At 40.7% G+C, this 72089-nt stretch overlaps 3 protein-coding genes across 6 annotated transcripts in view; all 3 read right to left on the minus strand.

Moving 5' to 3' along the window:
* IL26 (interleukin 26) overlaps window positions 1-1499 on the minus strand; it is a 6599-nt gene extending 5100 nt beyond the window's left edge. Inside the window, exons 1-2 of the mRNA XM_072877957.1 lie at window positions 1329-1499; window positions 887-943 (exon numbers count right to left, since the gene is read on the minus strand). Coding sequence (XP_072734058.1) covers window positions 887-943; window positions 1329-1499 — 228 coding nt within the window. The remainder of the gene's footprint in view (window positions 1-886; window positions 944-1328) is intronic.
* A 14985-nt stretch (window positions 1500-16484) lies between these two features.
* On the minus strand, window positions 16485-19032 carry IL22 (interleukin 22). Its single transcript, XM_072877829.1, has 5 exons — window positions 18804-19032; window positions 17950-18015; window positions 17710-17853; window positions 17430-17495; window positions 16485-17012 (listed from the first exon to the last, which is right to left on the minus strand). The coding sequence occupies exons 1-5, from the start codon at window positions 19005-19007 to the stop codon at window positions 16899-16901; spliced, it is 594 nt and encodes a 197-aa protein (XP_072733930.1). The 5' UTR covers window positions 19008-19032; the 3' UTR covers window positions 16485-16898.
* A 9124-nt stretch (window positions 19033-28156) lies between these two features.
* Window positions 28157-54840, minus strand: MDM1 (Mdm1 nuclear protein). Of its 4 annotated transcripts, none has more exons than XM_072863227.1 (15): window positions 54377-54493; window positions 53717-53822; window positions 50986-51347; window positions 50411-50545; window positions 48130-48285; window positions 45919-46052; window positions 43661-43760; window positions 38711-38749; window positions 38169-38344; window positions 36458-36736; window positions 34588-34673; window positions 34334-34464; window positions 33142-33400; window positions 31960-32028; window positions 28157-29690 (listed from the first exon to the last, which is right to left on the minus strand). In XM_072863227.1, the coding sequence occupies exons 1-15, from the start codon at window positions 54392-54394 to the stop codon at window positions 29584-29586; spliced, it is 2157 nt and encodes a 718-aa protein (XP_072719328.1). In that variant the 5' UTR covers window positions 54395-54493; the 3' UTR covers window positions 28157-29583. The 4 variants fall into 4 exon arrangements, with proteins under 4 accessions (XP_072719328.1, XP_072719338.1, XP_072719312.1 ...); XM_072863237.1 differs by lacking the exon at window positions 54377-54493 and adding an exon at window positions 54697-54840 and having other exon boundaries at window positions 28159-29690; window positions 34588-34736; XM_072863211.1 differs by having other exon boundaries at window positions 28159-29690; window positions 34588-34736.
* Between the last annotated feature and the right edge of the window lie 17249 nt (window positions 54841-72089).

Raw genomic sequence — 72089 nt, forward strand, 5'->3', positions numbered from 1 at the left:
GGTGTGAAATTCCCACCAGGAGGGTAATGCAGCTGCAGATTAAGCCACCCAAATGCAGGTGTCCATGTGTAGGTCCCACAGGCAAGCGAGGAGCCTTCACTCCCAAGGTAATCAATGAGATCCAGGGGAGTTCAAAGGCCAGTAGGTCTCTACTTAAGGATAAACTGACTCAGTTAGCCCTGCTGACTACATCTCTGCGTTAAGGAAGCTAAAATATCTCACACACTTGTAGTCACTTACAAATAGACACCCCAAGTTTAGTGTCTCACTCCCATGCTGAATCGCACTGGGGAACTCTGATCTCCCTCTTCCAGTGCCCCTGCATACATCAAAGCCCAGAGCAGCTCCTTGGGTGTCCTGGCTTCTCTGCAGCATCCCTGGGCTATCCGTGGTACCACACACCCTCAGCAGAAGGTGTCTCAGCTGCTGGGACAGTGGCTGTGGCCCTGGCCCTCACGTGAATGGGCTGGTGCCTGGAAAGCATTGCTGGGGAGGATCGCACTCAGCCAAGTGCTCACAGGAGGAGCAAGTGCTACCACGAGCACGCTCCTCCCCGACACGGCAAACACCCTTACCCCAAGTTTCCTGGCAGAGCACCACTGCAACCACCTAGAGAGAAGTGCCTCCAGCCAGGCTTTCCAAATCCATGCTCAACTCTCTCCTCGTGTCCCAGAGGAAAATCCCTTTCTGTGGGGCAGAGATAACACTCTTCCTCTAAGCAGAGGACTTCATTCAATGTATGGCTTTCATAAATATAATGTCCTTCCCAATTAAACACACGTGATTTTTGTGTTGGCTGTCATTCCTTTCGATCACACGTTCCTACCTCTACTGACCAAAGGAAAATCAAAGTAAGAAAATGGAAAACCAATAGTATAAATCTTACCATAAACAGCATTTTTGTTGTCTTTTTAAGCAGTCTTGTGTTCTTGATGAGATCCTTCTGTAAAATATAATGTGGTAGTATTAATTAACCTAAGCAGAGGAAGGGAGACAGAGTTTTAAGTCTGGTTTGTATAAAAATTAGTAGTAATAATAATCATCATCATCTTCTTATTCAGATGTAGAATGAGGACTCAGCAAATCTGTGTTCCAATCCCAGCCTAGCTACAAACTTCTTCCATGGCAACTCCTTGGCAAACTCATCCCACCTCTCTGTGCATCTTCTTTTTTCCCATCTTTACAAAAGGAGTAGTAGCAGCATTACCATGTCTCTCAGGACTGTAGAGATCATTCGGCTTATTAAAGTTTCCAGGTGCTCAGTAATGAAGCTGGTAAAGAAGCATCTATAAAAAAAATAAACTTTTCAACTAGTGGGATCAACTTACAGGAACAGATGATTTTAAACTAGTTGCCTTGATATACAGGTTCTCTGTCACTTGGGAGAGGAGTCCTTTTCGGCAGGTATGCTTTCCTGTAGGTGACTTTTTGCCTTCCACAGTGAACAGACAAAGCAGAACTAAAAAAAGCCCAGATGTGAAAATAGAATATACTTTCATCTTCGCTCCCAAATCTTCGTGCCTCTACAGTCACAACAGCATATGTGATACAGCAAGACTGGTTAGATGACAGAGGTTAACCTAATTTTGTTAACCCTCAAAGCAGCTTCTGCACTGAGATGCTCACGTAGATAACCTATTGCTTGTGTGCTGGCTGATCAGTATTGTTGCTGTGCTTTTTTATACATCTTGCTCCACTTTCAACAAATTTGACCACAATCATCTGTGACGTTTTTCTAAACGATATCTCCATATTTACTGGCAGCAGGGTCAAGGTTTCCAAGAAAGAAGAACTTCCCTCTCATGTGAGAAGTCTTCTTTCATTTAAGTGGTGGTCAAGTGAGAAAAAAGTAGTTGAGCTGGTTAGTTTGGTTTCCTAACAAAATATACCAAATGTGTGAAATTTTTTTTTATTTTTCCACGGAACCTTATGGCAGCACTTTTCTGAAAGGTAATGGCCTGGAGATAAAAAAATATTTGCTAATTTACCCTAAGAAGTATTAGAAAATCAGTTATCTATAAGGAAGTTAGACTGCACTGCCTTTAAAGCTTCACTGTCCAGTCTTTGAGAAGTGTTTTGTTTCAGGGGTACAGCAGCTAGTAGCAAAGGAGTTTGCTGCCTATTTTAATCTCTGTAATTAGTCTTTTGTCAGGGCAGGATTTGCCCCAGTAGAAGCAGCAGGCTGTTTAGTGTGAAAGGGAGGGCTCTAGGGAGGGCTCTGTTCAAGGACCGGGGCATGCCTGGCTATAAAGTTGCCTCATGAGCCCACTAAGAGCCATGGGCACTGGGAATTAATGTGCAAGGTCCCAGCATACCCACCATGGATGTGGTGAAAGTAAAACCATAGATTCAGATCGTCACTCTTCTACTGAGTTGCTCAAAAAGAGATTGGGCCTGTTTCTGAGACAGCCAAATGCTGAGGGTTTCTCAGGTACCACTCCAGACACGCAAGGAACATCACACCAAGGATAGACTTGGAAATGTTGAAGTGACACCAGCAATGTGAGGCTGTTAAGCCAAGGAATGATGTAAGTCAAATGTCAAGACCCCTGGGACTGGCTGAGGTGTATGCAAGAAGAGGGAAAAAGCAGGTTTTGGTCCAGCATAGCAATACTTCAGCCTACAGTGATACCTTCTTTGTTGGAAGTAAAAGCAAGCTCTTGAAATGTTCACACAGGACAGAGTTTTTTACTCCTTTAATGTTTCAAGAGCAACACAGAAGGGCTGAAACAGATCAGAGAAAATTATTTAAACTACAACTGATACCAGTCAAAGGGACCTTGAGTTGCCAGAGCCAGCGGCAGAGCTGTATGCCCCTCTATGGCACCACCAGCGCACCCATGCCAGGGGCACGAGCTGGCTTTGGGATGGGAAGAAGAAGGGTGAGATGAGCTGGATAATAAACTCACCTAGCCTTGATCCCGCTGGCCATTTAAACAAACATGCATGCAGCCTCCAGGCCAAGCTGGCCTGGCATCCAGCTTCAAGGATCCCACCTAAAACAGCTCTGGGAAATGCATTTTACCACAGAACCATCCACACATCCCAGTAGCTTCACCAGCACTGAAGTGCTGATGGGGTCCAGGGACAAAGAGGACCAACAAGGGAAGGAGAGCTTAGACTTTTTGAAAGGGGAGTTGATGGAGACCTGAGGCACTGTGTGCATTTTAGTGCTCATTTGAACTGTGGTCTGTACTTAAACTCTCTAAATGCTGTCAGGCTTGACAGATGAGGTGCACCAATCATCAGCAAAGAAGGTATGTGGACAGCAGATTAGCCGCTTACACCTAGTTTGTTCCTAGAAGAGGATCTTGGGCAATAGCAGGAGTAGAGTCAAAATGCAAAACTGCCTTGGGTTCCCCAAGGTGTGGTACTCCCTGGTCAACAGTCTTCCTCTAAATGGAATAAATGGGTCATGTAGCCAGTCTGTAATAGCTTTTCACAAGAAAAATCAATAATTGTCAACATCTCTGAAACTTCTGATGTTGCTGGAAAACCCTTGAGCCCACAAGTTTCATTTTGTCTGTTCTGTGAGCTCCTATCACTGTGCTTAGAGGGCTGTAGCAGTGACACAGTTGCATTGGGCTCTAGAGACCTCCGCACATCAATCAGCAAACATCTTACTGAATTGGCTAACTTTTCAACTGAGTGGTGTAAAAGGATGCAGATGGATGCAGATGCATGGTGGCCATATTTAAAAAAAGAAATAAATAAAAAGGAAATAGGACTTTCCTATCTTTCCTTTCCTGTCATAGAAGGATGGTGGGTACAATTTAATATCCGATCCTGTAAAATCGGTTACACTTCCACCTTTTTTGATATGCTGACTTAATTACTAGTCAGAGAATAGACAATATTCTTTAACTTTCTCATCTGTTACTTGTTCAGAACAAAGATGGTCTTTTCTTTTGGGGTCTCGTGTAGCGCTTTGTACACTAGATTTTAGTGCCACTTTTGCACTCAGACATAATTATGGTATAAATAATATAGAATACCAAAGAACCGGTATTATTCAGTATTTTAAAGTTATATGAAGCAGAGGAAGAAATGAATTCAGGGACTCCAGCCCTTTTAGCAATGAAGACAGAGAAGATCTGCAAAGCTTTGTATGGGCAGTGGAACTGATATATCCAAAGCCAGTCTGAGGACAACGACAAAATACACCGCCAAGACCTAGGCTGGGAACCACAGGAGTTCAAGGAGCCTGCCCCAAAGCAAATGGGCTCTCTCCATATGGAAAATTTCAGATGTACAGTATCAATTAATACTTAAGGAACAATACAATACTGATAACACATGTGAAGTTCATGTGTTACATTAATAAAAAATGTGTAAAGTTTATGATCATGAGAATGAAAGAGAAAGAAAATAACTGAGAAAAAAAGAATAAGAAAAATTAACAGAGTAGCCAACTTATTAGAGTAGAAAATCTTGCCTGATTTACCTTAGGGACTAAGTTTCAAAGAAGGCTCTGTGTGACCTATGCTCCACAGGAGTGCATGAGACCAGCAGCCTGGAGAAGATCCTTTCTTGACCGTCTTACTGTGAACCATGGAATTGTCTTGATCTGTATGAGTTCAGTAGATATTATTAATATTAAATTCTCTTGATCTGTGTAGAACGAACAGATACATCTACCACTGCTGCAAAGTTCCATTAGTCTATTTAAGGTAACAATCATGTCTACTGGTTGTTTTGCAGCTTAATTGGCCTTCTGATCTCCATCCATAAAAAGCTTTGTCTAGTTTCTTACTTCTGAATCTTCTCACCTTTCACATTTTCTGTTTATTTTATTTCCTGTTAGTATAACTAGAACTAAATTAGTCGTGTATTTCCTATAAACGTTACTCATATTTGCTTAGCTGCTGCTAATGTTATGCTGTCTCTTAAGACTATTCTCTACTATTTCTTTTGTTTCCTTATCCTCTTTAATTCACTTTGGTCTTCTGAAAAATAATAGGTCTACATGAAGAGCTGCAGTATTTGTGCTCAGAAATGTGATTTGATGAGTAACAAGTCTACTGAGATTTTCCAAAAACTGAGGGTGGCAATACTACTGTAGGACATAAAAAATTGAGATACCCGAGTGCCTCCATTGGAGAGAGAAGTTTGGAGCGGAGCAGCTCCTAGCATCCAAAACTGATTCTGCAATTTTCTGAACGTGGTTGTAATGAACATAGGGACATAGGTAAGCACAAAATACCCACCAGTGTTTAAACACTGTTTCTTGTAACCTTCTATTATTATAATAGGAACCTTTGGAGCTGCTATAGATTTTGTACAATTACTGAACAATTATGAGCCAAGTTTTCAGACAGAGGTACCTAAATTACCCATGCAAACTCAGCACACAGGCACCCAACTATTCACTGCCATCAGCTTCAATAGTTATAAAAGGCAGGGGAACAACAGAGTAGCATGAACAGATGGTACTAGCAGCTCCTTTTAAATATTGTACATACACTGCTCTGGTTAGGAAAAAACCCTGAAATTGGGACAGTGTAAAGAAAGCTAAAAACATTGAATGTGTAGGATTGGATGTCAGTCTGGTGCCTTTCTCATCCCTAACTACGAAATCACTACACTTGTTCCCATGACACACCCACACTACATGGTGCCTCTCCGGGTGCTCCTCAACTGCCTTTGTTGAGGAGCAACAAAGGTTGAGGTTGGAAGGGACCTCTGGAGGTCACCTTGTCCAACCCTCCTGCTCAAGCAGGGCCACCTAGAGCCAGTTGCCCAGGGTTGTGTCCAGTCAGGTTTTGAATATCCCCAAAGATGGAACTCCACAACCTCTCTGGACAACCTGTGCCAAAGTTTGGTCACCCTCACAGTAAAAAAGTGTCTTATTGTGTTCAGATGGAATTTCATGCATTTTAATTTGTGCCTATTGCCTCTTGTCCTGTCACTGAGCACCACTGAGAGGAGTCTGGCTCTCTTCTTTACTCCCCCCCTCAGGTATTTATACACATTGATAAGATCTCCCTGACCCTTCTCTTCTCCAGGCTGAACAGTCCCAACTCTTGCTGCCTCTCCTCAGATGAAAGATGCTCAGGATCCTTAATTATCCCTGCGGCCCTCCACCACCAGGGCCACATATCCACCACACTCAGAATTTTTTCACTCTATGCCTTAGACAAACTTCATTAAAATGTTACGGTATTAAGTAAAGCAGAAATCAGACTCAAACCTAGATGAAGAAGACAAACCAAACCAAAAAAAACCCCAAAACCCGAAACCCAATTACATTTCCTCTGGGCATTTGCATCTCTGCACTTTATGAGTAACATCTTTTGAGTAAGCCTCAAATGTGAATTGCTATAAAACATACTGTTAATCTCCTCTCATCTTCAAGAAATGGCACAGACTGGTTCAAGTGGTGGATCTCCCTGTGCTGCTGGCCTTGTTCTGTGTTTTGGCTTGGTGGCAGATGGCCGACAATTGTCTGTCAAGCTAGTTTTACTTCAGCCATCTGATAGGAAGGTCTCAGCACATTCAGTTTTTTCAGAGACAGATTACAGAGTATATTCAGGGTCCAGTTTGAAATTACCTATGCTAAAATTAGAATTTTCCCTCTGTGCTCAGAAAATAGACAAGAGTTTAAGTTTTCAAAGCAGTAGTAATTTTTATGGCCAACAATTAGTTACTTTGAAAGAATGCTCAGCACTCTCTGAATATCTTCAAATGTCGCCAGCTGTGTAATTAAAATCAGTAATCACTTCATGGCTAGACAAGGAGCTGAATTTGACATAAAACTTTTATGTATATAGCCTTTACTAGTCACATTCTTGTAGTCTGATGGGTAGACCACCATTTGAGAAGAGAGATTATGAAAGAAAGAGATATGAAAAAGTGTTTGAGTATATTCACATTGTTCCCATCAACTAGTCAAGTGATCTCACTTAATGGCAGTGATTCAGTCCCCAAACTCTTTAGAAAACGTTCGTCTGCTACCACCAAACTCACACTAGGAAATCCCTGTACCGCGGTATTACTGCAGAGTGTACAGATGTGCTCGGCAATAACAGACAGCTCAGCTTGCCCATGTAGGCAGGCAGCTATTCCAAACTCTTCGTTTTCTCTTGTGACATAGAGGAGTGTTCAAGAGTCTGTGACCTGCTTTCTCCTGTAATTTCATCATGGGTTTATAAAAAGGTTGTACTAAAATTATGAAAGGAAAAAGCAAACCGGATGGAAACCTGAGCCCGGTTCTAGGGGAGGAGGTTCTGGTAGAAGTGGGTCAGTTTGCATGGCACCACTCTTATACTGAAAAGCTTCTCTCTCCTTCTATCTTTGTGCACCATTTTTCAGTTTTCTCTCTCCCCCTGATTTTTTTACCCTTCTTGCTTGCTTCTCTTTTCAAATTTAATTTTTAAAGATTTTTCCCCTCTGTTCTCTCAACCCAGGACATCCCTGAGCATCTTGGCAATGCCAGCACAGGGTGCCTGTACAGCTCTCCGAGTAATAACTAGGAGCTGAGCTAAAAGATTGAGAAGCTGCAGAAACTACAGCCTCCATCCCGGAAAGATTTCTTGGTGTTGGAAAAGGACATTATTTAAGACACGAATTGAGCAGACTGCTCAGAGGTGGCTGTGTCACTAATGTAAAGTCCTGTGAGAAACAAATTCTGAAATCTAATTTAAAATAGTAATGAAATAGAATTTCTGGGCAATATTCAGAAACTACAGTGGTAAGTTAGGACATACAGAGGTATAAGTAACCTAACCAGATGCTGGTGAACAATACTGGCATTGAATCTTTCAGCTGGCATGGCCATGTCAACGGCAGGCAGCAGAACAAACTACATTAAGAAAAATCATTATAGTTGACCTTTATTGGCAAGAATAGTCTTTCATTTAAAAAAGAAAAAAACTATCTAGGAAATGTTTGCTTGCAGTGTATTTCCATAGTTGGACTAACTGCCGCAGAATGGCTGCGACCTTGATTCTCCAACAGTAGAATCGGAGAACAAAAGCGAGGGAAACAACAGTGCAGTAGGCAACAAGAGGATGTTCCAGAGCATTTTTCCATTGAAGATGCCATTCTCCCTCCGGTGAACTTAAACCTATTGGTAATCAAGGTGCTTCCCTCAGTTACATTTCCCTTGGAAGTAGTCCTCAAGCCCTGAGAAGTCTATGACCTTCAGTCAGAGGTTGCTGCCATGGTGCCATCTCCCCAGCTTTTGTTCAATAACCCCTTCATGTCTCCGGACTTCTCTGCTTCCCACTGTGTATCTGCCTTCTTTGTGAAGTGGTGCTTTCAATGAATCTAATCAAGTAGGGGCATTTTTCATGGAAAATTTACTTATTTAACTATCAGATATGATCCTGTCTGGCACTTTTTTGCTGGAGAAGATATAGGAGCCGAATAATACATTTGTCATGAGAGGTTCATTTTCCAAAGCATGTGAAATCCTGTGGCACAGGCCACATACATGAGCACTAGAGAAGTACCTGAGGGTGGAGTAAAATCTGGCTTTCTTGTTGGCAGTATTTAAAAAAAAGATTGTATCGTAAAGATTCCTATAACTTATAGAAAAATAAAATGTCACGAAACATAAGTAGCACTTAGAGAGAAAGAACAGATACCACATGTCAAAATATGCATTCAGATTTTAACTTCAGATCAGAGAAATTTTGAGGGTTTTTTCCAATTAAAACAATGGGGAAACTTTGTGTTACCATCTAAAAGATAGCATTGCTTATTGCAATTATAATAATTATTATATAATTAAATCTAATTCAGCAGATATTAATCATGATAGTGGTTATATCTAGAAACCAAGGAGATAATAATGAAGTTCACATTTCCTACATTATTTGTAATTTATTTTAGAAAAAGGAAAAAGTAAAATACTGGTTATATCTAACTTTGGATAGCTTGCTTGTCTGAAGTTTCACTCTTTAGCCTATTTTTAGGCTTTACTTTTTACTTAGTGTGTAGCACAATACATAAAAACATGCACAAAGTTTTAAATTATGGAAGAGATGTTTTAACAAACATCTTCTTTAAGAGCTTCTTAAACAAATCAGAAATATTCCATCCCTTAATATTTGTAGATTTAGTAAAGTTTTTAGGGAATCCTTATGTGCAAAATTACAATTAGAGACCTGAGCATTGACTTTACAAACTCCCATACATCCGATTAATTTTGTAACTGTGACAGAAGTTTAAATCACTGGATATGCTTGTAGGAGTGAAGTGAAGCTAATTAGAAAGTTGTTGATGTTCTCCATACGAAAACAGCTACATTTCATTTTTTAAAACATAGATCCATAGTTTCCAGTGAACAACCAATGAAAACTTTTTCTTTTACAATTTAATATCAGTACTGGGCTTTCCAATTTTTGAGTTTTCAGGAGAAAATCAACAAAAACATGAATTTCTTCACAAAACCCATTTCCTACCAGCACACACAAAAAAATTCCAATGGAAAAAGGCTTCCAGTCTCAGTGGTAGCTTCAGAGCTACCATTTGCTACAAAAAAGGAAAAAAAATTCCTTTGCCATCATTCTTCTGATTATTTGTATTTGTTACACCAGCAGAAAGAGGTTAAATCTATATCCCTCTGTATGGGCTGGGAAAATCACATGGCAGCCTTGATTTTAATGACTTTTTCCCATCGCTAATAAAAACTTTCAGTACTTGTACCCATTTGGGAAGAAGGTTTTATCAGTCTCACTGCAAACTTTTGTGAATTTTGATCCAATACCAGACACCAAATAAGCTCTTCAGAAACATTGTAAAATGTTTCTTCATATCTCCACATTTAGATTAGATTATTTGAAAGCAAATTTTTCCACAGGAGAATTCCTTTCCACAGGAAGGAGCATTTTTCTAGCAGATTTCCCTTCATTCAGCTTAGCAATTCCATAAAATCAGAAGATTTGTTGCCTTGATATTCAGCCAACCTGTTTCAAAACTTGCAGGCAAGCCCTGAAAAGTATCCCAGGTCTGAAATGTTTGCCCAAACCTCTGAACATACTGAGGTTTATTTTTACTAATCTGTCACTTCTGAAAAACAAATATTTTATTTATCATATACTCCTGTAACCACACAGCAAAGAACAGGAGACGATTTATCAATCTGCAACCTCTCTCTTATCTCGGTTCTGATAATGAGGTTACGGCATAAACCTAACCCTCCCAGCCAAAACTTCATACTGCAGCTCTAAGACATTCTCTGTTTTACTTTTCAGAAGCGTAGAAAATATGAGTTGCTCCCTTCTTCCTATTTTCAAAGAAACCTCACATGTTTGTCTCACCTAAAACACATTCTTTATTATTTATTCATTTCCAATGTCACTGGGTTACCAACATAAACTGAAGTTCATAACTGCAAGTAGTGTAAAAAGTACCAATGGAAAACAGTTAAATGAAAAATGAAATCTAAATTTACATTCTTACTGCCAAAAGGTTTCCAAAGTAAAATGGCATAAATGAAGCTGCTTGTTTCTAGTTCTTTGTCTTGCCAGTAGCTCGACCCATGAGCAACATAACATCCCCAAGTCCACGCCTGGGATTTGTCATGCCCAACCATAGACCACTGGAGGTTGGATGTCTGAGTCTGTGCTCATCACCTGGGGCTGATGGAGGGGACCAGGCCCTCAGAGGATACCTCCCCTCATCTGCCTGACATCCTTGCTGCTGACGGACCTAGAGTCAGGCTCTGCAGGGACCTGTGGGCAGCACCTCAGAATTTGCTCGCTAGTTTTCTGGCATCAAAGCTAGGGCAGATGGCTCATACAAGGCTATTATCAAAATCAGGAAAATTTGCGGTGTTTTACCAATTTGCAGGATCAGAGTCTTGGTCGCTGATTTGTTTTGTGTTCCCGGTCACTGCCTAGAAGTCCTTGTCATGTAACAGCTGAATCAGTGATAGGTTAAAAATGAGAGCACAGTGCCAAGGTTGAGCAGCTCCCTGTTTTGGAGGTTTCAACCTCACATGTCGAGTTAAACCAGACATTTCATGTGCAAGTAACTGTCTTGCATTTTCTGAGACACACATGGGTCCTGTCAAACCACGATGCTTTTCTAAACTTAATGAAACCTCTGTTACATGCAGGAGCAATGATCACTGTGTTGAAGTTGACAAGTTAATGCCTACAAAATAATCATATTGTTTGCTAAATGCTTTGCTTGACAAACAAGTATTCTCAATTTTTCAGTTACCAGAGTAAAAATGAGCATCAGAGTTGATAATCCCTAAATCTGGGATTATCTACCTAAAATCTCAGTTATCCTTTTTTTTTTGTAATAAAATATGAAAAAAAAAGAGAGACAATCTGAATTTTCTTCTGCTATTCAAGACTGGCAGGAGTCACATTATAAAGGATAACTACTAAACAAGAAAGGTTGGTCAAACCAGAAATTTTAGAGACGTATTTGATAAGAAGTATTAACCTAAGACAAAGGCTGGACAGTTTTAAACCAACAACAACAAAAAAAGGTCACTGCAATGACAAGCAGTGTCTAATCTTTATTTTGGAACCTCTGCTTCCCAAATAAGTGTCAATACATTGGACTTTCTGGAACAAGCCTTTCATCGGAGCAGTCCAATTTATCACTTCCATCCTAACACCTGTGTTGAAATCGTTCAACTTTTCTTTATAATATAATTAACTTGATATATGCACAAACTACAAGCCTGATCTTATACACTTTGAAGTCAATAGGAGTTTTCTTTCTACCTTCTGTGGAGCAGGACTAGATACATGATGAGCTAATCCATTGGGGAGCCCTTACACGTCAAGGCCTAATGCAGAAGACAAAGCAGAAAGTCAGTCTTCATGACTGCATAGCTTTTAGACTTTACCACAGGTACATGATTGCCCCATTCCCTTCACAGTTTAATGAACATCATCACCACTCCTTAAATGTGCTGTAGGAGTCAGAAGCGACCCTCTTTTTGAAAACTATAGGGCAAAATAAACTTTAATTCAGTGCAATTTTGCAGTTTTTGGAAAACAATATCATTTTGCATTCAGTCATTTGAAACTAGGGCTATAATTTCCATTGAAGAGCCTTACTGATTCCATACCACAGTTTCAAGTCAGCTAGTCAAAGACACATTTTTCAGTATGTTTTTTCAAAATATTTCAATTCATGTTGCTCTGAGCAAAACAGAAAATGTTTTTCGTTTAGAAGATTTGCCCTTTCTCTTTATTCAATCCTAGAGAAGAAAAATGCCCTGATCTTGGAAATATTTAATGCTGTGCCTTAATCCTTCATACTCAAAAAATGTTTACATTTGGGTCTCATGAGTTAATTTGCTGAAAATAAGTGGACAGTTCTTCTCAAAATAATTTTTTTAATTTCTCCTTAGAGGAGGAAAGATGTAGGAATTTCTTCTTTTCTAAACCATTCATTAGTGAATTCCAGATTAAATTACAGCAATTGATATCTGTGAATTTGGCCAGGGATTTGGAATTTAAAGGTTAAACAGAGCAAGTGATTTCCTAGACTTCAGAAGAAATCTTTTCACTTACATAGTTGTTTAACACTTTTGCTAGTGGTGAAATTCATTCAGTTCATCTGATAAGGTCTGCAGCTACGTGTTAACCAAGAAGAAGGTGTTACAAATTGATAAGTGTTAAGAAGCGTGTGTAGCCCCAGAAATGCCGTGAGCCTTAACATAGTTTGTATTTTGTAATTTACCTGACCCAAATAAGAATTCCTAACAAATTATTGAATGGCATAGAATCCTGGTCTGGATCCCCTGAGAGGCTGCATTACGTTCCATCCTAAATATGTTATTTTATGTAACATCATTGGGTAGTGGACTGCCAAAAATACTCTGAGTCCCACAGAACTGCATTGTAGGTTTTCCTTCTTTCCATGGTCATTACCTTCTTCCTGGCAGCATCATTCATAGGCGTGAGATTGACTGTAATGTCCCTGCCAATCCTGCTTCACATTAGCAGGCCAGTTTTGCTCCAGATTACACCAATTTTACAAACATGCATTGGGTACTGATGATGGCTGCGACTGAAAAGGTTATCAGGCATTTACTGTTGTTCAATGCAGTCCATACCTTCTTCAAAGCAGCTAATTGTTTAGTTAATTGTGCTTTAAAGCACAGGCCGACATAATCACATGCTGCTGGTTTACCATCAAGATAGCTTCAGCTCTTTGCATTGTCTAGACCATACTTCCAGCAGCAAATTGGAAATGTCAACCTTCTGTTATTCTAGGTCACTTAAGGAGTATATATTCAGACATTGACTATGTAAATCTCATAACTGAGTAACACTCCATGCAATGTATTTAAGAGACGTTTCTTAAACTGTCACCAATACTTACTCAGCAGGATGTGGAAATTTCTATTCATGCTTTGGGTTCCTCTGTCTTCATAATATGAAGTTTCAGAGGTAGTTTAAATGTTTTATAATTATTTATGTAGCAAAAAAAGTGCCCGTTCTGGTCACCTAATATAAGCAAAGGGGAGGAAGAGCCAATGAAATGCAAATTTGGCACTAGGCGGCTCTGTCAGGTTTTGCTTGGGAAGAGGTCCTCCAGCCTCTACAATGGAGGTGTCCTCAATGAAGGATGTGGAGCAGGTACCTTCCCTAACAGTGCTAGGTCAAGGACCTCTGGGAATTACAAATAGTCCATGACTTGGAGGCAGGGTGAGGAAAGGAAAATAGGGCAACGGAAATTAGAATTGCGCGAACAACGGAGTTTCTCTTTGGTGACCCAACCGAAAAATTAAACCCAAAAAATTCATTTTGGTCAGCCCAAAGCACTTGTCCAACTCAAAATGAAACAGCTCATTTTGCTTTCAAATCTCTTTTCAACCTTTGAAAGAAAATGTACATAAAATTCTAAACCAAAAAACTATTTCGAAGTGTAAAACTGAAATATTTTATTTAGAAAATGTCAGAATGAAACATTTCAGCATGATTTTCCTTTTTTGAGCTGTAACTATTGACTGAATTGAAACCCAGCTTGCCTGACCGAAACTACGTCTTTATTTTCTTTTAGTCAGTAATTGTTTGTCCCACACCTTTTCCCTGGTTGTAAGGGAAATCTCCTCTGACTTCTACTTCCTTTGTCTGTTCAAAACTGACCATCACCTGCCATCCTTCACACACCCACAAGTCACACTTGCCCTGCAAGAAAACCTATGAAGGAAATTCTGCAAAATTTGCTGTGTGTCATTGCCAGGGCTCCAGCTCATGGGGTTTCAGTGGCAGAGTCTTCCAGCTGGTGGTTTTCAGGGTTGGAGAAGTTAATGAACAGTTGACTTTTTGTTTTTACACTTTTGTGGACAAATGGGTTTTCATCTGGGTTTAGCCCCAGTGTGTAAAGCTTGAGAGATTGATCTGACACTTCTGGGCAGGGCAGCTCAACAAGGACAATGTGGAAGAGGCCTAAAAGAAGTAGAAGAAGGAAGTAAGTTAATTATCTGTTTGTGAAGAGATGATATCAATGAGAAGCAGCATGTATGGTTCATGGTCTAGTCTCTATTTATAATCAAGGAAGAGAACAGGTACTTTTAGGGCAAAGTTATGTTATTCTGACCAAAGGCACAATCTTTATAAACCTCTAATGTAGATGGGATGAATGACACCTGGATAACTCCTATTACCCTCCTTTGACTGTAAAGGGAGTCTCATGTAGCTTGGGGATAGGCTGTGTCTGTCAAAGGTCAGTGAGATGAACTCCCCATTTGGTGCTTAACTTCCCTCCCTTTGCTGCCATCTGTCACAAACTCGAGTGATAAGAGAAAGGATGCTGGCCAGCAGCTCTTGGCAACGTCATTGCTTATCCCACAAGAAAGAAAATAAATATCCTACTGAATATAGCAAAAGGTTAAACCCCTGACACTGTAATGTGGTACCAAATCCTGGCTGGCTGTCACTGATGGGTCACTTCTGCCTTGAGTGTGAACAGGCATGTAATTCATATATTGTGAGATGCAAATGAGAGCGTGGAGCAAAGCAAACCATGTTGATTGCACCTAGTTTGACAGGCGACAGGCATCCATCACCCAGATGGATCGTATGCCAGTCTAGTATGTGACTTCCCACAAGAAGGTGTTACAATTTCAGTTCACATAAACCTTGTTCAAACTTGGTAGGGATGGATGCTTTTATCTCGAAATCGCTCTGGTTCAGGAGCAACATGGGATAGTTTATTCCCACCTGAATGCTGTCTAACTTCAACAGCTGATGTAAGACGTGCTGAGACTATTTTTGGGCTAACTTTAATTTCTCTTTGAATTTAATTGATGAAGCTACCAAGGTAGATCAAGGTAGATTTCCTGCCATTTTTCCCATATTACAGTATCTATTCATGGGGTGTCTACTAGATATCCTTTTAGCAAGATTTTTTCATATGAATGTCCCTGATATGCTGTGTTTGCAAAACTTCATGCTCCTCACCTGCACTGCCACCCCGAGTCTTTTATTTGAGAACATACTTTTTTTTTTTAGATGTGGACAGGATGCCTGTTGCCCTGATGAAGAAATGGTAAAGCCTTGCTCAAGAAGTTTTCACCAGTTGCTGACAATCCACTATTATATATTTCTTCTGGCTTTCTCACTATTTGGATGCTGTTCACCTTTTTAACCACCAACATCCCTGGCTGAACCAGAGCATTCCTCTGTCTTTGCCCAGGGGTCATTGCTGAAGGACCTGATAATGATGGATTAAACTGCTCTTCAGTGACTTTGGTTTTTTTCTGTCTGGGAGCTTGCACTGAGAGTAGGCACCAGGCACTTCTCTTCTGAAGTGCTCTCAAATCCCTGATGCTGCAGAGTGCCATTTGTGCTCAGCATGCCTATGGGGCAGTGAGAACGAAGCGCTCTGAGTTTTTGGCTAGCAGCTGCTGCCTGACTGCTTGTCTCCATCTCAGCTGACCAGGGGGGACAGTTTGGGACTTTTCACCAGCAGCTATTCAAGCCGGGATCTTGTCTATGGGCATACTGAGGCAGAATCAATGAATCAAACCAATGACTGCCAGGAGTGATGCTATTTTTCCCACCACCCCCAACAAGAAAGGCTGACCCACACACTTCCCACTAAGCCTGGGCCAGTGATAAGTGGAAATTTCAGCTTATGGTGAAGAAGCATGTCCCCAGGCCAAGCTTGCATCCTTTCTGGATGCAAGAATACAGCCACTGGCCCAGCAGCCCCACAGGCACAATATGTGTCATCTCCCTTGCGTCTGAGTTAAAGAGAAAAGCTCTGTAAACGGCAATATTTGAGGACCAAAATATTTATTATAATAAATTAAAGGGTAAGCATTTATAAAACAATCCATTTGCATATAAATATCACACAGCAGTTTTAATTTCATAGTTCACTTAAAAGCCTCTAGTACCGCTTCATAAATACATTTCCTTGAATATTTTTCCATTAATCTATATAAATAAAAGTACTGTATAATTATTATTTTAAAATAAGTTACCATTAAATAGGAATGACAAAAATAATTTCTGAATTAGTCTGAAATACCAACTTTTCAGGTAAAGGTCAGAAGGGGGCAACATATGCAAGAGAGATTTCCAAGTAAAAGGCTCGAAACAACCTGGCTACCTTCTGGCTATCACTGCCTACCTTGACCAAAGCTGATTCACAGGTGCCAAATCTCAGTCTATAAAATACAGAAGCAGTTGCCTTATTCCAATGGAGATGAGGAGGACAGGAGCATGCCTTTGAAAATAATTAATGCCCTGTGTTGAAATGGAGCTGCAAACACTGTCCCGGACTTTTCATTTTCAAAGAAGGCAGCAATATGCTTCCTGTCTGTGCCCACCTAATTTGCTATTTTTGGCACAGGTAAAAAATATACTGCATCTATGGGTGTAGGGCGGGGTCCGCAATAGTTAATCAATTTGAGTTATAGCAAGAGTTTTTCAGAGATATCTCCTCAAGCCTGATCTGAAATTCTTTCAGTTTTTCTTCTTGTTCCCTCCCTTCTTTGGGGCATCAGTACAGGCATTTTCCATGTAGTCGAACAGTAAATCCAGTTCTCCAATGGCTTTAGTCTTTCCATTCCTTCCCAACTAGAAAAGAGCAGAATGTAAGTTATAGCATCTCGTTATTTCTCAGAAAATTGAAATTAGCCTTGTCACAGAAACTGAATCAAGAATTTACTCTTCTTATGCTCTCAAGTAGTTCTATTAAAGTCATTATACCATAAGACATAAACTAGCTCATTCAAATCCAGTCTAGCATATACAGTTACCTGCAACCTGATTTCTGAAGGACAATTTTAAATTACCGTAACACATGCAGAGAGTTAACAGGACAAGTGAAGGAGGGCTGGAAGTGGACACATCACTAATCCCCTCTTTAATGCCCCTGCAGGCTTCGCCTTCTAAATAATCTCCAGAGTTTGTTTCATAATTAGGTCAGCCTTAATCCAACTCAATGACTGGGGTTTTGAACTGCTCTTTTTAAATGTTGGGAAAAAAAGGTACCTGTTTCATTTTGTTCTTCATTTCTTCCAGGTTCTTTTCAATGTGCTCTCTGTGTCCTGAGGGTTTCTAACAAAAGAAAACATCCAGACTTAACATTGGCAGCTGTATGCAACGTGTTGGTTTTTTTTCTTTTTCACACCTTTCTATCAACCTCGAGTTTGACATTTTTGATCTGAGGTTTCCTTTCATATCACTACCTTTTGCCACTGTTTGCAGCATTCTGAGATTCAGGAGCAGCGACAAGAGTCACGAGAAAGGAAAGAAACCCAATGCTACTCACACATCCCCTCAGCTCCAAGGTCAGGGTCGCCAAGAACTGTGCCACCTCCTCAACGTATGGGTACTGGTCCTTGGCCTCGGTGAGGAGGACATCTTCCACTACAGTCTCCACAATCTTCTTCATCATGTAGCAGTGGTTGTTTTCCTACGTATGCAAGTAAGAGGTCACGTTAAATCATGGCAAGAGATCACCAAGTGCTGCAGAAGGATGCAAAGAGCAGCCTCCTGGTGTAAGACTTACCTTGACGTTAACATAGAGCTGCTGCCCAATGAGCCTGTTGTCCGTGTCCTGGTCCGAGACCCTGGCCTGAGAGGGAAAAAAGGAAATGTCAGGTGGGGATGGGAACCTTACCTAAAAATTAGTAATAAACCCTAAGGTTTTCATCAATAATAGTGCAAGTGAAATGAGGGAATGGACACCATAGCCTGTTACAGGTAGATAAGCTTGGACATTGTGGCTGTTTCTTCCCTTAATTGGGTGAGATTCAAGGTCAGTATCACTGCAAAATAAATAAGCAGAAGTCTGAATTCCTGTTCCCCTCTTAAATGTCAGATGTCGTAGTGGTTATGATGACTAAACCAGATGCCGCAGGTGGCCGACCTCACGGTGGCCCACAGCGCTGCTGGGAGGTGCTGCAGCACTCCATCGCATGCACCGGGGACACCCACCCATGGTAACAGCAGCCACAAAACCTGCCCAAGCAGAGCACTGTAAGGTGCCTGAGGAGCTGCCTGGCCATGGCTGGAGTCACGGGCAGGCCCAGCTCCAAATGGACTGGGCAAACAGAAAAATTTAAGGTCATGTTTTACAATTGTCCCAGCCTAGCAGCAGCCACTCGAGAGGAGTTGTGCTGTGCCAGGGGCTGCCTTTCCCCTGGGGAGCAGGAGGAGGAGAGGCAGCAGCTTCCCCCGGCTACACAACCAGCAGGCAACAGACCCACTCCACATGCCCAAGCTCTGCCTTACTGCAAATGCATGTTTTTTTCTGGAGAAAGGCATGAGAAAGACAGAGGAATGCCGAAGGTGAGAAGCCAGGGCACTGGCAGAGGAGGAGGTCCTCAGATCCTGCCACAAAGGACACGTGGGTTACTGTACCATTTTAGCCAAGGTGTAGGTGCGATTCCTGATGTGGGGCTGCTGGAATCTGATCTTCCTGAGCCTGCAGACATGATGGTCAGTAGAAGCCAATCCTGCCCCTTTTGGAGGCAGAGGGCTGGTGAGAAGAAGAGGGAGACAGCAACAGCAGCAGAAGAGGACCCATCCTAGGAAGCTCTTGGTCAAGGTCTGCAGGGAGGCCATGGCTCACGATCCAAAGTCGTCTGTCCCAGCAGGTTGCAGCTACAGCACTCAGCACTGATGACAGAGAGCAGCGTTAGCATCAGGGAGAGTGGGTAAGGCAAAGTGAGAGAGGCACAAAGGCTGCAAGCCTTACCTTTGCTGCGATTCTTGATGTGCTCTGCAGGAGGTGAGGTGCACCTTATATAGGTCCACCGACATCTCTCTCAGCTTTTTTTTTTGGGTGCTGGTGGTGAATTAAAAATGACATCAGCAAGTCTCTTACTTTCCAGTATCCTCTTCTGAGAACTACCTAACCACCACAAAACCCACAAATACAACTTCAACGCCATTGTAATCTTTAGTTTCTTATAAAATAAACCAAATTTTAATGCGGGGCAAAGCAGGGGCTTTTAGTAGGGCAGGAATCCTGAATTCTTTTTGCATAAAAATATTTGAGAAGTCTATGGGTTCGTGCCTTCTGTCTTGATTGTATCACACTAATTGGATTGGCAATTTGATGGCAGATAATGTAATTTATATTAATTTTTGTTCATCTTCTGTGGCAAAAGACTGGTGCTCTGCTGGTGCTGACTGTGGTCAGAGACTGCACCAGACCCAAAGCACTGACCGCCTACAGTTCCTGCCCTGCAAATACCCTTTCCCACACAGTGTCCCACTGGAGTCACCAGCCATCTGTCCATCACTGTGCAATCCTCTCTGAGAGATCAGAAACTGGGTAGGACCAACACTGCATTTATCACATCCCTGATCTCCAAATTCCCATTTTCCAAAAAATTATCCATATTCCAGGCTGTAACTGGGGGTAATGACCAGACCTGTGGCCATGCACTTACTTATCCAGGTGCTTTCCATGTTCCTGACCTTGTTCTGCTAACATAAAGGCAGTGCTGCATCTTCAGTCTGAAATATTACACAGGGTGCTAAAGGGAAACTGTGCTGTCTTTAGAGAGTAATTTGCAACCCAGCTGAGATGGTAATGCATGAGGACACAGAACCGGTACAAATGCAAACTCATGGTTGTCTAATACCCACAGGGCACACAGGTGACAAATGTGAGAAATCGGACCTGGAAAACCAAGGCTCCAGCTCTGCCTCTGAGAGTGAACAGGGGCATCCCTGGGGCTGGGCTTCACCCCTCATGACTGAGGTTCCTGGGACAAAAGCCATAATCAGCCTTACCCCATGGGCTGAAAGCCCAGCTCTTTTGCTTATACATGAAAGGAAGCAGTTAAAGGCTGGCGGGCACCAGGTTTACACTTTAGCCTCCCCTGATGCATCCACAGCACGAATTCATCTCTCCATGCCTCAGTCCTGCCTCGGTTGCCCTCAGCTGTGCCACATCAGCTATGCACAGCTCTGTACCCTTGAAGCTGCACCCCCTCACCCTGGAGCCATCATCACCACGTCCCTTTCGGTGCCCCTCTCAGGGTATCCCACCCATTCCCATGCCTGGCCTCCAACAGCATATCCTGACTGCAGTGGGCAGCAGAAAGCAAGTTGGGACCCAGCATGTCCACAACCTGGTTCACACCCCAAACGTACCACAAAGCTATTCAAGAACATCTTTATAACTCTTTTCCATAAATTTTTCATTTGCCAGGCTAATGGGCCCAGTGGGGCAACAGGTTAATGAGAAGATGGGAGGCTGAGTTATACTTAGTCAAAAGACAGACGTTAAAGACCAAACTGGGAGAAATCGAGACAGAGGGGCTGTTTTGAAGGATTGGCCTCCCCTGAAGTGCAATCCCACAAACTCCTCTCCAGGTGTTAAACACAGTCTGAAAACCAAAGTCTGCTTCTAACTGAGGTTTCTCGCACTTCTCCACCAGTTCATCCAGCAGAAGTCCCAACCCCAGAACAAAACCCGTGAATGGGCATTCGGACCTTGCCTGAGGGGGGAACGCAGCCCCCCTCCTGGTCCAGACCCCTTGTTCTCCCACCCTTCTGGATCCCACCTCTCCATCCCTTTCGTCACTTACTCTTGTCAGACACGGATCCAGCTTGCCTGACCTCTTCTTGTGGCTCCGATGCCATGGAAAGGGTTTGTGACCTGGGTACGCAGGTGCTGTGCCACTCACATCTGTTCAAACTGCTGCGAGGAGCCCACCTGGTCCCAAGCTTCCCACACCTCCTGACAGATATTTAAACAACCTCAGGCAGAGGGATGAGGAATTAGATGTTGAATCTTTCTTCTGCCCTCTTTTATGCAATGATTACAGGATCTCTTCTCTCTGTCTTCTCTAGTATTAGAAACCATACACTGGGACATACCTATTTTCATAGAAAACGTTAAGTTAGACTTGATAAGGCTCTCTTTCTCCCACCTATGTTGTAAGCCACCTCTGTCAGTCATGCTAATTTTTGTCTGTGCCATGATGTCCTCCTCCTGATGCTTTAAAAAAGCTTGATTTCACTTGTTTAGTTTACCTCCCTGCCTCTGGTATGACACTGAAATGCTGAAATGCCCATTGTAAGTTTGTTAATTCATATTTCACAAATTCCCTTTTTATGACATTCCTAAAGCCTTCACATTATTTAACCTTTTGTTTGCAGTTGTGAGTTATAACAACCTATCTTCCATCCCTCTGTCTTGCTGTGAGTATGGTCCAGCCCAAAAATGAACATTCAAAATCATTTGGATTTTGGATGCTAATTTTAGCAGACTGTACGGTTCCCCTGCTCATCAATTCACTCCCGGCATCTTCCCAACCACCTTCCACCAGAGGACTGCTGGTCCTGGTTGTACCACTGAGTTATGGTATAGCCACAGTCGTGGCTGTAGTTATTCCCTGTAACATGTCAAGATAATTTATTTGGAAGTGGAGATATGCCTCCCGTTCCCAGGGTCTGCTATTCCTGTTATGAGATTGCATTGAACAAGGATGTGACTAGTCACTGCTATGACCTCTTCTGACTAGCTCACCACACCCTGGGTGGGAAATACACATCCGGCATTACCTCCTATGGAAAGATGGGGCTAAAAACCTGCACAGTCCTACCACTGGATCCTACTCCAGTCCTCAGCTGAAGTCTAGAGAAGGAAGAAGGAATCGGAGGCTTTTCCACTGCAGTTGAGGAAGAATTCTCTTTCTTCTTGTTTGAGGAGGAAATACAATAAACTTCTGAAAAATAAGGGCTTGAGCCAGCACTGAAGGTGAACCTTGGAGAAATTGCTTACCTCGATACCCCTCTCCAGACAGGCTACCCTGAACTGCAGAGCTGGCAGAAGAGATCAGTGGAAGGAAAGCTGCATTTAGTTTAAAATGTGGCACCCTGGCTGAAACCATCAGTGGTGGGTCTTACTTCGGGGAGAAAGTATAAAGTGGAAAAAACGCGTCTGAAGAATGCGTCTTAAAAGAGCAGCCTTTCTCACTAATTCTTTCCTATGTTAACATTGTCGAGTATTCTAGCCAGTGGTATGGGAACTGGTTATTTAGCAATTTCTCTTTGAGCCTGAACTACTGATGTCTTATAATACATGATAGTCCCAAGCTTTTCTTTATAAAACAATGTTTTATTGGGGAAAAAACCTGAAAAAAACAAACAAAAAACCACAACCCCCCCAAAAAGACCTCTCCAAGGTCGGGGGGGGCGGGGGGGGGAGAAGAAGAGTGAGCGGCGGGGAAGGTATTTTTCTTTTTAATTTTATGACTTCTTGTAGGTTTAATGTTATTTTTAATGTTTGAGGTTAGTAGCACTGTTTAAAATGCAAAATTCTTACAAGAAAACATACCTCCTATGCTTTTAATTAAAAACTACCAAAGACCTCTGAACTTCTACAAAGTACCCTCTGAATTGGTTTTTATGCATAATTAATTTTAAAAAATTTTTAAATTGTTCAGAAATCGTATTTTCTCCCCAGTGCCATCCCAAGAGTTAAACGTCTATCCTATCACTGACCTCACCAATAAACTTCTGAAGTGTAATTACATGGAGTTTCCCTAATTCATTAAGAAACCATAGCGGTTGAATATTCTCGACAATGACTTCTTGACCCATATTGAAGACAGAGGATTTTCTGAGGAGGACTGGAACTCTACATCACGTCTGCCTCAAAAGCCACAGACGCTTCCTTCTTACTTTGAATGAGGCCACAGGTGAATAACCAATACTGTACTTTGATGTTCATCTGTTGTGTACCATCACCAGCACACTGGTGTGCAGGAATTTTCTTCAGCTTTGATACATTTTCAGTCAGCTAGGATTATATTGCATTATTAGGAACATCTTCAGGATTGGACACTGGGATTGGATGCTGGGCTAGAAATATTGTCAAGAGTAGGCATGTGGAAGAGTGAGCCTGTGTATCATCCTCTTGGGTCTTTTACCTGGCGACGAAATTCTCCCCCCTTAAAACATCTGTACAAATGGACCACAGGTCACGTAGTGCCTAAAACTGAACAGGCAATCTATCTGGAGACATCCTCAACTTTCAAGTCACGCTCATCCCCTTCACTTTGTTCCAGCTCATTTGTGAGCTAGTTCATTGTGTTTTATCTCCGTTCTTCTCCACTTTTGCCTCAACTTTCAAGCTTGAAAAGATTAAAGCAGACTTAAAACATGTTTCAGCTCAAGCTCCAGTGGAGCCTTATTTTAGTCAGCTCTCTGCCCAGCAATGAAAACATCAGTAATAGAAGTTGATTCTTCTTTATAAAACTTGAAAATAAGCTTTTCTGTAATTCAGCCATTCATTATGGAAACATGCTAGTACAGAAGCAAGTGTCTTCTGGGCATGATCATTAAGAATGGCAGAAGGGATTCATTTTCTATGGAGGAAATTATATCAACACAGATATTGGGAGAGGACATATAGCATTTGATGGTTATATTTTTGCTTTTTTTATGATAGGTTTGATGTTGTGTAAGACACTGTGAAACTTTTGGAAGGAGAAGTAGTAGTATTATTAAAATTGCTTAGCCTGGGAGCGTTAGGCGACTTTGGAAAAGACTCGTGTCAGATCTCAGTACAGACACTGCTGACTCAGACTTTTTGCAGAGGATGTGCGATTCACCTTCCTCCCCTGACAGCAACACTTTTCTTGCACAGTGAGTAACACATTTCCTCTGACAGTAACACTTTTGCTTATAAGTCTGATATTTCATCAAACATTTTTGTTTCTGACCTTCACTTGGTTCTGTTACATAATTTCTGGGTCTTCTAAGTGTAAGATGCTATATAATAAACTTCATTAAATTGGTATTTCTTATCATAAAAGATCTAAGTGGAAGGGAACTAATTGTTCATGGTGGTCTCAATTTTAAATTACATTCTGGGACAAAAAAACCTTGGTTTAAATAACTATATTCTCTCCTCAGAAATACTGATGTAGTGGAGCTGCAAGAGAAAGCCACGCAGAGACACGTTGAGACATTATAGATACTACTGACATTACCACTGCTACTCCAGGACCACTGATGTGGTAACTTTTATTGCAGTGCCATGAGGATTCAGTGATTAATATGAAAACAAACAGACAAAAAAAACCCAGTGTCAATGGAAGTGCAATAGATGTTAGTCCGGTGGTCCTGCCTCTGCAGACAACTGCTGCAGACATCAGTAAAGCATAAACAAAAGTTTTAATAAGACTTGCTGACAGGACCCATCACTTAGCTCACACAGATGGGAGAAAAGGTAATTCAGACCATCTCAGTGCACGCAACCTCATGCTGCCAAAGGCACCACTATTAACCCTTCCACCAGATGGCTAGTTCTTTTAATTCAGAGTGTAAAATCACTCATGTATTATGAGACTCTGTCACTTTATATAGTGACCTACATATATCCAACTATGTCTTGCAAATAGTCAGATCAGGTGAACTGAAACTTCTGTGCTTCCTGTTAATGTGGTGTGGTTGCACAGCAGTGACTCAGTGACATGGCAAAGTGGAATTACTGACGTAGTGTATCTTAAAGAAAACCACTCTAACTGGGAACAGAATTTTGCAAGCTGGTTTATAGTCCAAAATTCAGTGACAAACAGTAACTCAGATTAAGAAACAGCCCCGGCATTATGCACCTTGATTTACCAAGCACCATCAGTTTTATCATGTAATAAATCCACACCATCTTGAGTAGTTAAATAAAGTAATTTTGAAGGGACGCAACATTATCTAAGGTGAAGTTCTTGTGTCCAGACATTGCCCATACACCAGCACTTGCACTGAGGCTCTGAGCTCAGCATCATCTCCTGAAGGTGAGCCCCTGACTGCTCAGTTAATATGTATAACAGGGCTGCTAGAGAAGGAGATGATGGTTCCCATGTTGTTAACGGTCGTCTTCTAGTTAGTATCCGTCCCTACGAAGTCAACAGCCCTTCCAGCCCTTCCCCAGCCTGAGGTTATGCTATTGCCCATCTCCCAGGAGAACCTCTGAGTCAGCGAGTTTCCTGCTGGAGTGGGACTATTGTCAAGAATGTGAGATTTATGGGGCCAAAAGGAGACCAAACAAAATAGCTACAGCCTAGCAATAAGGATGCTGTTTTCCTGGGTTATCTGTTTTTAGCCACATATCGTGTAAGCTAAAATACGCAAACAGGCTGGAGCCAGCTTCCCACTGGAAACACAAAGAGCGCGCTGCTCACGAGAGCACTGTTCTGGGAACTCACGGACCCACTCCAGCCGGGGGGCACCAAGCCTCAGCAGGTTTCCCCTGGCCCCACAAGAGACCTTGGAGCGAGAGCTGGGCACCCAGCTCTCCAGAACCGGGTGCATCCGCAGATGCCTGTACGTGTGTGTCACACCAACCCAGCGACCAAAAAGGGACTTAGGAAGGGAGAAATCCAGAAGTACAGCCTTTCTGCATCCTGTCAGCCATTCCTATTCTACTTTAAGTCTTGAAGTAGGTGCTTTGGAGACAGCCCAGCACATGACAGTATTAAACAAAGTCACCTGGAACAAAAAACTATTTTTTTAATATATGTATACACATATATGTATATACATACACAGACACACATGCAATACGTGTGTACATCAGAGATAAAAACAGTTTAAAGGAAAAGCTTTGAGGCCCACTCAAAACCTGCACAGGTCACTGCCTTAATTACCTCAGGAAAGGTAAACTGGCATAGATGTGAATCAGTCACATTTACAAAGCTGATCCATGCTTACCAGAAGACTTTATCAAGACCTGTGAAGGAAGTGGGGATTGAGAAGCTTCAGTTGTCCTTTTCCCCTCCACTGAAGAACTGTCTGCACTAAGGAGGATTTCCTACCATGACTGTACCACCAAATTCCCCCTGCAAAGAGCAAGCTCCAACCAGCAAATGAGTGCTTTTGCTCTTACACTTTTATTCCAGCCCCATGAATGGAATAAACTGATCCAACAAAAGATGTGTAAGCTGTAAACAGGCCTTGCTCGCCTTCCCAAAGGACTGCCACTATCCAGGTAAATTTTGTGCGGTTCTCAGTCCTCCACCCTAACAAGACGCTGCAGGACCACCGAGTGCCGTCCTTCACAGACAGGCAACAGGCTTATTATCTAGCAAGACATGAAGGCTTTTGAGAAGCAACAGACTGGATTCAAGTCTCCTCTTTGTGGGCTCGCTGGGGGAATGCTTTATTGGCAGGAATACTGCGTAAAGGAAGGCCTTTTCCCAGCTGGCAGTGGTCAGTGAGGAAGAGACGGCTTGCTTACTTCCACAGGTGGTTGAGAGCTGTGAACCCCCAGCAGCGAGACTCACCCAGCAGGTATACCCAACTTGGGAACAGGAGCTGAAGACATTCAATTCAACACTTATTGGCTGGGTCCATTATTAACATGCTGGTTTTGTGAACCCTGACCTTAAGTCGACAAGCTCCCAAAGCTGTTTATTCCTTAGATATATCTCCTATTGGCAACTGCATTCCTCCTTGATTATCTACTTGGTCTCTCCACTTCAAGGCTTCTAAGATTTCCTTGACAGAAAACAATACACATTCACTGTACAGCACGCATTTGTAATTATTAATAAAGGGTGCACTTTTGAACCTTTTTTCCATGTTCAGCTTGCTGGAAAACACAACAGGAAACATGTCTGAAGGTTGGTCTGAAACATTCAGCAAAACAAAACAAAAACCCCTCTTGAACTAGATAAACAATAGCAGAAAGCAGACACAAAGAATTCTGTATCTGCCTTGAAGACTACAGAAGACCATCCTTCGGCTTTGCACTAGCATTACTCAAAAAAGGTATTTTGTCTACATTTCCCTTAAATAGTTCTGTCCAAAAGTAAATTCAAGTAGAACATTTCAGGCAAAAGCTAAAATTTGTTCAGATGGGAAATAATGTCATGATGATGTGTGGGACACCAGGGGCTTCCATTCTCATCTCTAAATGGGGTTTGTACCCCCAAGCAACAAAAATGTCTACCTCCTTTACCACTTCTATTGTCTCCCTGGCAGAAATCAATATACATGTACCATACAGCACACGTGTAACAAACTCAGACCTACCCAGATGCACCAGACTCACGGGGCAATACTGTAAGCAAAATTGGCACATGTGTTGTTATAAAGTCTATGACTTGCAGGCCTCAAAATCAGGCCTGCACAAAAACTCTGACAGAGCTGTCAGATAGCCAGGAATCCTAGGCAAACCTAGAAAAACAACCAAAAAAAAGACTTAAAAAGAGGAGACAGTTCGTAAAACTCAAATTACAGGTACCACAGAGGAGAAGTAATGGATGATGAGAGCTCTTGGCCCTGAGAACCATGAGAACATGTTGAATATGAAGAACATAGACAGAAGACACTCAAATTAACTCACCCGCAAGACACTGCAGCAACATTCCCTCCTAAACAAAAACATTTCTATTTTTTAGCCATTAAGTTTTCCACTATAAAACTACCATTTTAGAGGAAAACTGGCAATTTTCATAAAGGCTGTTGCACACAAATAGAATTTCCCTTTCAGCAGAAACTTTCTGACCAACTGTAACTTACATATTAAGTGCATGACACAGAATAATCCCAGAAGTCCTCAAGATAAAATAAAATACCTCGATTTGTTTCAAAAAACTCCACTGGTAGGAAGCTACTGCAATGCCCAATTTCTGGAAGAAGTGGACACTGTTTTCTAACATGATCAGTGCTGGATAGCACTCACTCTTTAAATCAACACTTCATTTGTTGGGGACTGGCCCTTTGGGCATTGCAGCCTTCCAGCCTGTGTAGCACCCATCTGCTCGATGGTCACGATTCCAAGTATCTGTAGTGAGTCACGATTCCAAGTATCAACTTAACTAGCTTTAGTAACTTATTCTTTCTGAAGATCAGGTCCAAGGTAACATCTTGTCTTTCAAAAGTCCACAGATGTTCCAGCTGAACAGGTGAAACAGAGAACTAAACAGAGAAGTGCCAACACAATAGGCTCTACCAATTTATCTGGCATAGCTTGAATAGAAACAAATCAAACAACCTTTTTATTTTCAGTAATATGCGTCCATAATTGTGTACAAAATCAAAAGGTAAGCAAATGTGTACAAAATTCAAATTGTTCTTGTATAAAATTTCCAAATGAAGTCATTTTAAAACTTGAAGCCACACAAGAAGAACCAAACTGCCTGCTAGCCACCTATTTCCTCCACTTCATGTTGTTTGCATCACTTGGAAAGATAAAACAAGCTGTCAGCATAAATCACAAACATTTTTCACTGTGACAATCGTAACAGTATGCCAGTCTCCCAGCAACAGGCAACTAGGAGGAGAGGTAATTAAAATGTCAAAGTCAAGAAAAAACATTCTTCTGAATTTACTTTAAGAGATCAACTACTCCTAAATACCTGAGTTTGAAGTGGGGCTGGGGAAGGGCACTGTTTAAGGTGGCTGAGGTTGCTTTTTCTAGAGAAGTTGAAATTAACGCTAAGCACGGGTCTTGCCCACAAAAAGACAAATGTTCACATTAGTATATCTGACAAACTGATGTACTGTACACATTGAACTCTAATAGTCATCCTGGCCAAAAAACTATGGACAAGGAACAAACGCTAACGCTTAGTGTCCTTTTCTCAAACTCCTGTATGTTCCATGTTAGCTTCATTAAGAAATAATAAGAATTTTTTGGTAACAGGTTAAAAGCAGTAAGTAGTAAAAGTAACTTTTTGTTACAGCACTGTGCTGTACTGACAATTCGTACAGTAACATAAACAAATATACCACAGTTGCCTTTAAGACAGCTGGTTAAAATCAAGCAGCTGAGGTGTCTGGTGAATGATGGTGTTGCCCCTGAATACTGTCCCAGGTCATACTGCATGACCGCAGCAGAATACCTTGAAAAGTAACACACAGGTTGCATAAAAAAATAATTATCTCAGTTTCAAGAGGTGCCACTGTAAAAAAAAACAAAAAACCCCACATGGCTGTTGTGACATAGTGAATTAAGACATAACTCTCAGATATAAAGGACCTACATTTACAACACTGGTTTAAATATTGAAATTTTAAATTGGGATGGTAAGTCCTAAAAGTTGGGCCATATTAGTGATAAGTGAAAGGATGCTGCATGGTATCTACAATCACAATTTTTAAAAATGTACACTACAAACTATAAAAAATAAATCATTTTACAGAACAGTTTCTATACAACAGGTGGGAGAGATTATGTCGTGCCCCAGAAATCCTTCCTCTTCTGAGCTCGTTCCAGTATCTGAGATGCAAGCGAGCTAGATGCTGCTGAGCGAGCAGAAATCTGAGACAACCTGTCATCTGTGGGGACAGCAACAAGGGAAAAAGTAAATAGGAAGATTAAATATATATATTAAAACACAGCTGACATTCATGGCAGACTTTGAAAGTGCAAATGTTTTTATGCCCTCTTTCACAATGGATGATAAAATAGTACCACAATACACTTTAATTCTATTACATGGTAACTGACAAGCTGGAGAAGAATCTCACTAGAAAGCTACTAGGATGCTAGGTAAGTTTAAGAGAGCTACATGCCCAACTCTTGACAAACTCCAGAATGAGACCCCTACTGTCACCTGGGAATTGCCCAATTCTCCAAGTCATCTTTACATTTACTCTCCTGTGTCAGAAGACCTCAGAAGTCACTCCTCTCCCACTGAAATCTGTACAGACTAGGCTCTGATAACGACATATTCATGAAAGCAACCCACCGCTTCAAGCAAAGTGGAGAACCTTATAATAACACATGACTAAAATATCAGAACCTATGTTGCCAAAAGAGCCCTTCTGTGCCAAAACCAGCTAGTGTGCCACACGCTGTTAAAAGAAATGTGCCTTCTGAAGAAAACAGGAAGTTTAACACAAAGACAACAAAAACCATGCTTTAAAAATGCAGTTTTGAAAGATCTTCCTTTTGAATACAGGGTCCACTTCACATCCAGCAGAACTCTTAAAATTAAGCAGCCTGGATGCTGCTTCTCAGATAAAGCACAACATTATCTTCTTTAACATCATCATTAAAATGTTGCTACAGCTCTGTCAGGATGCTGTCTATGAAAAATTACCTTAATTACACCCATTCTCCTGTTGGACACACAATGGATTAAAGAGAACTGTATCACTACTTTCCAGATCCCCCTACCAACAAAAAAACAACAAAAAATTCCACAACTCAGTCCTAACAGGACCTGTATTTCATCAGTGTTTCAATTAACTTTTCAGTAGCATTTCTAAATTCTTGAAATACAGTGACCCAAACAGCCCGTAACAGGCTCACACACTATGCATAACAACTATATTCCCATGTATGAGAAAACTGCTCACTGCACTTCCACAAACAGACGTGTCATTGGATTAACTCCCAGGGTTTGTGAACAAATATGGGCATATGAAATATCTGTGAGCTGGCCCATTGCACCTGTTTCCAAAAGCTCATACATCATCACTCAGCTCAGAGGAAAAAAAAAGAAAAAGAAACAGCAGTTACAGCATTTAATCTGTGCGCAGCAAGCTTGTGGGAAGCTGCAGAGTACTATAGGATTTTGCGTGTTTTATGTAGATACACAGATGCTTGGCTGAGCCATCTGCACAACCCACACATTTTCCAGCCAACTGCAATGAGTAAAACAGAGAATCAGCCTGAACCTTGGTTAAAACCAAGGAGCAAACAAGCGTAAGGGGTCAAGAAAAAAGCTTTTGGTTGCTCTGGGGTATATCTATAAATAAACTGCAATCAGATATAAGCTTGCTCTGCCCATACTCTAATCTGAACCAAACACAAGTGATTGCGACGAGGCACAGCACCACACCAAGCTCAACCTCATACACCATGCTAAGAAACAATGTCTAGCAGCTCAAGCTAATGAGGCTACAGTACCTCTAGTTGACTCACGCTACTGAAAGAGTTTATTTGTGTCTGCCCACAAAAGGGCCAAGAAGATGCACTGGTGGGCTGTGCACTGCACCCCAGATTAAGTTTACAGTAAGCAGACAAAAAGGACAAAACAGCAATCAGAATAACAGGATGCCATAAGTACCCCTAATACACTGAGCAGAGGAACAGGTGTGAAAATTAAAGTCAAAGGAATCATTTTATGCTGCATATCTGGTGCTGAAGTCTCACAAGCAAAATCTTTATCTTAAGATTTTTGGTACCTTTTTTAGTTGCATCCAAAGTTACTGCAGCTGCAACCTAGGCTGTGATCATTTTGCAGTTTGCTTCTGTTGCTATCAACACAAAGGCTTAAAAAATGTGTTGGGGAGGAAACGATTTTAGGTATGGAACTGAGCAAGCTATAGTAACCATATTGAGCCACAATTGTCTACTTAATTTTCAGCTGCATTTAATGGTTTATCCATACTAGAATATACCTTCATATTCATACTTCAGATTACTACAATGAACATATTCAAATTATTTTGATGAAACAATGCAGTAGTTATTCATGCAAACACATAAACCAGTATTATTTACTGCATTCAGAAACCTCTTACATTAGTGTAAAAATTAAAATTAATCTAGGTAATATACACATGATATACAATAATACTTTGGGACAAGAAATACCTTCATCATTACAGTTTCTTTCCTGAAGGGGTAACTGGAAAGATCTCGTGTTTGGATTGCCAACATTCCCTAAGACAAAAAGTCAAAGGCACAGTTTTGAATCATTTCAAAATAGACAAAGGATAATACTTCATTTTAGAACATTTTAAAATGTTACAACATTATTTTCAAAACATGAGTCTTATAAATAGCAAACATACCAAAAAACTCCAGGAGACTCCTTTACTCTAAGCTGAGGTAAAATAAACTTGCTCCACTGTGTTCTTCTCAAGGCACCTATCTATCTTTGGTAGATGCTGCAAGTTACTTAGTGAACTGGACTCAAGGTGCAGAGCTAGAACACAGCACCAATTCTAACCTCTTTCTGAGGAGATTCTCTGGATTTCACCATCCCACTTAACCTGACAACTACTTGTTCCATTCTAGAATTGAAATACTACTTTAGTTTAGCTAATCTTTCTAATAAAAGGACCAAGAATTGTGGGACCTTAAGCAGCTACAGAAAGTCTTTCTGGAATGGAGACTTAAGCACATAAACTTTATCTTGACTAAGGAGTGAAGGATTATTTTCTTTATCAAATTTGTGTCCCCAGTACCCCTAAACATTGTTAAAAATCTTTGAAATGCTCCAGCACAAATTCCTCCTCAGCGAAGAAATGGCTTTCTCAATATCCAATAAATCTTTTATACATTACTTTTTTGTTTCCATATCCTGCAGAAATATTTAAGGAGCTTATCTCTCAGAAATCCACAACTCCTGCAAAATAATACCACACTATAAAGGTCCCCAGTTACACACTGCTGTTGGTAATTGCAGCTGGAAAAGTGTCACAGCATCCAGTTGTAGCCTAAAGATTAAAAATTACAACTGTTCATGCTAAACCAAATTATTCTCATAATGAGTAAGTACTTATTGAAATTAATAAGGAAAAATTGAAATTAATAAAACAATCGACCACTAGAATACAATGACATTAGTGGAATCTGAAACTAAGGTGAAGAGTTGTGCACACTTCCTCAGCAAGACTAAACATATAGCAGAAAAGCTTTTGTTTACAAACAACACATTCTTTGTAGAGTCTGTAAGGCAACAAGCTCAGCACTCTCTTGGCCTGAATACTGGACAGTAGCCATTTCCATCCAGCAGCACTCTAACACAGCCAGTTACTACACAAAACCCACCATTATGCTGGAATTCTGGATCCTTGAGAGTCCCTTGAATACGACGAGAGGGACTCCAGCAAGGCACAGAGCAGCTTTTGTCTGACTTCAGCACAGGAGGTGTAGAGGAACGCTCTTGATGAGCTGAAGCAAGAGGAACTTGCTCATCAGAAACACTGTTAGGAGACCACTGATCCTGCCTAAGTGGCAGAGGATCCAAAGTTCCCAGCCCAGCAGGTGGAGAGGTAAGGAGTGAAACAGCTTCCACTTCCACGTCAGGCTAAAACACAATAGAAAGAAAAAAAAACCAAAACACAAAACCCACAAAAACCCAACATCTCATATACAGCCTTCCAGTACAGATCCTCACACGTGCAGCAAATGTTGGCTTTACACTGTTACACTTGTCATGAAGGTACTGGAAGAATAAGTACTTCAAGCTTGCAAGACAGCTTAAAGAAAATCTGCTCCTAATAACGAATGTTTAACATGGTTTGAAAGTAATCTACTCAGGTCAAACCAAAAGCTTATTTTCTTCAGAGCAAAAAAACGTGTTCTTAGATTTTAAGCCAACATAACCAACTTTTCATGCAATTGTGTCTGCTTCTATTACAGAACTTACTACAGAGGATGCATGCAGTGAAATGCTAGCTGTCTTTGTAGAACTCAGACTAAGCACAACTTGACAAAAAAAACCACAAAAAAACCCAACTCCTAAATGTTTCCATTTTTCTTTTAGTAACTATGCAAGCTGCAAAGTAAAAGAAGCACTGAAGTAAAGCACAGGGAGAATTAAATTATTATGGCACATTTACCTATCTTGTACATAGGCACTCAACCTCTCTTTCTTAAATTTCTTTCAAGTCAAGGAATCTGGAGCTGTGCTCTATGTCAGTGGCAAGCTACAGTAATATTAATGAGGAAATCAACAGCTCCTGATGGCAACTTTTTTTTTAGAAACAGATCCTGTGCATTTAGCAGAAAAAGCCAAAATGGAGCTCATCCAAATCTCACTCCAATAGTCTCAACTCCTTTGATTGATACCCCCCAAAAAATTATTTATTCAGACATTGGCCTTTTTTAGTCACAGATGCTGAGAATTTTAGAATAGTAAATGACAACTCAAGAAAAAGGTTCATTAAATAAATTATTCACAATTACTTAAAAAGCACATTCCTAAAATGCATAATGGTAAGTCTCTTTTCTGGCTCACCCGGAAGGACCTTCTTTTTGAAGCTTCTCTTGCACCTCGCTTAGCTGAAGAAGGGTCTGTTCCTAAACCTTGTGTTCTCTGCTGTGAAGATGAAGACTTGAATTTAGGAGGAGACACTAGAATCGCACCTCCTATTGTAGTGGAGAAGATGAAAAATGCTTTATTACCTTAAATAACCTAATAAATTAATTCATACATGTCTTTTTTTTTCTTTACTTCTTGAAATACTGCTTTGCATTTAAAAGTCTTTTTACCAACAGCTGGGGTAGTGAGATCATGATGAGTCCTCTGAGCTCCACCAAGTGCTCTCAGCTTTGGAGTAGGAAGCCTGCCACCTGTCCTTGAGGATACAGAAGAAGAATCTGACACAGCTGCAGAAGAATTCAATACTAAGGCATTCTCACTGCAAAAAATGAGAAATTATTAAAGGATTAACTAAGGACTCAAGAGTCTTGCACTCAAGCTCTTTGTTTCTAATACATTCCTACAATGAAGCCTAAGGCAAGACAGTTAGGGCCATAAAACATCAACAGCTAAAACATCTGCTTGCAATGGGGAGTCCTGGATTCCAGTCCTTGAGCCTCAGTTTCTGTATTTTATTTTTTTTAATGTAACTGGATAAAATACATAAACAGTCTCAAGCTGCAAATTCAGGCTCTCTCTGTCCCAATAAACCTTGAATGTATTGCTGCACAGTAGCAGAGACTCACCAGGCGGGCTGGAAAGAGTACTCACCCAGAAAACCTTTGAACCTGGTTGCCACCTTAGAGGTGGGAATGTGGGTTTGACTCTTTTCAGTCAATGTGGTGGAACTGAAACCAAGTATTCCACATTTATGTAACCGCTCTAGCCCCCAGGTTATTAAATAAATCAGTACTACCACTTCTTTCTTCTTCCTCCAGATGTATTTCAAAAGGAGGTGGTGGCACACCCGCATTGTGCAAGGAACCTGATCCTATCAGTGCACGCTAGACATGCTCTGAGGACATCTAGGCAAAGAATGTCTCATTTCTAGCTCTCAAGCAGGCTTAGATAACATGCAAGTGTTAAGTTGCTCTGCATGGCCAAGTCCAGAGCATACCTCAGCACACACACAACCACATTGCAGGATGACAGAAGATCTTCAGTGTCAATCAGAGACACATCTATGAACTAGATAATCGCTAGAAACTTAAGAAGGTTTTCAGGATGATAGTTTTGAAAGCCTGCATTTAATTTCTGTTTGAGTCTAGCATCTCAATCTTTCTTTGCCTGGGTTTTGCATACAGGATATTATCCCCAAAGGAGACAATTACAATTCCTTACCTTCAATTTGTCCTGCAACACCAAAGATAAAACCCAATGAGGAATACAAAATGCTTAGATGGTATGGTAACAAGGGGCAAAGTTATTCAGATTTAAATATCTATCAAACTAAAATGTTGTTCTACCAAAAAAGGTATGCAAAACTTTCACAGTAAAAAGCCAGAGACTTCTGTAACTAGATATAATTTGGATCTTTCAACTGTTAAATACAGTACTATGCACTGTACTATGCACATACTGACTTGATCTCTCATTATTTCTAAATACCCCTCCACCTTTTTCCCACCTGTGCTCAGTAACGTAATCACCAGCGATTACTGGATGGAAGTTATTTTCTTCTCCCAAGTCTTTTATCTTTGCCCATGAATTTTTTTAAGGAAAACAGATGCTTAAGTACAAGATCAGCATGTATTCTACCCTTTCAGTCCTATCAATCCTGTGCTGTCAATTTGAAGCAAATTGTGAGCTATAATTTTCACTACACTTGGCTGCTGTGTAATGAACAGTCTGTTCTGAGAGGCCCATACTGCAAATTTTACAGTTTTGTAAAAAGCATTAGAATTGTTCATGCTTCTACAAACTTCTGTCTTGCAAGTTAGAAATCCATTATTCTCAATGACAGATCCATTTCCATCAACCAGCTCAATGTCTTAAACTTTCTCATTCTTTATCATACTGTTAAAAACAAAAGTAGTGTCACAACAACTTACACTTTCTTAAGTAAATATAATTAAAAAACAAAAAACAGTTAACCTACAAATTTCTGAGGTGTTAGAGGAAAAAATTATATATATACACCACAAAAATGTTCCATTTTACCCTTCCATTTTCTTATCTTCATTGGCATCCTTATTGTTTTCTTCTAACTGCTGAGCCACCACTGCAGATTGTTCATCTTGTTTTTCTTCCTCTTCCGTTGATTGCCGATTCTCCCTTTCTTCAGCACTTTCTTGTTCACCCCAAACTAAACGTCTTTTGACTGGAATAGTTAAAGCATGTGGCATGTCTTTCTTCTCAGTGCTGTCCTGGTGTGGCTGTTCTCTGGAATCAGGTTGCTGCACCATTTTGGGGCTTGGTGCAGTCTCTTTTTCAGAAACTCTAGGTAACAAAGAAAGCAGTGTTTCACACCATTGATTTGCATGACATACACGTGTCTATGTAGAACACATTCATCCAGTTCAGTCCTTTGCTGAAAGTACAGCTCAGATATTAAAAAGTGGTACAGTTGACATGATGAATGGTTAAATTTCCACTAAAGTTTTAATTTATGTTTAAGCACAACCCTTTTTCAAACTAGATTCTATGAAAACTCTATGGATTACCATTTCCAAAAATGTAATGTAAAATTAGGGCTCTATTTCCAATTTAAACAACAAGTTGGATTATCAGAAGTGCTCAAAAAATAAGTAGTTCCTTGCATAGGGACTGTCTGATGTCACAATTTCGAAAGCCAAGCAGTTTAGAAGACTCCTCTTTAGGTACAACTTTTGAAAGTCTTAAACTCTCAACTGCTCACAGAAATCAGTGCAAATTAGACCAGTGCACAGAAATGAGATCACTAATAGGATCTGTATTTCACAGGCAAAAAACCAAACCAGTAAACCAAAAAATTTACAGCATCCTTAATATCACACATTCTAGTGTAATAAATACTCTTTTACATGTCATCCCCCAACCCTTATTAGAGCTACAGTCATGCAAATGGGTAGGTCTCTCACATACACACAAGACGAGTAGTGTGCATACAGCAGTTTAAGTGGACTACAGACAGAGGCATCCAAGGCACTGTTTTTAAATATCAGATCTCAGAGAAGACACAAATGGCTTTTTTTCCCCTCCTTGCTTCAGCAATAGCTGTCTGTACATTTTACTAAAATACTAATTTTGAATTTTCCTAGCAATGGATTTATTATCTGCCAATTCTGATGGCCTTCCAAGAAAGGAGAAAATGGATGTACATCATTCCAGTTCCGAAGTCTTCATCTCAGAATTGAACAGCGTCTAAGACTCAACCACAAGATTAATTAATCCTGACAAGAACACTGATAACATCTGAGTAGGCAAAGCATAGTTCATATCATTGCAGTGCAAAGAAGAATATTACTTCAGTATGACTCAGTGCGAAATTCCTCCAGACTTGATGAGCCTAAGGTTGTCACACTAAATATGCATTTGTGGAGAATTATAAAGGAGTAACTTTCTCTTCTTTCAGAAGATTGGACTGTGCCTCATTTTCAATTTGAGCACACATCAACTGATGTATCTGTGAAAAGGTAAATGCCCTCAGCTGTTCTGGAGAATTTAAGTATCACAGAATCGTAGAACAGCCCGGGCTGGAAGGGTCCTTGAAAGACCATCTGGTCCAACCTTCCGTGGGGAAAGGGAGCCTAGACGAGATTATTGAGCACCCTGTCCAATAGCATCTTGAATACAGTCAAACATCCAAGATCCCACAGCTATGCTAAGCTTATATTCAGCATTTTGCTCTGTTTCAAAGCTGCAGAATAATAGGCAGGAATGACGACCTTACCCGGCAAGATCTAATGCTCTGATGTTGTTGCTGATGCCTTCTTCTGAACTGGAATTTGAGGACACATCCCAAAGACTGTTATTATCGGACAGGATCTGATTGAGATGGTATCGGGAGAAGTGTGTTCCCTCTACTCGTTGCCTGTAAGCCTTTGCTCTTTCTCGAAGCTCTCTCACCTACACATCAAGGTTTCATAAATTGCATGCCTGTTTAAAGTTTACTAATAGGCTATTATAAAGTATTTGCATTAGCTAATAGCAGCTAGAGGAGAAAGGCAAGTTACTCATAATACAGAGCCACCCACAGCACAAACATTGCATGCCACAGTAAATGCAACAAAAGGAAAGCAAAAATAACAAAAGTGTATATTTAGTAAGCATGTTTGAGCCATGAAGCCAAAGCAAAATTGTCAATTATTCATTCAATGAGCACAAAAAGTTATGCAGCAACTATAAGTAAGTTTAGTGCTGAATTCTAGTTTTTCCATCAGCGCTCAGACACAGTGGTCAAAACACTGAAACAGGAACTTAGAAGCAACCAACCTCCATATACCACATGGAATTTAGGGTGTTTTGAGATGCCTAAGGAGAGGAATACAGAATTATTTAAAATTTTCTTATTTTTCTCTCAACACTGTATTATCACCCTTGAAACTTTAATTCAGTCTAAGCAAGAAATTAAATGCTAAAAACCTGTCAACATAGCTCTATGCTGCCTCCCTGAGATTCAGGAAAAAGCTGTAAAACAAATACATCAGCACTGGTATTTCACCAGTTTTTGCCAAGCCTGAAGAAATTAATTTAGATTTCTAAGCATTAACACTCAAAAATACATTCACCACCAATTTATGATTATTTCAAGTCAATAGGTCTATGTGCATGTTTAATACTGTGTTTGTATGCTGTGAACACCGCAACTGTCTCTAGCTACATTAATCTTTGTGAGAAGCTGATGATTACATGAGAACTCTTGGTGCTATTGTATGTAAGACATAATATCAAAATCATTCCTTCTAGGCTATCAGTAACTGTAAGAATGAGACATAAAACTGTTCAGATGTCAGGTTTAGTCTTAAAAAAATAAAAGTGACAAGCCCTCTCTTTAGACATTATACTGCTGATTATACGCTATCATTTTTATGGTTAAAACTATTTAAACACTCACACTGTCTTGTGTCCTTCACCCAAACACAATTAAAGTGCAGGAAGAAAAAGCAACAACAAAACTTTTATGTTTAAATTATTAAAAATAACTTTGTGATATTGTTGTGTGAATTCTGGCTCACTAAAAAATGACTCACAGGAAATAAGTATTTTGTCAAAGAGCAGGAAAGTAATACTGACACTTCCTCTAGCACATTTTCATAGCATTTCTTATTTATTCTTCTTTCATTATAGACTTTGCATCGTTCTTTCTGCAACGAACAGAGTTAGTGGGCCAAATTCAGCTAAACCCACTAAAAGCAACTGGATGCAGCAGATGGAAATCCACTTAGCCCACACCAGCTAATGTCCCACAATTTGACCCGCTAAACTTCCAAAGAATAGCCCATTAAAAATATATGCTTGTCATTTTAAGAGGAGAGTTTAAAGTTTGAGGTGCAAGTGATTTACTGGATTATTTGCTTTAAGTAGAAGAATGAAAAATTAATTATCATAGCCACAACAGAAGGAATATAAATCCAGAGCAACAAGATGCTGCAGGGGGAGGAAGAATACTGTGTCTCCAGTGAATTGTGAAGAAGTACAAAGGACAACCGTCTCCTTCAGTGACTCAGCAGGCAGCATCATCTCAGCAGGACACAGGCCCCAGAAAATCCTACTGTGATTATGAATTGCCCGCATTAATTTTTCAAAAGCATAATTCAAAGAGATTTTTTCATTCAACTGCTGAAAAGCAACCCTTAATAATATATTCTAGAGTAGCAGTCTAGGAGTAATCACTACGGCTAAGGTCATACCAGGATTCTATTATGGTATTTGCCTGTTTGGGCTCAGAACTTCAGAAAGTCTGCTTTGGACCCAAAGTTACCCATGTGCGGTCCCAACTAAGGGAGAAACCAGACTGGATCAGTCAGTGCTTATCATCTAATCACTTATGCTAAGCGAGAGGTGTTCTGTGTGCACCTTTGGCAGGGGTGAGTCTCAACAACCCACCAGACGTAGAGGTTAGATACAGCTTTGAAGAACATTTCTCTTCGTGTCAGTGCATTAGTATGGGAACAGGTATGGAATCATATAGAAACCAAAAGGACTGTTGGGCAGCCTATACTGTGAATGGCCAAAGTACCCTTGTTGCTTTACAATAAAACCAATGCGCTTGACGCTTCTTTCAAGTTATGTGTACTTTCATTAATCTGCTGTTAACATATTTCTCAAATGGCTAGATTCTTTCTTATGTCTCAACTGTGAATGAAACATTTTATTCAGTCCTACTATTTTAGCCATGCTGGAACCCATCTTGTAGTTCTTAGAACAAAAATATTGAAAATATTTTTTCTACAAAAAAAAAAAAAAGACTGGCCAAGAATCAGGTCTATCAGGATTTTTATCCTTACATTAACAGAGGTTTTAAGAATTAACCTTGGTTTTCTTCCAACCTGCCTTGAAGATTGGAAAATTCCAAGCTTTAACCTTGCTCTTTGCTTTCACTACACCCACAAAAAGCTTCTTGTTAAGAATTATAACCCTCAGTGATACATATAGAAATATTAACAAGACAATAGCAAATTAAAAAAACTCCATGTAGAAAAAATCCCACACACTAACACATTTACACAAGCTAAATATTATTCTTTGTCCACTAGCAAAACTAGTTTGATATGCTGTACTGATTTTGGCTGGGATAGAGTTAAGTTTCTTTATAGTAGTTCCTACAGTGCTATGTTTTGGATTTGTGCTGAAAACAGAGTGATAACAAAGGGATATTTTAGCTATTGCTGAAAAGTTCTTACACAGCATCAAGGCCTTTTCTGTTTCTCATACTGCCCTGCCAGCGAGTAGGCTGGGAGTGCACAACAAGTTGGGAGGGGACACAGCTGGGACAGCTGACCCCAACTGACCAAAGGGATATCCCATGTAATATGACATCATGCTCAGTATATAAAGCTGGGGGAAGAAGAAGGAAGGGGGGACATTCGGAGTGATGGCATTTGTCTTCCCAAGTAACCATTACACGTGATGGAGCCCTGCTCTCCTGGAGATGGCTGAACACCTGCCTGCCCATGGGAAGGAGTGAATGAATTCCTTGTTTTGCTTTGCTTGCGCACACAGCTTTTGCTTTACCTATTAAACTGTCCTTATCTCAACCCATGATTTTTCTCACTTTTACCCTTCCAATTCTCTCCTCCATCCCACTGCAGGGGAGCAAACAAGTAGCTGTGTGGGGCTCAGCTGCCAACTGGGGTTAAACCATGACATATGCTCAGAGGCATGTGATTTAAAGTCTAAGAGACAGGAGAAATTCAGGTAATTCCAATTATAAAAGTCTCTTCTATATGAACTCTATATGAACATACTAGGATCTAATGTAGGTATGCGTACATAAAAATGTGTATGTAATAAAAAATGTGTATGTCATCTAAGCACATTTGTCATCAATAAAATATTATTATAGTCTTAAAATGAATTTGGCTCTTCCAGCTACCCAGCACAACTCCTTCATTTACAAGGCCCTATAATCCTAATAATTCTTTTTTGAATTCTTCATGCCTACTGCCAAGTGACTTCTTTCTAGTTTCCTGCAGTTCCTTGTCAGCAAGAAAATCTCCATGGAAAAGTCAGACACATCCAAAACACTTATCTACAGTGTGGGAATTTCTTGGTTTCTCATACATTCTAATTAAATGCCGCATATATTTACTTCCTACATCTCTGAAACATGATCCATAAAGGATCCTGCCTAGTAAAGCAGAACATCCATCCTCCACTTGCAGTCTTCTCATTCTTTCCCTCGACTGTACTGTGGTGACTCCTCCCAGCTGGCTGAGCCGTGAACACAATATACTCCAAGGCAATGCGTCCCTTTCCTTTTACTTGCCTATCAGTCAGTTGCTCTTGAAGCTGAGCGCTGCTCCTGACTGTTTTGAATGTTACTGATGCAACACCCAGTCTCCAAATGAAAGTCTTACATGCCAGAAAAATTACATAATATTCTACACAAACATTCTCTATACCACTTAGGCTGCATGCAATAGTTGAGAATATTCTACAACCTTAGTTACAGTAAATCTAATGCATATATCAATACATATCAAAAATAAAAATATTGCTTGTTTTTATTCCTCTAACATCCTCTTGAGGCTGTTTTCACAGAATGGATTATCTCATGCATGCATACATAAAATCTGATTATGAATCATCGCATACTACAATATACTTTAAACTGAGACCTATTTCTCATGGATTATTTTGTATATATTCAATATATATTTCTTTTTGCCTAAAAAGAAAAAGAAAATTACTTGCTAGATTAAGTCCAGTGAGAAAACACAGAGCTGAATGCTACCACACGACTCCTGCAATTCTCAGAGAATGTTATTTTCAAAATCTCAAAACCCAACACCCTAGAGCCATCTGCTTCAGTTCTACCTTCCACATCAGCTTGGTCCCAACGGATGAGGAAACTCGGATTTCCAAGTATTTGCCACACATTTAGCAGCGCACGGTGTCTCACAAAGGCTCCCTCTATCAGCTGGGAGAAGCCCAAGTCAATTCAGTGAAATCTGACAGTTGCAGAACTAGCTCTAGCACTTTCTTAGCACACTGCTAACGGTTTTCATTTACTTGACTAGTTCAGGAAATCATACTCAATAATCCTGCTAAGAAAGCCTATGGTCCTGAAGCTGTTCAGCATTTTCAGACTTCTACCAAATCACTTCCTATACAGTATAATACTGAGTGCAGTTACTGAATAAACTACAAGAAAATACTTAGATTGGCTGAAACTTGCAAGAGAAATTCTCAATTTTATGTTGTGTATAACTGAATTCAGATGACTGCTTTGAATGGATTCAGCATGGCAAGCTAACAAACTAAGCCTGACTATCAAGCTGACCTAGGCTGACATGTATGTTGGCCTTTTCCTTTTATTCCCTTGGAATCTTCTATCATCCAATTCTGCATTTTGAAAACTTCTGCTTGTTAAAACTGGGCTGAACATCAACGCTGAGGTTATCTGCTCCAAAAGACTCTGTTCTGAACGATTCTGATTGTAAGGGAAACAAAACTCCTCCTTCTCTTTGGATGTCACATTAATATATTCTTTAAGTGACACCATCTCTTATTTTTTATTGCTATATATTATACTGACTTGTCAGAACCTAATCGTCTTTGTATACTCACCTTTGGGAGCTTGAGTCATTAGCATTACAATCTCAAAACTATATCTTATAAACAACACAACTGAAATTTTTTGCATCTAAAAATCAAAATACAAAGCATACGCAAAGCATACGCAAAGCATTACGCTTCAGATTTTTTAAGAACACTCACCTGGTTAGGAACTTTAGTCCTAATACGAGACCAAGCTCCATCTTTGTAGAAATACTGGGATGGAGACAAAAATTTTGACCTATATTCAGTGTTCATCTTCCTAAGAAATCAAGGATGAGGAAAGGAAAAAAAGACAGAGTAAAGCTTGATATCCAGAATATTCTTTAAGAGCACTTTTACAGTTATATCAACATTCATAAGTATACATGCACTTAAATGCCAGGGCTGAGATGTGAAAAACGCATGCTTTGAAACACAGCTCATCCATACCAACACAACTAGGAAAGCTGTGAAAAAGCTCATTCACAGTTGGTGGCTCTTCAAGTAGTTACTCCTGTTGGTATTTCCTCACAACCCTTCTGCCAGAAGCTTCTGCCCTGACAGCCAAATCAGCAGAACATAATACACACACAAGCCTCAATTACTTCAATGCAAAATGCAGCATCTTGGTTTAAGTCACTGATGAAGGTGCATTTAAGTAAAAATGCCTGGTTTGGCACTAATGTGTCAGAGACATCTCCTTCTATGAACTCCACTCTAAAGGCACTCTGCATATGGGTGAGGTGAACTGTTGTGCCTAGAAACATCTGACTACCAGAATAATGGTCAGTATAATTCATCTAACTATGTCCTACCAGCTTTGATCTTCAAAAGGCCTCAGTACTTGAAAAGATGGATTTATTCTCCCTTCTACCACACACATACATACACAGAAAAATTAACATCATCTAACCTATAGCAGGCAATAAGTAATACTTCAAGTCCTTAAGCACTGAACTGTGGATTTATCAGCTTAAATCTAAAGAGATTTTTGGTTTTAATCTTGCTTCAGAACATTACTAACTTTATTTTAATATATTCAGCACTGGGTGAAAAAGCCCTCTTTTTCAGTCCTTCTTCAGAAATAGATCCTAAAAGCCTGAAGTCAGAGAATAAAATGCACCTTGTAAAAAGAAAAATACCAAGACAACAAAACCCTTTATATTCACAATTTCTTTCCACATGTCCCTTTCTTTTAAACTGACAGAATTCCTTCAGTTTTGGTTGCAAAACTAACCGATTAGCTCAAAAAACACATCACTGCTGTGCCTTGATCCCAGTCATTCTGTTGCAATAGTAGGCCATGCCATGCAGCTTGCATACAGAATTACAGTCCTGTCTGCATATTGAGAACTTGCAAATTTTGACAGCTATTTGCCCAGTGACTGTTGTCTTGTGCTACCACACTGAAGGTATAAGAAGCAGAAATTTGTCCTTAAATGAAAAAGGTCATAGCAAATGATCAAGAATTTTATACACTACTCACTGCAAAATTGACTACAATCTACTACATCAAGGAGCTATGAAAACCTAAGAGTTAAAGGTTTTAACTACACTATATCCACTCACTTTTTCATAAAGCAATTTTATTTAATTGAATTTCGGGTGATCATTTTGTAATTATCTCCCAATATCCAACAGCATTCATACCTAGGTAAGTCTCCTCTCCCATCTTTAATCTAATGCCTTAACACTGCCAGAAAGTCATGTGAATGAAAGCAATCACTGGGACACATTCAGCACAAAGACAGCAAGGACGGATTAATTTATGCATTTTAAAACCTACATCCATTCTGGGCTTTTATTTCTCTTGGCATACCTCAGATGTGTAGAAAATGGAAACATGAGTTCAGTTCCTGCAATGTAGGTATGTGGCAGAAGAAAAGGACACTTTGATAGCGCTCAGTAACATAGAATTTATTTTTATTTCCATGCTTGTCAGATTACCCTAAATGGGACAGATTTCTTTACTTCCCTTTACCTCATGTCTTTGCTTTCATTACTCTGGGACAGAAGGTGGTACGGACTAGAAAAAGCAGACAGCAAGTACAATCATCACAGTTTTAAGGCGTGGAACAAGCACAGGAGAGTAGTTTGAAAGGTGACTACAACTTCCAAGGCACTCGCTGAAAGTTTAGTAGCAGCACTGCACCAATTTAATTTAATTCATGTTACATCTATTAATAATATTATTATTGCATCAGAAGGTTCAACTGAACAAGTGTAATTACAAAGCTTCCACTTCTGCTGCCCGGAGAAGGGGATGGAAATTGACACCAGGTTTATATGTACCCACAATTTTCAATCCCAGCACTGCAAGGGGGCATCTGCCCCTGCAACTGTAGCATGACATGGTTAAAGGTCCATTGTCCATCATTCTAAGTATTAGGCTGCTGTACACCTATTCACTAGGCTAGGTTTTCCTATTTTATACATACCCACGACTTGTATGTAAAGAGAGGGGCTTTGGACTGATATGTTGCTTATTTTTTTGTTTAGGATGTTTCTGTTCTGATTTCCCTTGTTTTGCTGCATCTTCTGCTGGCTTTTGAAACGGTTCTTCCCTCTCACTCTAAGGCAAAGATAATTTTAAAAATACCACATTAGCTAACAATCTGAAAACCCTCATATTCCTTTTGACATCAAGCTTTTGCAAAAAGTTAATTTTATTTTAGTGTTAGCTGTTTTGCATATTTAATACAAACAAAAATATTACATTCCTTTGTTAATACAAAAATAAACTAGCAAAATGTGAAAGCTAAGATTCCAAGTGCAACACTCAGTTAGTTAGATGATCTATTTTGTATGCTTTACAAAATGAATTTAACATGAAACACAGAAATAAAATAATACGATACCTGTCCATTCTAACCTGAGTTGTGTAAGACTTAACATGTATATTTCTGGAATTTGTAATAAATAAAAAAAATTAAAACTCTTAGCTTTATCATCAAGCAATATAAACCAATTTATAATAAACAAAAAGGCAAATTTTTAATTTCCTGCCATTCTGGTTTATAAAGGGTCAGATTGACTTGTTCAGTTTTCACATCAAAGATTTTGTTTTCCTGTTTATTTTATCCTCTCGGAAATCTCATGCATAATTTCTGATTCTGCTAGAGATCTTCACAGGTATTGTTCAAATTCAAGGAAAAAAAAAGGAAAGAAAAAAAAAAGCTCACCAAAATCCCCCAAAACTTTTTCAAGATATTCATCAGATAAGAGATATTGGTATAAACAAAAAGCGTTTTAGACACTTTCACCAAAATTCCCTTCTCATTCCTTCTCTTCCTTCACTTTATTAGCTCTCTTGGGAAAACATAACCTGAATTTCCAATATTAAAAACAAAGAAATACTTCCTGAAAGCCTCATGCCTTTCAAGCTTTCTTCATATCTGCCTAAAGAGGCAAAAGGGGACATAAAATTCCTCATTCCCAGATGAGATTTAAAGCACTGGGCATTAAATTTTTTTAATTATAAAAGCCTCCCAGCCAACAACATCTTTAAGAACCTCAGAAGTACCAATGGCTCAAACTGAGCCACAGGCACTCCTTGTTAAGCATGCGTTCTGCTCAGTGATGGTCCTAGTGAACATGTTGTTTGACAATGGCTCTTTGTTTTATCAAGGAACAGAGATGGGTACTGAAGAGACTCACATGTGGTCCTCCTACCCGAAGGATGGTTATCTAACCTGCAGGAATTTAGACAACACTACAGCCGGCAGCTTGCTACAAAAATAGACATTCATATGTCTACCTTGCAAAACACGTTAGCTGTCATGCCATCTAAATTGCTCTCACCTATTTTTAGAAGGACTCGGTCTGAAACAATTCCTTTTCATTAAATGTGTCTGGCTAAAAAGCCATAGCCATGTTTCCTAGAAGTCCACTTAAGTTTATCCAAGCTAACAGCAAGACAAGGAAATGCAAGGCCTCAGACAGCTGAATTACTTTCATAAAAGACATTTTAATGTTTTGAACTGAGTAACAGAGCCTACGTAGGCTACACAATGTCCTGTTATAGCGCTGTGCTAAATACAATTACTTACCTTTCAACTTATCAAGGCAAAGGCAAATGAATTGTAACCCTTCCTCCATGTTTCTTCAAATTACAACTATTGGGTGAAAACCAGTTCCAACTGTGGCATCTTCCATACATCAAAATATTTTTTTTTAATTCACACTATATCTGATTTATGAGCTCCAAAAATTCCAGACCTCCCATCCAGCCCTCTTGCATACCAAGAGACTACACTGGTACCAATGAGAGTATAAATCAGATTTAGATTTCAGAAACTATCCTAATGACTAAAAACAAAGTTTCAATTTAAAAAAAAAAAAAAAAAAGAACCCACTTGAAAACTCATAAATTAAGGTGACAGGAAAAACACACTTAAAACGTCATTGTCAACTGAACAAATGCACTACAGAAACTACAGAACCCACTACAGAAACCCCTAAGAGCAAATGGAGCTGTACAGTGTTATTTTCAGTCTTTTATAGCAAAACCACTACTGAGTCCAGTGTCATTAGCAACAGCTCTAAAATGTAACTAAAACATTTCAAAATAATCCCACCCCTGCATTACAGAAAAGAACAATCAAAATTATAGAAGTACACTAATGCCTTTCTTTTAGGGAAATATTTACTTGTCCACAAACCAGAAATTCTTTCTCTTCTGAACCACCTCTCTCTTGTGGACCCTTAACAGGAGGAGACCGTTTGACGTTTCTCTCATATGCAGTTTCAGAAGTAATTGCAGAAGACTTAAACGGCGGTATGGATTTACTTGTGTTGCAAATAACCTTTGGGGAAAGAAAACAAACAAACAAAAAAGAGTGTCATTTGCTTACCTTAAGGCTAAATTTTCAAAATCAGTTAACCAATTCATGCAAATACACTCACATATGAGCAGAGAGACAGTTGTGTACAAATACAGCATGTGCAGACTAATTAACTTCTAGAACAAACTGAAGAGAAACTTAATCTGATAAAAATACATGTAAAAGTGACGGAGTCAGACACAGTCAAACCTGTGGTCAAACGCTGTTCTTACTGAAGTTCACTAACAGAAGTTTTCTTTATTTGGGAAGACAGTTCACCTTCAGAGTTGTATGTAGGATCGTATTTTTTAAATGTATGCCATAAAACTTCCCTATGAGTCCTCAGTATACGTCAAGTCCATAAGTAACAGACAACTGTTCTGTGTTTTAGAACTGGATGCTTAGGGCTTGGTAATTTGAGCCATCCACTATTTTCCAATCAATACTGTATTATAAACCAAGGTAGAGAATTTGCCTAATATGTGGTCAGGTATCATCTCCTCATGGGGTGCTGAATTAAAAGACCATGTCATATGTCACAAGTATACATTTTCCCTAGCTTTGCTATGAGAGTTGAGGTCTGACTTATAACCTAACCTGGATAACTTTGATGTTTTCACAGAATCTCTTCAAGGGAAAGGTATTGTCATTATTCAGTATTCAGGTATATTCTCCATCATATCAATAGCAATCAAAAGAAAATCAGTTTGTTAATATGTCTAATTTTTATCACAAAACTCTAATCTTAAGTTTAGAACCTGCTAACTTTTATACATATTTAGATTTTTTCTAAGTTCCATTTACCTAAGGATTTATAGTGCCTACAGACTTATTCTTACGGCTTCTTATTCTGTATAAGCCGTGAAAAAAAAAGTTTGCAATTTTAGATTCCACAGACTTTCTTCTGAAATAGCACAATGTTCACAAGCATCAATAATGAAATTATCAAACTGATTTCTAATAGAATCAAATAGAATTCTCTATGAGATCTTCCAGAAGGTGACATTCTGGGACCTGCCTCTTCCTCAAATGGTCCTTTGGCTTCTATACTATTGTCATGCATTTCAGTGAGTTCTCCTTGGATAAGGGACTGCTGGGAAACAGATATCTCAAAGTAAGTCCACCTGCTTGGCATTCCAAAAAGAAAAAGACAGGAACAGTTTTTATAGTGATTGATCCTAGTTACCAACATTTATTGCCTCTGAAAGCTGTTACTGAACAAATCTGCTACCTGTGGGTAAAAAGAGAGAGAGCACCATCTGTAATAATCCCATGAATGTATATGCTCCTAGTGAAGAAACAGAAGACAAAATAAAAGCAGAAGTGTCTATTTTATACTCCAAAATGACCAAAAGATGGATTGAGTCTCCTAAATCCTGATCCCAGTAACAATGAATTGAAAACACAAAGCAGTCTCACAATCAGAGTTACTCTTTGTGGTCTGATTAGAAATAGCAGCATTTCCAATCCTACAAAGTCCAAAAACTCATTACATATATCAAAATGCCACAAGAGTGTCTTAAAATCAGAAGATTTCTCTTTTAAATATAAGCAGTTCTCATTAAAGAAAAAACACTACAAAGATATACTTTAGGGGCTAGAAGTATATGTGCACAGAGATGGAGACTGAGAATAAGAAACTGTGGTAACCCATAAAAGACCATGAGAATAAACAGTGAAACCTGAATGATTTCAGTGGCAAGACATGTTATTACAATACAGAACACCTGAACATTCATCTGTTGGTTAGCTATATATTAGAAAACATAAAAATGATAAAAATGAAGGGTAACATTGAGTAGGATCTGAGAGCTCCTAAGGTAAATTAATGCAAACAGAAGAAAATGGTCCTGTTAGAAAGGACGGAATACAACCAGGGAGAAGAAGTAATTAGACCTGACTACAATAATGAATCATAGGGAAACAAATCTAACTATACTGCACTTTTGCATACTGGAAGAAAAAACAAAATACCATGTAACAGCATTCAAGTTTGGACCCACCCCCGCCCCAACCAGAGAGGAAGAAAGGAAGTCTTGGAAAGTAAGCAACTTTGCTGATACATAAAAGAAAGTATTCATTTACTTTTTGGATTCTTTAAAGTTACCTGTTCAGCTGCAAGTATTGGTGACTTTTCATGAGGACTCTTCCACACAAATTGGCTTTGATATTCAGAATTTCTGGGGAAAGTATTTAAACGTGAAATATTCATGCCTGCTTTCCTCTGAAGGACTCTGTGAAGCTGACAATATAAAAAAGAAAAAAAAATTAACACCGATTGTTCCCTTTCCTAAATGTTTTCCAAGTCAAGTATCTTTCAATGCATACTTTCAAACCAATGGTTTGGTTTTTCATTGTATGAATTAAATGAATGCAAAGTACATTTTCTTGTTACAGCCAACGACCCCCAAAAGTCTCTATATTATTGGCTAAATCCTTGTTTAAATGAAATCAATAGGGACGGCATATGAAGGGCAAAATGCCTATTGACCTAAGTGGAACCAAAATCTGGTCTCAAAAGTACTGTTCTCCCAACAGAGAAGCTACAACATAGAAGAACATCAAAATACAGAACTAAGGAGAGACTTAGACAACAGGGGCTGGTGTATGTGTATTACTGTAAGTATCAGATTAGTAATTTTTATACTGGTCAATTAAAAATAAATATATATCTTCCCTTACCCCATTACTCATTTTTTCAAATTCCTTTTTTGGAGATGCAAATGCTTCATTTTGATTTGGCGGAGCTGCAGAGGGTGATTTCTTCATGTTGTTTTCTGCAAGGGCAAGAGCTGTTTCACCTCCAGAATCCATCGAATGTGACCGAACTTTTGGGGGGAGTCTGGGTCCTTCTGGCGTTTCAATTTTTTCCTGATTCACATCACTGTTGTTGTGGTCTGTGTGCAACTCTGCAGTCATAAGAGCCTCAGTTTCAGGTGGGTCATTCAAATCACAATCTGCTGTCCATTCAAAGGACTTCGAAATCTGTGGATTACGGTAAGGTACCCTTCTCTTGGAAATGAAGTTTGGTTCTCTTGTGATTCCTGAAAAAGACATATAAGGTTTAACAAAAACATTCTATTGAAGACATAGTATCACTCTATTACAAGAACAAACTGAAAGTTTATCATACAACTGATTATTAGAAAAAACTATTTTAGTACGTTTGAGCAATGACAGCTTATGAATTATGGGCACAGCTGTGAAATCCTGTCTTCCTTCCTATCTGCAAATGCCTTTCCTTTCCACTAAAGAGAGATGGGAACATGGTGCTCCAGGACCATGTTGTATAAAACCCTATAAAGCAAATATGACCACAGGACAATCTTTTTCAAGTCGATTCTGGGAGTTGAACAACAGCACCAAAATAACACAGACAGTGAAAAGAATGTGGTTAACACAGATACAGAATAACCAACCTGCAGTGATAAAAAAATTACCACAAACACTTCTCATTGCACATGCACAATATACCTTACTGAACAGGTTCTCACCTACTGTGACAGGACAATGACAGATCCCTATCCATCTAATACAACTGTGATTTAAAGCCATCTCAGATAGCTGGTGACTTTTTACAGTATGAACACAAAAACATTTCCAAAATTCTAAAAAACGCTATGTAACAAAACCAGGTATCGAGTTATTTTAAAGAACTGCTGGCCGTTACACGTACAGATTAAAATAAAATTACCCTATCATTTTAAGAAGAGGACTGAATGACTGAACACATTCAAAGCAGGAAATCATAATCCAACTGCAAAGTGCTCAACTGTGATGGACAAATAAGTGAAGGCCCCTAACTCGCTGAAAGAAACACTTTCTAGGAGAGAGAGAAACTCCTACCTCATGAAAAGGCAACGTAGAAAAAGAGAACACCCTACAGTGAAAGGTATACATAATGTCTGGATGTCAAAATACACATGCAGGTGGTAAGAAATAATTCCAGTGGAAAAACACTGGAAAAGTAGCAGGAAGGAACTCAGAGCACATGCAGCTCAACTTTTTGTGGTGATGTTCCAAGTCATTCTTAAAACTGCCAACTATGTGTTTCAACAGGAAGAACCGTAAGTTTAATTACCAAAAAAAATCTGCAAATCCTATGAGGTATCAAGAGTGACATTTGAAGATGCACATGGTTAAATGGCCAGAAAAGAGGTGGGAGTGAAAATGAATGCAAAGGTGGAGGAAAACTACACCAAGCACACACAAAAACACCGCTACAACATGAGGAGGAGCAGAAACTGCTGTATTGCTAGCTCATTACTTTATTGCAAGTCTTGTAAAATTTGCAGTTTAGTTCAACTGGAAAAGAAGTATAGTTTACAATTTTAAAAAGAAGTTAACATGTTTGGATGTTCAGGTGTTTCAGAATTTGGGGAAGTTATTCTCTTCAGTACAGGTGCCCATACACAGAACCATGTCCTAGGGAAAGCAAGGTTAAAGAAATATCTATTTTTGCAGTAATGGAAGAAAGCAGTAACATATATAAAGCATAATCTTTGGCAAGATTAAATTATTTATTAAAATGTCTAGTATCTCAACTGAAAACAAACCATACTCCCAGTAGTTGGTTCTTAATTACTAGGCCATAATTTAGAACACTTATATTGTAGGAATGAATATATTGGACTCTAATTACACAGATTGCATAGTGTGGTTGCACTGAATTGCACAATTTTGTTGATCTGTCTTGTGCCGCTACAATAATTCCTATTTTTTACTGCTCCTTTTCAAAGCACTGCACTTGTCATCACTCTGCAGCTTACTCCTTTTCCTCAACTCTCTATGGGCCTTTCAGTCCAGATGCTATTTTCTTTGTCTTCTTCTACTTTCCAATCCCACATTTTCCTGCATGATAATGTCTACAACCCCTAACTCCTAGACTACAGCATCACAAGTTCTTCCATTTAATGTCCATCTTTTCTTTTTTTTTCCCTAGTTAGCTGCCCCTGTAGGTCTTCATAAAAATTTTACTTTCTATCAAACTTTGCCCTAAATTAGTCTCCTCTTAAATACGGAATTTTACTTACTGTTTCCATGCACCACAATGCCTCCTTCTACATACGGGTTAACACTGCATCTGTGCTTCATGTTTGGGACTCAGCTTATGCTGCATTGTCAGAAACCACATATTTTTCATGTTTTATATAAATAGCACTAACATTAAAAGAAAGCTTCAGTGTAGCCAGAAAGAATATGGCATTCAAAAACCTATTCTAAATGATAACCAGGAATATACTTTTAACTGTATAAAGTGTACAAACTGCAAACACTACCAGTTCACTGTGGTCATGCACTCAATCACAGCAAACCTCTCTAGTCTTCCTGCAGCCCAGGCTCATCCTTACCAGAGCTGGCTCGGACAGCGCCAGGGTTTGCGATTGAGGGGGCAGCTTTCAGGGGCGCTTACCGAACTGATTCGACTGAAGTCCTGCCCACAAGGGGACGGGCTGCTGGGACGGGCTACAAACCTCTGGGGTTTTCCATTTGAAGTTTCTCTTATATTCACTCAGTCCCTGCAGCAAACAGAGAGGTGTGTGTCAAGTGAGTGGTGCATATTCTGCTTCGCCGCTTCTGTTGGTAAGAGGTCTCCAAGGGGAGAAACACCAACAAGGCCACTGCAGGATCCAGCTAAGCTGGCAGGTTGCTCTGCATCTTCCAAACCCACCCCCATCAAAGAGCAAAAACTACTTGATTGCTCTCCGAATAGCAGGGAACAGCATCGAACAATTTCATGCACCAGAAAGTATGCAAAAACTTATTTGTATCTTTAACTTAATAAAATTTCAGGAACAAATACAGCCTGAACCCTCAGTCACCCACACGACTGAACTCCTTCTGTCTTTATTAGCCAGCGCTCCTCAGCTCAAGGGCCTCCCCTTTCCCGCTTCGCCGGCGGCACCCCAGAAACGGTTGTACCCGCTCTTTCTGCCGGCTGCAGGGGCCGGCCGGGCCCGCCACCCCCCAGGCCCGGGCCCACCCCGCCCGCGCAGCGCAGCGCACGGCCCGCCGGGCCGCGCACACACCGCACCGCCACGGCCGCTGCCCGGGCAGCCCCGCGCCGCCTCACCCTGAAGCGCACGGGCATGGCGGAGCGCAGGCTGCCGGCCCGCTGCCGTCAACACCGCCGTTCCCCTGGCAAAGCCGCCGGCCCGCCCCGGCCCGGGCCGCCTCGCCTCGCCTCGCCGGGCGCCTGCGCGGCGGCCGCCCAGCGGGGGCGGGGAGCACCGCGGCCCGCGCCCGGCCATCGCCGCTTCCCCTCACGGTGCTGCCCTGGGGGGCCATGTTGGGCGGGTGCGGCCGCCGCCTCCCCTCACGGCGCTGCCCTCGGGGGCCGCGTTGGCCGGTTGCGGCCGCCGTATTAGCCATATTAAAAGCCTTTTCCCGTACCTGTGGCAGGATAACGGCGCTATATCGCCAGTACTGCGTATCTGGAGAAGGACGACGGGGAGGGGTGTGAGCCCACCAGTGTGTCACTCAGTAGTGTGGGGCACTTGGCGCTAATGCAGCGCAAGGCCAGGGGACATTGGACGCCTGGTTAAAAAAAAATCACATGCTGACGCTTGCAGCTTTATGTCGGTACAAATCCAGCATTTAGAGAAAGGAAAAATAAGTTCCCTTACCTTTCTGGAGCCTGTGTGATGGTGTGCCAGCTGCCGATCCTCCTTTGCCACCTTGCCCAACCTCACCACGTGGTCAGGAGATCCTAATCCGCCTTCTTGTTCAGATCGTCCCTCAGGGCTGGTTTTTTTGACTGCCTTCCCACTGCTAATCTCCATCCTGAATCTCTGACTGTATCAAAAAGAACTGAGAGGGTGGTAAAGCGGTAAGATAGATACACTAAACAAAATGGCTTAGGCAATCTGCGCTCCCTGTGCCTGAGACTGCTCACGCTCCTTGTCTTCCTTCTTAGTAGGGCCTGTTGCTGGTCGCCAATGCCTCTAGTGCAGTGTGAGCTTCTTGAGCAAGGGCTTTGTCACCTCTGTGTCTGCAAAGCACCCTGCAGACATGGGAGGAATGATTCGGTGCCAGTCCCACTGACTTAAGCGGAGTTTAGGTCCAGTTGGACCCTGTATAAAAGGTGAGCAACAATTTTTTACTGTCGATGAGAGGGAGGAGAGAGCACCAATCTGTAGTGAAAGGCTTGTGAGCAAAGTAAAATGTTCTTCTGCAATGTAAACAGCAGGGAAAAAAATGTGCTGCATTGATAGCGTTTCAAAGTTTCACACATCTTTACTAATGAATTTCAAGATCAATACAATAATTTTGTTATCATTTGCTTGCTGATTACAGTTGAAACTGCTAGGTCCACCAAATAAAGTAGTTTGGTTTTTTATTACAGTGGTTTATTTTGTAATGTTCAATCAGGTCTAGTTCAGTACATTTTCTAAAGTAATGCGTAAACTTGTTACGGAACGTGAAAAGCCAGCTGGCAAATTCGTTGTTCAAAATACAGATTCCAGGTTTGCCAGGAATCTCTCCTCTTTGATATGTATGGAAACCAGGCCAAACATAATTTCAGTATGTTTTTAGGGTGTTTTCCAATTAACCAAACTATAATAACGCATTTATAGATGGTTTGGGGCTGTCTGGATTCGGAGATGGGTTTGATTCTTTAATGCAGAAACATAACATGACACCACACCATCCTGAAATGCAGGATATTATATTTCTTAATGATGTCTTTCCCTTTTTTTAAGATAAAGCAAAATAAATTATCTTGAAACAATGGAATTCACATTCCTCTGTATGCACTGATTGATTTAAATTGCATTTTAAATCTTCTCGTTACAGCTAAGAGATGGGAATAGCTGATGTGGAGGAAGCACTTTAGTAAATATGTCAACCACTGAGCTACTAGGATCTTTACCTCATGCTCTTTATCACTGCTGATATATACTAGCTACTTCAAGTTCAATGTATATACATTACTGAACACACAGTTATTCAAGGTAACATGATGTAAGAATGCTAAAATGCTTAGGCTGGTAAGAATATTTTCATATGAGTACTGAATAAATAATGAAATCATAAGAATGGATCCATGTGTAGAAAAGGTTACAGTGCATTCACAAACTCATGGTCCTGAGAAGAAGGAAAAGATTGTTTCCAGTTTTCTGAAAAATAAACTAGCTGGGACTGATGTAAATGTGCATCCCTTGGTAACTGGTCTGTATTATTTATTGGATCCCATAGTTTAAAAAAATAAGCATTTAAAGCTTGTGTTGCTACAAAACGCATTTAAATAGTTTTGAATTCAAGTCACTTCACATTTCTATAACACTTGAGAGGTTGACCATCTTCCTCCTTTATTTCCTGTAAAGCAAGGAGCATAAGTATATTATTTTGCCTTTCTGATACTTAACTCCAGATTTAGATCTTCTTGTTGCTGTTCTTCAAATGAATCAACAGAAGTGGTTTCTCTTGCTAAACCACATAGGAAAATTCTTTTAATCTTTTATGTGTATAATTTCAAATGGCTAATTTGTGACCCATATATTTTTCTTTTCTCATCGTTTGTTTGTCTGTTAGCTTCACTACATCTTGCTGCATATCCTGACCCTTATCTTTGACTTTCTCTGTCTCTTGACCCCAGCCCTCTTGGGTCCTGACTTCAAGTGCTTGATTAAGTTAGATTTTCCCTGAGCACCTTTCACATGAACATCAGCCTGTGAATAGCTAACTGTGTATTACATCTAACTAAATGGGGACCTTTTTATGACCCATTTCTCACGCTCCTTGTAAACTTGTCTACCACAGGCAACCCTGCCTTAAAGAGTCAGTAACGTAGAGTCTCTTTCTTTTCTTTTGCTTTAACATTGATGGTCTCTCCTGCCAAAACTCAAAGCACGATGTATCAGCAATCCTCCCTCCAGCCAAAGAAGGCTAGACACAGCTTGCCGTGGAGCCTGTCAGCTCCACTCCATGTGTCAGCCTGAGGGAACCAAATAAGAGCAATGAAACGTGTTTTCTACCTCCAGAGTCTGTAGCCTCTGGCACCTACTGGTACAGGAGCAAAGGAGGAGCAGTAGCACAGCTGGCCTGGCTCAAGTCCCATGGTTTTACTCTTAATAGCAAATGTTTCTCGTGCAAACTTGTCCCAGCTTATTTTACAACTCATTTAGAAACTGCAATGTTAAAACTACTTTAATTTTAGTACTCATTTCAATCCCTTTTTCAAGTTACAGAGCTGATCCAGCAGTCATTAAAGGGCAGCATTTTGTTGCTTACAGGGATCTGAATTCAAAGATATCCTGGCTTCATGCTCCAGTAATGGTTCTTGAGCTTGGCAAAAGCCTTAACTGTTATCATCTTAAACTAGTCTGTCCCTCTGATACAATTTCATTCTGCATCGCAGAGAAGCCTATGTAGTTCGTCTTTCTAACTGTAAAAGAGGTCATAAAATGAACATGAAATGTGGATAGACAGGTCCAACTCTGAGCCCACCATCCACTTTTTTGTGCATTGTGCACTATCTCTTAGGGCAAAACACTGTCAAAAGTGACTGCTGCCTTTGAGAACGTCATCTTGTACCCACCCAGGGCCAGACACATACTGCAGAGCTTTCCATAACCAAGGGCTACCAGCCTCCGTGGCAACCCAGGCTGATCTTGAAACTCCAAAGTGTCTCAGATCAGACCACTTTTGAAATTGGCATCCTTGGCCTTTCTGTCATTCCTCCCTCTCTAAACTGAGAATAATAAGAGATTCCTAACCATAGTTTGGTATCTGCTAATCATGAGCTTATTTTGATTATAAAAGCACAAGGTATTTTTTTAAAAGTATAGAATTCAGGTTCAGAAACAGAACAAAGTATCTCAAATTTGTGTAGCTGATGCAAGGGCGACAGTGGCCAACTTCATTTCTTACATTAGACGAAAAAGGAAAGTAGGAAAGCATGTGTCATTTTGATCTAATTTTGATCTAATGTTTGCCTGGAGAGCACAGTGAAACCACAGCTGCTCATCCTTTAGCAAAGAAGCGTACACCCAACTTGTAGCTATAAACAGTAGTGATCTCTGTTTCTGTAGCAAGCACAGGACATTACTTTGTGATATTTGTGCAGCTCTACACGCTTGGTCATTATTACTAGTCTACATGACTATTCATAACGTAGAAATAATCTCCTCTCTGTTTTTAAAGGTGCATAAGATTTACACACTGCAGTAGCAAAATTGTGCAATGCTGGCATGAATAATCTGTTATGACAACCCCTCAGGGAGTAACTCTTGTTGGCAGGATGTGTGTAATCCCAGGATGGTCTGATGCATTGGTAACTGCACCGTGGCAATGGAAACATGAGCTTGGCCTCGGGTATCTCACGGCTCGGGTTGGCGGGCTCAGCTGTGTTGGCAAGGTAATGCAGTTCAACTTCAAAAGGGAAGGAGAAAAGGCTAATAGTCACTGTAGAGGGCCATCTGCTAGGTGGCCAAAACTCTCTATGGTGTATTAAGAAAAGGTTTTGTAAAAGACATGCTGAACTTTCTGTTAAATTAAACTTTTGTCATTTTTCTTTTCATTTCTTACTTTGCTCTGCATGCCGTCTGTAACAATAATCTGCTATCAGACTATTGGTGCTATATACATACATCAATAACAAATCACATTTCTGTGATGCTGACTCTAACAGACACATAGCCATTTAGAAGGGAAGGCTCATTAAGGGAGTGGGAATTAGCCACGCTGTCCGAAGGAGATTGTCCTTTACCTTTTGGAATCCAAATGTGATCAGCTCTCCCTCTTCCCTTGCACTCCTGGTGGTGTCCTTCAGGAGGTGGACAGACAAGAGTCTATTTCAACAGCCCTGTAGGACAGAGTGAAAATGTTCAAACAAGTTCAGGTTTTTTATGTCTAGGTCAACACAGAGGCTGATTTTTTTCATCTGGCAACACTGTGGTAAAGCAACCTCTAAAAATTGTTCTTGCTCTGGTAATAATGATCTATCAGTGCAGTTTGCCACAGTGTCTGTCATCTGTGCTGAGATCTGTATGTTAGCTGTTCTCTATAAAAAAGGTGATAATGCAATAGAGTCATGTTTTGAAAAAAAGTATGTAAAACCGCTGTGTTTTATAGTACAAATATGGAAAGAGACATTATTAATAGCTTGAAATACACTGTACCAGTAACTGTAACAGTGTTGAGGACAGACTGGGAAGGGGATGGTATGATCAACATCGGGAAACAACTTTGGCACCCAGCTGCAGGAAAAGCCATTAGTGGCATTTGCATAGATTATATATTCCCCCTCGTTGTCATGAACTCATTCGCTGTAGATACCAGGGGTCACTGGCTCCAGATGGATAGCTTGTTATCCTCTTTCTCCCTTACTGGTGGGATCTGGAGAGGAAGTTGCATATTCCTCTGTAGTATGCATCTGGCCTTTGCCAATTTCTTGGGTCACCGCAGCAGTTTATGGTGATGGCTTTCTGTCACTGAGATGCACAGAATTATTTTTATGAAGTGGTGGTAGTTCTCAAGATTCTGAGTCATAACAACTTTTTTACCTGCCATTTTATCCATTAAGCCTCCAGTAACTGCAAAGCAAATATCCTTGTTCTTCTTGTTTTAACTTTTTGTTAAACAAAATATCAGCAGATGGCTTCACTGGTACAGCTTAATAATATACCTATACTAAACACAGACCAGACTTTGATTCTTCAGCCATTTTTGAGGGGTGCCTCTTCCCTCCTGACTCCTGCCAGCCCACAGGATTAGGAATAATGGTACAACGCAGTTACATATACAAACCTACATTTATCCACAAACTACAAAAATCGTTAGATATTACTGTGCCAGCTACATCATGTCTAGAAGAACTAGATTTGATGCACACAATTACTTGACTAGCTCCAGTGCCTTCTAATAAGGTGATTTGAAGGCACTGATCATAGTAGCGTAGCAGAGAGGATCCCAAATTGTGCTCATGCATTCTCAAGTATGTATACTTTGCAGCCAGGTATAGGACCTGCTGTCACTAGCAGTAGCCACCACCACTGCTGCCACTGGTGTCCCTGCCAGTGATGGTACCTGGCTTTAAAAGTTTGTGAAAGCCAGATTTAGAAACTTGTCTCCTCTCAAAGAGTGCCAATAAATATACTAAGCAGGTGTGCTGGTGTTGGCTGAGACAGAGTTAATTTTCCTCATAGTAGCTGGTATGGCGCTATGTTTTGGATTTGTGCTGGAAGCAGTGTTGATAACACAGGGATGTTTCAGTTACTGCTGAGCAGTGCTTACACAGAGTCAAGGCCTTTTCTGCTTCTCACCCCACCCCACCAGCGAGGAGGCTGGGGGTGCACAAGAAGCTGGGAGGGGACACAGCCGGGACAGCTGACCCCAACTGACCAAAGGGCTATCCCACACCATATGGCGTCATGCTCAGCATAGAAAGCTGGGGGAAGAAGAAGGAAGGGGGGAACATTCGGAGTGATGGCGTTTGTCTTCCCAAGTAACCATTACGCATGATGGAGCCCTGCTTTCCTGGAGATGGCTGAACACCTGCCTGCCCATGGGAAGGAGTGAATGAATTCCTTAATTTGCTTTGCTTGTGTGCATGGCTTTTGCTTTACCTATTAAAGTGTCTTTATCTCAACCCACGAGTTTTCTCACTTTTACTCTCTGATTCTCTCCCCCATCCCACTGGGAGGGAGGGAGCGAATGGCTGGGTGGTGCTTAGTTGCCTGCTGTGGTTAAACCGCAACAGCAGGACATCTGAATGGGCCCTGCTTTAGCTGCCCTCAGTAGATAGCCCAACACAAATCTGCAAGTACGCAGGATCTCATAGTCTTGGACTACTGCCAGCTTGAACAGCTCCTTGTTCTCCTGGTGTTTGTCTGCACTAAGTACACACAGCAGCTGATATAAATATGTCTCTTAGCTGTATTTAGGTATTGCAAGGAATCTGTTTTATTGTGTAGCTCGTTCTGATGGGCTGTTCACAAGGACAAGAGCTTCTGAATGCTCCATATAAGCCTTTGGTTACTGCAGCTCAGCTTTTCAGCTGGGATCATGTTAGGCATGAATGTTTTACATTCACAAGAATGTAACACAAGAACACAATGAACACAAGAATGTTTTAGGGCATTGAATACTGGACCAAAACACTGCAGCCTTATGGTGCAAGGTGCCGCAGGCACGTGAGTTGACCATGCTAAAAAAATGTTCCGGTTTATATTGGTTTGAGTATATTCTGTCCATACCACACCGCTTTTATGCCAGACCAGATATTGTCAGTTCCACCCAGACAATATAAGCCAGTATAAACACCAAATTGTGTACTCTGGATAATTCACCAGAAGTGCCATGATGTGCTCCTGCGCCATCCATTTGGACTGGTAGGTGATCTAGTGCCACACAAATCAAATCTTAATGGTCTTGTCAGCATGTCCTTACTAAAACTGACGTTCTTAATTGTCTCAGCCTTTCTTCTGTCTGGCATACGCATGAGCACAAAGAAATCTAATATTTACCAGCGCGGCTGTTTCCTACCTCCTTCCCTGTCTGCAGCCCCCCAGGACACCATTCTAATAGAGCTTAGTGTAAACAGCAGTTGGCAAAAATGCTGACGTCCCTTCTAAGGCAGATATGACATCACTGTGACACATGTATCTTGAGTTTCTTCAGAAAATTATTTCCTCCAGATAATGCCCACCAGAGAAACTGAGCAAGCTGAGGGTGTTCCTGGAGGACCTCATCCATCCACCTCTGGATGAAGATAGCGTCAGTCTTTGCGTCGGCTGCGTGGGAGGCAGGCATGGAACTACAGGCTGAGCCTGGCCCTACCCCTGGTCATCCCAGGAAGAGGCACGGTGGTCCCTGTTGCTCTTTGCGGACTTGCTAAGTGGAATTTGCCAAACGCAGGAGTTGTGCAGTTGATCCTGACTCCGTGCTTTCCCAGCTAAAGGAAAGCCACCGCATGGGGATGGACTGAGACCAGGCACGGCGGGAGCTGTCGCTCAGGCGGGGACCAAGCACCCATCCTCAGTGGGAAGCAGCTCCTTCGGGCCAGGGGTGGGTCCCAGCTGCAGCCTCCCTGCGGCACTGCCTGGGGTCCTCTCCCCATGGACACCAGTGGGAAGGGGCCACCCTCGGCTGCACTCACTCTGCATTGACCCCAAGCCGGGGCAGCCAGACCTCCCAGTGGGGGGATGCTCTCAGGGCCTTTACAAAATGGGCATAGTGGGCCTTGCCGTGTTTACAGCCGGCCTGCACAAACACGATTTCTAGTATTTTCTTTCAATCTGTAGCAAAATCTAAAGTTCCCAATATTGTTGGAAAGGAAAATGCCACCCAACCAGCAATCTGGTCCTTACCGCAGCTGCTCAGTCTCAGTGCCCAAAAGTCAAGTTTCAATCAATTTAGTCTTGGATGCCTTTTCAATTTCAGATAAACCAGAGCCTTCAGTACTTAACAGCTTTTAGAAAATATATGCAATTAAATATGATACATTGGATTCATTTCAAAATACCTGACTTGCAGTGGTACACTTCCAAAGATAATTTCATTAGGATTTTTCTTTACAGGACAGTATGTGGAACCAAATCCTGCAATTTCCTTCTCATAAGTAGCTCCCACTGAAATCAATGGAGCAACCTCAGACGTACGGTCTGCTGAAGGTATCTCTTTTCTTTCCACAGACCAAATTAACTGCCTTGCAAGCCAGATCTAGACCTAGGGTCATTGGCTGATCATCTCTGCTAAGACATCTAAAAAGGATTATGTGTTATAACCTTTTATGTTCTAGTCAGTGGCTTGAACTTGGCCCGTGTGAGCAGCGGCTTGTGTCATTCATGGGAGCAGTCTGTAGTTGTGAATTCTGGCAAAGCTTTTTCTGAAGTAAATAGACTGTCCCAGGTAAAATCTGAATAAATTTTGTAGTTTTTTAATCTGAAATCTGGAATGGCAGCAAAAGGTTTTGTGATCAAAATGTATACTTCCCCACCTGCAGATGTTCTGGGTTTCACCATCATCAGTTGGAGTGAGCTGTCAAAATCCAGCTCTCATGTCCAGAAAGTCCCGCTGACGTAAGGAACAACATTCCTGATGACCTCAAGAGGAGGAAGAGCCGTCCTGTTCCGAAGACAGTGATAGTGAAAGCATTAACGTAAAGAGCAATATCATAGCCAGTTAAAACCAACAGTGGTGGTACTTAACTGTTTTTAAAGGTTAGTTAAGGCAGGTGTTCCACCACTTCTGTTAGCATAACCGAGTTGAAATGCTCTCAGGAGAACAAATCAGTTCTTCATCCCCACCGGGATGTAAAAGTTGCAGGAAAGAAGCCGTGTGAGCAGTAGGTAGATTTTTAAATATCAATTTAAAAATAGAAATGCGTAGGAAAAAAATCATTCTTTTGGCTGACTTATGCTGGAAGTTTCCATTTGGTTTTGGATTTGCACATACAAAAAAGCAGGGTTAACATTTTCAGAATATCCCATTGGTCCTCAATTTTTTTTGTGTGTGTGAATACCTCCCTGACTGCACAGTCTCCAGTGTAGCAGCATGGTAAAGACAGGCTACTTGTGACTAATTAACACCCATTTGCAAAACTGTTGGGGCCACCAAGGCAAGCAGAAAACTATATCCCACCTTATATTTGGAGAAAAGTGTCCAGGGCAAAGCATTGCTGAACAGTAGCAAATACTTAGCTACGTATCCACACGTAGCCTTCAGTGTGGCATTAACCTCCCATGGAGTATTTTCTCTTGTGGATACAATAGTATGTGGAAATAATTGAAAGTTAAATATTTCATATGCAATCACCTGATGAAAAAAAATCTAAACTTTCCAATTGAAAAGCTTCAAATTTTCCAAAAACTTTACTTTTTTGTTGGGGAAAAAATAAAAGAAACAGGAAAGTCTCAGTCTGCTCTGGTCTTATCAGAAATTAGACTTTGTAGAAATAATATCAGAAAGAAGTTTGAAAATCATTTGGCATGTTAATTGAACAGTAGCAACAGGATCCAAGAAGGCAATCCAGCTTGATTGCATTATCACAGCTGGTGTATTGGTCTTGCTTGAGATAATGGGTATTTTTTGTTTTGCCTCCATTTTGGGTCTCTCCTTTAAGTATAGCTCATGCTGGCAGTCTCTGTGAAGTTGTTGCCTTCTCAAGCTTAGAAAAATTATTTGAGAGTTAATGTTTGATTTTTTTTTCTGCTCACAGCATTACCTCTCTATCAGACATAGTCATCCTCAAATAAACAATTTGCTGTTAAAGAAGATGTTACATTGGTTTATGTCATAGCATGCTGCAGCTGTCCTTACTTTAACTTTAAAATGTAACTCTAATGCAGCAGCCCTTCCAAGGGATTTTCCTCCTAATCTTTTTACATCTGCACTTGCTCCACCCCGACACTCACTGAACACTGAAAGCGTGGTATTAAGCCAGCTTAAAGAAGACATATTTCTCACATTTCTTCTGTCTATACAATATTTAATCCTCAATAAATGATGCTTTTCTAATCCATTTTTTACATTCATTGAGAACTATGGCTCATCTCTCAGACATACTTCTCGTTGTGTTTTGAATTGCATTATTTAAGAAGCACTGATGAAATGCCTAAAAGCCTGTATTGGCAGCGTATCACTTCTGTTAGACTCAGAAGTTGTATTTCCTTCCTGGGCACTTTGGCTAATCCCAATGGCAGAAAGGCTTGCTGGAAGAAGGGTGAAGAAAAAGAGACCGGGGACGACACATCACACAGAGAGCGGGACCAAGTACTGAGGTGCTGGAGTAAAGGTTACGTATTAACACGACCTTTTATCAACAGTTTCTGTCAGAACTCGTAGGGGATCCCAGTATTAATTTAAAGCTAGTCTAACAGTTTCCAGAAAAACATGGCAGAAGCACCGTATTTTTCTGTGCTCCTGGGGAGTGACTTGTGGAGGAGCTCAGGGTTTCAGATTGCTTCCTACCTCCTCACCAGGGCAAGTCGAATCTTCAGTCTCTGAATGGGGACAATGCAGATTTTATGGCACGAGAGTTTCTCTGAAGACTTGAGTGCTGACTTTCTTTTCAGTATTGGCCTGAATCCATTAAACTGTACATGCATGCACAATACTAGAAATTTTCCACTGCAATCTAGTCATTAAAACTGCAGTCTGTTCTGTGGCTTGCTCAGTGCAGAAAGATTGAAGTCAACAATTTATTCTGTTGTGTTTTGGTCAATAAATCTGCCGGTCCAGATTCATTCCTGGTACAACTCCAGTGCTGCAATGTGGATAGATGTTGGGTTTTTTCTCGCTCCCTGAATTAAATTGTACAACCAAAAAGATGAGAAATCTTCAAAAGTACTTTGCTTAAGCGAGGCTGAAAATGTCATTGAACAAAGACAAATGGAGGAATTTCAATTTAAAATTTACTGCAGGTTTGCTGACAGCTGGTTGTTAAGCAGCTCTATTCTGGGTTAAGTTTAGACAATAATCGTAAATCAAAGTGAAATACAAGATGAGTTAAATTAAGCTATTCAGAAACATTTATTTTTCAAGATATACCTTTCAATGCTTCCAGGCAATGCATGGACTGTTGACAACTGTATGATGACTTGGGCAGATGACGAAGTGGCAATGAGTGAGAGCTGCCCAAGTGAAGCACTTCTCTATTCTTCTGTTTTATTACTGCATTGCCTCTGGCTTCCAGAGCCAGGCAGAGGCCAGCTGGAGTGGGCAGGCAAATTTACAGATGTTAACGCTTGCCTTTGGCATTTTCTTTCACCGCGGTCCGGGATATCATCTGTAGTCTTCTGAGGGCTAATGTGCAGTTTGGAGGTGAGAGACAAAACTTACCTGATCATCCAGAGTACGGATTAATAACTTAGGACATTGTGCTTCATCATTTGAAAGTATACTCTGATGATCATTGTTTTTCATGAAGAGATGGGGCTCGGCACGGTGGGACTGTCACCACTAGGTGGCACGAACCTGATGCAGTAGAAAACGTGTCTGAAAAAATGCTGAACCATTAAATGCTTTGCTGAACAGCTGCCATCCAGTAAGTGAAAAGGCTACCACCACCACGCTAGCCCTCAGCACAGGACTCGTCTGGAAAGCCCGCTTCATGCTGGTTTGCACAACCGTCTTCTAGATAACGGGGGAAGGAGGACGTGTTTGGAACAGAACCGCTGTGTTGCCTCCTCCCCCCGGGCAAGATGAAAATCCATTGCTACTACTAAGTTTTTTCTGTATTTCTGCAGCCAGGTATTTAAAGCACCCACTTTTTTTTCGCACTTGGAGCTACAGTGATGTGGACAGCTAGGACCGCACCATAAAAATGAGGCTAGCTGACTGCCATTGCTGTCCCGTTCCCTTTGGCCGTGGCCACGCAGCTCACTCGTGCAACCTTGCTTGTAGACCTCAAGGTTGTAAATTGAAGCTAATATCTAATCCATTACTTTAAGCAGCATTTTTAGATAAATATGATAATTGATCTCTCTTAAAATCCAGGAAAGCTGGCCTCGCTGTTTACAGCAAAGGAGACTGAGAGCTACAGAAATATGTTCTGGTTAGGCTTATAACTCTTGGTTAAGCTTTTGTAACAATTTTTTATTTCTACAGCATCACAGATGTGGAAAGCACTTTAAAGAGAGAGAATATGTGCTTTAAGTGTGGTATCATATATGCAGAAGGCACTCAAAATAAAGAAAGTGGAAGGTCCTTGTACTAAAGCACCTATGCTTTAAATGAGATTAAGTGCAGGATAAGATGACAATAAACAAAGGGCTGGATGAAAGGCTGGCAATGGGGAACAGTCAGACTTAATAATATGACCATATCTTATTTCCTCCTCCGAATTTTTTAATACAGTAAATTTATTGTAATAGGATTTCTGGACAGCATCCAGTTTGAAAGCCTGCGCAGAAGTTAGCAATAGAAGATTGGCTGAAAAAAAATTCAGGCATGTCAAAGGATTTTAAAGGGAGTCTGAGGTTGCAGGTAGCAAAAGATCAGAGACTACTTCTTTAAAAATACTTTTAACAATTCCCATTTCTTATACAGACGGCATGTTTTAATACATTACTCTTCTATAAGTTCCTGAGTCCTTCGTGTCAAATGCGAATTTGTTTTGGTTTCCCGGAAGTGTGATGCTACACTCAGACACTACGGTGACGGAGGTTATACACATGAAGCCAGTCAGAAACTGCGTGCAGGGGTAAGAAAGAGTTTCCTTACAGGAAACTTGATTTTTGGCAGAAAGCAAAGTTAGTTCTCAATTTTGGCCAATGAGTTAAAAAAAGGGGGAAATGTTCTTTTTTATATAACAGAGAGGAAAGCAAACTATTTCTGAGAAAATCTTCATTTTGCCAAAACCTGATTTTTCATCAGCACAGGTTTCAGTCAACAGTTCTCAAACATTTCTAAAGCATGTATGTGAATTCTCACCCTGTAAGTCCCTTGCCTGAGAAGGACTGCAATTTACTTGCACTTGTCAATTATACGCAATTTAACTACAGATTGACTGTGGACAGCACTTAGAAACACATGATAATAGCCACAGAAGCCCTGAAGTTTGAAGCTTGCACAGGGCGAGAAGCTTGCTTGAGGGTCTTTGCTTGGAGCGGGCTTTTCGCTCAGGCAGAGATGCTTCGCCAGCATTTTCCCTCATTCTGTGGCCAGAGCTTGCTCTCACCCTATTTCCTATCGGCAGCGCCTGGCCCTTGAGAGGCACCCGGCTCCCACGGCCCCACGGCAGTTACAGGGGCACAGCCAATGCAGGGGAACAGCCCAGGGAGCAAACCTTGAAACAGTACCTGCAAAGGCAGAGACCAAATGACTGGCACTCGGTATTTGCCATATAAAAAAAAAAAAGAATGAGCCTACCAGCTCACGTCAGGGACGTATGCTCAAAACTCTGCAAATTCAAAACATCCGGTATTCACGCTCTTCCTTTCTAACGAGAGGCTGGAATTTGGGCTATTTCACAGACAATCGGTGTGTGCTATTTCAGAGCACCAAAAGAGTCAGGGAGAGGCACTCATGGTTGCATCTACAGCCCAAAAAGCGCAGCCCTGGCCTTCCTCATAAAAATCTGCTTTGCCCCTTTCCAGCCCAGACCTTCACATGCCCCCACCCAGAGTGCAAAAAGATACAGCATTTCTTTTCTGCACAGCTTTCCTGAGCACAACAGCTTGTCTGTTATTGCTGGGCGTATTGCGTTTGGATCTGTGTTACAATTGAACTAATTTTGACCAAGTCTTCCTGGGAGAATCTCCCTGCTTATTAGATCTTTTTTTCTAATGTCTGTTGCTTCTAAAAATATAGAGAGAGATCAGCAACTGGAAATCTGTTGTCCTAGTAGTAGCAGTTGAATTATTAGTATTTTATTTTCCTGAAGGAAAGTGTTTTCTTATTTCTATATTATGCAAAACATTGCATAATAGTGCTGTCTGAGGTGCTACACAAAACATCTGTACTCATTTCCATTAACTGCTAGCACGCTGGATCAATATTCAGACGCGGTCATTTGTTCCCTGCAATACCACCAAGCATCTAAAAACTGTCTTTTAAAAACTGGGTGGTTAATGTGAACCAGGCATTTTAAATAGATCAGCCGGCCCACCCATGATTATAAGCCTGAACATAAGGGAGCATGTTTTACAAGGTCAATTCCAATTAAAGCTCCTCTCCCAACCCAAATATCTTTAATCTCTGAAGACTACTTGTGTGCATCATTTCACTTGTGCAAGTCTGTTTTGTGATTACTTCTAATTACTTCTCTGCCCACATAGCTTTCTCACCCTCATCCGCCACGGTTACGAATACACACGTAAAGATGAAACTGGCCCTAGCGTACTACAGCTGCTTTCCTCGGGTGCTTTTTTGTAGGGCAGCCTTCACAATGTGATTTAATACCTGGGAACAAGCCAGCACATGGGGGAAGGGGAAAGAACTGCTCAGATGATGATGCTTAATAGACACATTCCTGCTATTTTAGTTACTAGTTTTACTTTTTTACTCTACGGTTTGCACATAAGCATAAAGTTGCAAAGATGCTAAAAAGAGCATGGGAGAGGTTTTTTTGATAGCAGAAAGAGAATGAAATTGTAGTCTTAAATATGCATCAGAGTCAAAATTCCTGATTAAACTGGAGGCAGGCTCAAATGTCAAGGGCAGATTTTGATCTTAATTCTCTGCATGGAAATCTGAAGTAGCTCCACACTTAGTCAAATGTAGTGTTTTGTTGGAAACCTCACTGAGAGCACAGCTGGAATCAAAGTGTGTGTATTTGGTCTTCAATGTTTTGATTTGGGTTGCGAAAGAAACCCACTTGTGAACTCTGGCGCAATCCAGGACCAAGAATGGAAATTTGTTCCAGCCCATTTTAATTAAAAAATATGTTTAAAAAATGTTAATACTGCAAAGGTCAATCAGGACACAGGCCATTGTATTATTTGAACAGAGTAGAAAGGCATCTTTCTCCAAGCTCTACCAAAATATATTGATTTCTTTCTTACTTTTTAACAGGAGTAAGAAACGATGGGCTTCTGTAACTCTTTTATGCCAGGAAAGGGGAGTGATTCCATCTGATTCAATATTTGCTTCCCTGCTCCGCATGAGCCCGGTAGTACAAAGGGAGGTGGGAAATGGCTGGTCTCCTGAGATGGCTGCCCTCTCCCTGGGCAGCTCCTGGCCAGCACTGAGCTGCCACGTGCCCCATGGTGCAGCAGAAGAGGAAAGGCGGGGAGGGAGGTGGCCGAGCTTGCCGTGCTTCCATCCCATCCCATCCCATCCCATCCCATCCCATCCCATCCCATCCCATCCCCAGCTGCTGTCCAGTCCGGTGGGACACCTGCTCCTTGGGAGAGCAGAGCAGTCTTTGGGCTATAACTGGCTTTTCCAAGGCATCTCTTCCCAGCTCAGGCGTGCCAGAAAATCAGGCCCAGTGGAGTTACACCAGTATGCGTGAGAGCAAGTTAGGGCCCTGCCTCTTTCGTTTCATTGTTTTGTGTTGATGATGCAATATGACTAATTTGTTAGGAATAATAGCACTGCACTCAAATATGCCCCCCTCAGAATCAGCTTCCCCACAGGCTCATTAAGGGTAATCTTTTTAAAAAAAACAAATGCATTTGCCTTAGTTCCTGAGAGCAGAATGGCTCTTTAACGTCACAGATACTCCTTTCAAACTATACCATCTTGCTGATGTATTATATAAAGGTATTAGGTGGCACCATGCTGTATTTGAATGGTGCTCTTGGACAGGTCATTTCTCCACCCCCTCAAAAAATACATCTAAAACCATATTTTTTAACAGAAATGGTCTCCTTTCTACCAGACATTCCCTCCAGTACCGAGGCTTGAGCTTTGCTGGTGTGGGACTGTCACTGCGCAGTATGCTGGTAGTACCAAGACCTTGAATTAAAGGTCTGAATTAAAGAAAGCAGATATTTAACTGAAAGCATACACAGAACATTTCTAATCAGTGTCCATAAATACAACTGATGGTAAAGGAATCCTGCCTTTGAACTGATTGCTCCGATCAGGTTTGGTTTTAACTGAGTTCAGATGTAAACAGTTTTTAAAAAGGAAGCAGTACTGTAGAAATAATTGGGGTTTGTGGACTTCCAGTTGGGATCGGTGGTGATTTTTGAAATTCCTCTTCTACCTCTCTCTGATGATTGTGTCATGTATGTGAATTTCTAGCATATTTTTCTTTCTTTGGTGTAGGAAGATGACTATATCTGTATTAGTCCACCTCACCCAAAACACAAGGGGCCAGAAAGGCTTTACACGAGTGTCCTCCTACGGGTTCAATCTCCATGTTTCTACAGGTCTAGCAAATCTAGCCCCAAGTGTTAAGCATGGGTTTCCTAGGAAAGCTGGTGATTGGATGAACGTGAATAAAAATTGGATGATCGTGAATAAAGATGCCATAAAATGGCAAAAGTTCTGGTACAATATCAGCTTCAAGATAAAAGGAATTCCTTTGAACATGGAAATATTTTTGGGAATGCCTGAGAAATTTTCCATTGCTCTCATAACAGTTAATCTGTAAACTCTGCTTCACTGCTTCCCACCATATTTCAATTTGAAAAATCTATAAGGTCATATTAGAAAACAAGAGGTACTAGGAAAGATACCGTATTAAATTGGTATATTTATTACATATACCTACACAATGAATTTAGGTTTTGAGAAGAAAAAGAACAAACATATACATTTGAATGAAGCAATATAGCCTACATTTATCATCAAAGTTTGCTGCATTGAGCATATATTTTCTACTTCTTACAGAAAATCTCCCAGACAGGCATGATCTTTGCAGAACTTACTACAATAAGTGGGTTAGCAGGCAAACTGTACCTGAAATGGTATTCCCGATAAGCACACTTGATGGGAGACTATGTCTGTGCTTACTTTCTGCAGGAGGTGCCCATGTTCTGAGGAGTCAGGAGTTATACCTGTTTTGACTGAGGTAGACCTTTGGAGCAGATGTTGTATCGATCGGATTTCTAGGACACACATCACTGTAGAGTCCAAGTCACCTTAGGCAGCATATTTCAGAGCTATGTATAAAGAATATTGATTTTTGGATGCCTATTTCTAAATGAAGAAAATGCAACATCTGCATCTTTCTTCTCCCTGAACTTGCACCTGGTAGTTCCAATTCTTTCCGTGCAGACTGGCTGTAAAGCACTTTCTTGTATCATTCCCCTCTGCATGTTTCTAATACCTAATCCCACTGAAGTCAACAGCAGCCATCTTCATGTGGACAAGATCAAACCTTGAAGATGTAGATTAAGACCAAGGTGAAGGAGAGAGGCATACACTACTTCTGCTTCACGGTTTCA

This window comes from Ciconia boyciana, chromosome 1, assembly GCF_034638445.1.
Source record: "Ciconia boyciana chromosome 1, ASM3463844v1, whole genome shotgun sequence".
NCBI classification, from domain to species: Eukaryota; Metazoa; Chordata; class Aves; order Ciconiiformes; family Ciconiidae; genus Ciconia; species Ciconia boyciana.

What these genes read in the sequence shown, in the direction of transcription:
- IL22 (XM_072877829.1), bottom strand. Translation starts at nt 19,007, where the DNA reads ATGGCCTCCCTGCAGACCTTGACCAAGAGCTTCCTAGGATGGGTCCTC. An exon ending in CCTACACCTTGGCTAAAATG is followed by an intron (nt 18,016 to 18,803) that starts GTACAGTAACCC and finishes TTTCCCTCTCAG; the next exon opens with GCCAGGGTCTCGGACCAGGA. An exon ending in AGCTCTATGTTAACGTCAAG is followed by an intron (nt 17,854 to 17,949) that starts GTAAGTCTTACA and finishes TTGCATACGTAG; the next exon opens with GAAAACAACCACTGCTACAT.
- MDM1 (XM_072863211.1), bottom strand. An exon ending in ACTTCAGTCGAATCAGTTCG is followed by an intron (nt 51,348 to 53,716) that starts GTAAGCGCCCCT and finishes TGTCTTTTTCAG; the next exon opens with GAATCACAAGAGAACCAAAC. An exon ending in AATTTCTGGTTTGTGGACAA is followed by an intron (nt 46,053 to 48,129) that starts GTAAATATTTCC and finishes TCTTTGCCTTAG; the next exon opens with AGTGAGAGGGAAGAACCGTT.